The following is a 72,089-nucleotide window of genomic DNA, read 5'->3' as shown; positions in this document are numbered from 1 at the left end:
TCGGTTGTCCGATTTTCCTCGGAATTTTTCCCAGGTCGGGACGGGGGGTTCATGCAGTGTCGGACTGTGTCTCTTCGTGCTTGGGGGGTCTAAAAGCGGGGGCTCATTCTGCTTTTCAGACCGTTTGGCAAGAGCTCACACGGAAGAGGTCTGCATCTGCGCACCACCTGGTGGCCAACCAACTTACAATTTTGACACATGCAGCTAGAACGCTGATTCTAAGTTCAAAACTATGACATTTAAACAGTTGCAACCTATGCGACACTCAAAAGTAGGTCACTCATTTATTTTAAACATTTCGATTTTAGTGGCTTTAAATCCCATTTCACTTAAGCTGCTGACATCCACAGCTCAGCCAGTTTTGTTATGAACATTATTTTAGGCTCTTCATCTTTCCAAATTTTGTATGCACACAAGACTTCATTCTACCAGACGTCTGCTGGTGTTCAGTAAGATTTTTGAATATCTTGCAATGTTTGAAATAGGCATTTTGAGCTTGCATTCAGGGAAACAAAGGTGATTTCAAAGCGCTTTTTGAGCTAACAGGCACTGCTGTTTTTGCTTTGGCACCACGTTTCTCTCATGGCGCTTCTGGCCCATCACGCTCGCACTGGTGGGTGGCGGGTCAGGCGACCATTTTGGTGTGCGCAAAAACTGGGCGGTTTTCCTGGATTCTGGCGCAAATGTGGGCTTTTCGGCCATCTTGGATTTTCTAAGCCCACAGCACCAAATGTTGCAGTATAATAACTTGAACGTGGGTCGATACACCTGACAAGGTAACCTGCATTACTATTGGGGTGATCTTCTTCTTCCCACTACTGGACTTCACTTCAGGGGAAACAATAGGATAAGAATGACAATATCCTACAAAAGCTGGGGAAGGGGAAATTACGTCACTTTCAGAAAAGGTGGATACTATGTCTCGCCCTCTGGCACTCTATCCCCAATCCCCAAGGATCCTCCACTCAGGTGATCCTCCCTTGCTAGCCCACCCCCAGGGTTGGGATCCAAAAGCAATGGCCCTTCCTTAGCCACCTGAACAGAAGATCTTTGGAGCGTTGATATGAGAGTACCTTCAGGTTTCTCAAAGTGCAGAACTCAGATTAGCAGCCTCTTAGAATATACAACTGCTGTAGTATGGGCGAAGGAGACCAATTGAAATCCACAAGTAATGTACACATATCACAGCATAGGTAAAGGATATATATCCATGGACTTGTAAATAGTGTTGCCATGAGTGATCCAAGAAATAGATTGCAGTGGGAAATAAACAAATGGCCACTATTATTATATATAAAGCAACACTATAGCTACTTAATCTATGAGTGTGGGTTTTTTGAAGGGCGCACCCCGAGAACTAAATTACTTTTAGGGGCTAACAATTTTAAAATATTAGGGACTGGAAACTTTGGCAGCTTATGCACTAAGAGAAGAAATGAGTTTCCCTGGATCACAAACTCTGGGTCAACAATGCCATTTTGGTTAGTTGTGCATTCTTCTCATACAGCAAGGTGCATGTCTTGTGAATCTTTGACATTCATGGACTTGCAATAATAGTTTGTTTTGTAGCTCTGACTTGGAAAGTACACAAATCACATCATAAACCAACATGACAATATTTGTAAAAGTACCTGTGCAGAAACATGCTTTGTGGTGCATGATTGTAGTTTCAATTTCTCTATCACAAACAGAATCTACAAGTAACAGAATTGATGTGAACCTAAAAGATCTCACCTGGTTGTCTACTGTATTTTAATGATTTAAATACACCCAGCAAAGGAAACTTTGTTATAGGTTTACCTACACATAGTTATTGTTTGCTACTGACTTGCATATGTTTGTTAATAATGTGAAGATTGATTGCAGAAAAAAGCAAACTTTTGTGTGTCAAATAAGCAGACGTGAAAATGAGCTTTCTAGAATCCTGTGACATTTTATCAGCGTCCTACTATCTATCCACTGAAATGGCTTACATGAAACGAAATAGCAGGCTATGGACTAAACAAAGCCACTGGAATGTGTGATGGCAAAAGCTTTCAGCAAAGGCAGCACAGTACTACACAATGAGCTGAAATGATCTGTCCAGGATCACAGTATCGTCCAGAGGTGACGTTGTGCTATGAACCTTAACTCTTTTGCTTCACTGTTTCTAATTTGGCTACCTAATCACCCCCCTGACTAACACATTATGCTCCTCATGGGAGGCATGAGGGAGGCTGGTAACAGTTTTTACAAACCTTGTTTGGAAGGACCTAGCTCTAGTGATGCACTTTACTGATGCTTTGCTCGTTTTTATAACTTTGCTTTCTGGTGCAAGTAGGTTTTTTTGTAGCACAGTAGTTGTTAATATCACCAAATATTACATGCCAGTGCTCTCATCCTCATAGAGAGGAAATGCTATGTATGTCTGCCTTGCCGGATTTGGAACAGTTATATGGCATATGAACGCAGACTCTGCAACAAGTGCTTGACACACTGACCTCTTTTCTGAACTATCATCGTGCTCAAATCAGCAACATGCATTTCGAATATGGTTAGTTTATGTGATCTATATAATCTCAAAATAAAGGAGAAAACAGGACACAAGTTCTGTTATGGTGAGCACACTTTATGTGCTACAGTGAACATAGAATGAATTACAGGATTAATGAATCAATTCAAACCTTAGTGATCAATAGTAAGACAGCATGCTCAGAGCCTCAGCAGCACAGTATACCATATTAACATGTGCTCTGTTTTCTTTTTCAAAATGTGCACTGATTTCTTTGTTTCAGCAAGCATTTGTGCTCATTTATCAGTGCATTGTAATCAGTATTCCAGTCAACTCATGAACAGAGCAAGCTTTCCACTCCACCGTCATCCCCTCGCCTGTATTTAATGTCACGGGCTAGGCCCTGGGGTAGAGAGGGCCGGCCTTGCCCCTGAGGTCACATACTGTCCACGCCACTGAGTCTACACTTTCTTTTCTTTAATCTTTAACAGCTAGTGGTTGTCAGTTTAAAGTCTGTACCGCAGAGCAAAAGCAGAAGACACGTGCTGTTCTCTGAGCACGGGAACACAAGGGCCCCAGTATGGCGGCGCATGTCAAAAGTGGCAGGTAAAGATTTCCCACCACTGTTACCAGACCGCCATGTCTGAGTATAGAGGTAATGTGGAGAGAACACTTCTAGCACTGACATGGAGGTTTTCCCTCCAAACCACATTGGAGTCTTTTTGGGCTCCAGCATGGAGACTAACACCTCTACCCCACCCAGGGGCCCTGGGGTGTTGCTAGGTCTGGAAAAGATCCGGGGCTACACTAATCTGGGGTCTAGCTAACCTTTTTAGTTGCAGTCCCTGAGCTTCTATCCGGGGCTACAACCAAAAGACCAGGGGCTATAGCCCGCTAAGCACCCGCTACCGACGCCTCTGACCCCACCACTCGCAAATTGGGCGGATTTACTGTCAAAACAAGTGGCTGTAACAGTAAATGCAGGAAATACCGCCGTACTCGTAATGAGGCCCCAGGTATGGTGGTACGTGACTAATACACATGTCATTTTCAGTAATATTTTCTTTGAGCATGGACCAACCATAGCAAAGTAGCACATAGTGGTGGACTCTCTAAATACTATGCCACCTCGTAATTGAACGTAACAACAGAAAGAATGTGTAAGAGAATAAACTACACACCAGTGGGAAACCCCACGCTGAATCCAGCAGATATATATTAAGGATTTCCCTCAATGGTAGTCAGTGCCTTGGAAAATGAAAATCCTTCTCCACATCTTTCACTGTTTCCATCCTGGCAGCTTATTGTACTAAAGGTGCTAATTCAGCACCAGATAGAGGCGGGCACCTACCACCTTCAAGAGTAAGGAAGAGGGGACGGGGCACCTCATGGGAGTAAATGCCACTCGTACACAAAGTAACCATCCTCTCATAAATAAAACACATCACTGGGAAAGGCGAGGGTAGATATACAGTGCGGGCACCAATAACCCAAGGGAGTTCATATAAATAGCAACAGAATGAGGAAAACACCACATAGTCAATACACACATTTGATGGGGAAAACCTAGGAGCGGGCCCAAACTCGATCTCAGACACATGACCCACTCACCAGGAGCCAGGGAGGAGGGAGACGGAGCACAAGTTTCTCATCACGGGTGAATCGAAGCAGCTGGAACAAGCACAAAGGGACATAATTACAGGGTGCTCTGCCAATCCAGCAGTCACGCGGGTTGCAGGGGAAATGAATCTGAGCCAGTGTTCTAGTCACATGGCCAACCATGCCCATTGGCTGGTGGCTGTGGGAAAAGGACACTGGAGATAGTGGCGTTCTGTGGAGAACCAATCAGATGGTAAGTTACTGTGTTCCAAGGAGGTGGCCAGCCTTCATAGTATCCACCACTGGACTTGTGAAGGTTGCCATCTAGCCTGTGTCGTGTGAATTTCTTCTTTCCCACTAGAAGCAGGGTGTCTTGTGTCCCGTCCTTAATGGTGCCAACTAATGGCAGTGTATTAAAGTTCCGGCGGTCAGCACAAATGTTATTTTACCCGTTACTAATTGTTCTCGGGTGTCTGAGAAACGATGTGGCGCCACATGGGGAGGTGACGTGTTGGGAAAGTATTAAACTGTTTGGTCCAACTGTATTACACTAACGCATGTTTAAGCACCAAGGATATGATGCACACTAGCCAACGAAATGCCTGGGTAGCCAACGAAATGCCTGGGAAAACGTAGAGAATGAGAATATGTGAAATTGCAAATGTGTCAATGGGCCTCATTACGAGTCCGGCGGTAACCGTGGCGGTAAAACTGCCTGGTTACCGCCAGACTCGTATTACCATTCCGCCTCTGTGATTCCCGGAATTACCGGGGCATTACAACCCCGGTTTTTCGGGAATCACGGAGGCGGAATGGTGTTAATCCCCATTCCCATCGAGTCCTATGGGACTCGATGGGAATGGGGATCATGGAAACACCGGCAGCATCTTGTAATGCTGCCGGTGTTTCCTCGTCCGCCTGCAGGCGTGCGGTGTTAAACCCGCCAGGTCAGACCTGGCGGGAACATCACCTCCCGCCTGCAGGAGTCGGGATCAGGCGGTCCGGAATCAACGGTGGCGGCGGATTTACCGCCACCGTTATTTCCGGACCGCCTGAGTTATAATGAGGCCCAATGACTTTCGAATATTGTGCTCTATGGTATAAAACTACTGACCGTGGTGCATTCAGATGTCACTTCATTTCAACTTGTTCCATTGTTGTTCTGTTTGATTGGTGCTTGCCCAGCTGTAATAAACAGCGTTGCTTCTTGCCCGGTGTGTGCTCCTCTTTGAGTATGTGTTTTTCATGGTGTGTTAACGGAGGGCCCCTGACTACACATTCTTCCAAATTGAAGCCTGGTTCCTCTTTCGACCCCTGCCCCATGGGAATACTACAGCCATGCTCTTACATTGTGGATAAAAGCTTCCAATAGGGAAAAGGACAACAAGTCCACCCATTATACTAATAGGTTATGGGGTCAGAAAGCATCAAGAACCACGTTCAAGTGGAATAAATACATATTTCCTTCATTATTTGGGGCCAGCAAAATGTGTAGCTTCAGCAACTTGGGACATATTTACCTTTTCCTACTAAGCCAGCTAAATGTGGCCGATCGCCATATATAAAAAACTACATTATCCAGCTTCCTGCCGGGATTTCTTTTCATGCGCAGGCGCGTGAGTGCCGCCCGTGCGGTTGGTCTGCGTCCTTAAGAGCATCATGTTGGGTGACCTCCTGACTGTTTGGATACATTTTAGATATTTGAAATGTTGATTCTATAATTTAGAGATTCTAGTGCATGGGGACTGTTTTGGGGCTGATTTGAAAGGCTATTTTGTACTTTCTTCCGTGTTGTGGCCGATCGTAATAAATAAAACATGTCTCCCCGTGCGCAGGCGTGTGAGCGCTGGCGCAGGTGGGTGGTCTGCGCCGGTCCACGTCAGGTACGTGTTGGGTGTGGTATTCTCTCGTCCGGGTATTATTGATTACTGTGGTTGTAATAAGGTGAGTTGGATATAACTTTTGCCTTTTGGTGCATGGTCTGGAAATGGCTCAGCTAAATAATATTGTTACTGTGGATTTGCATAAATATCGCTGCAGGAGTGCAGATATTGTTGCCCGTTATATGCCCATGGATTGTAAGGAGGGGCCTATGCCTCTGCCTAACTTTACAGAGTACAAAGGATGTATTATATCAGGCTGAAACACTGCCTTTTAAAGGGTCTGGTCATTTTGCTATTAATTCAGATATTGATGAATTACGAATATATGCACCTAAAGTTGCTGATTTATCTTTTGAGGCCCCACTAAAAAAGGGTTGTGAATTAGTGGGTATGCCTCAGACTTTCCCAGTCCACCTTGCAGTTCATTATTTAACTCTAGAAAATGGGCTTCTTTTATTTATTTATTTATTTGTAATCAGTTCATAATTGAACTTTTACAAAATCAATTAAATATATATTTACATCATTAAAAAATCCAATGTAATGTAATATACAGTACATAATATGCAATGCATATTACAGTACATACAAATACAACAAATACAAGTACAACAATCTTCACATACAGTTCTTGAGTCAATATAATCCTAAAACTATAATTGGATTCGGATTTCATTTTTAAACTATCTCAAATTAATACAACTTTTACTTGTTTAAAATGGATTTAAAACATAGTTAAGGAATACTCTTATTACACCCTTACTGCCACAGTGTCTATAATACTCCCTCAATTTAATCAGCGTTTATTCAAATTGTATTTTATCGTAACACCATGCTCTGTATAATGCAATATGAGTAGCCCCACATTTTGTATTCAAACAGTAGGTCCAGAAGTCTAACGATTTGATGGATTCATAATCATGTCTTATGTGGCCTAACATTGTCATATATATGTGTCCTAGTTTTGAGCACTCCGTCAGCACATGTCTTACAGTCTCAAAACATTCTAGGATGTTACATATCCTACATGATCTGCCCTCTTTAGGGATGTTCCATTGCCCACCCCCAATGGATCTCACAGGTAGCTGATTAGTACGCATTAGTGCCTGAAGCGTCGTACCCCTGGATCCGGACAGAGCAGCAGACATTTTTGAGGCTTCATAAACTTGTGATCAATTTGATTCACTTGATAATAGTTATGAAGAGTTTGTAAATGCTCATAGTTATTTACTCAGTCCATTTTTGTAAGCGTCGTGAAAAGGCATCTTTCAACTTCAAATAATTTGTGCAACGAGTGAAATCAGGTTTCAAATCTAGTTTGGCGAACAGTTCTTTTACCAACTTTATGTACCGGTTGTTTTTTTCAGGGGTATGCACACGGCAATAATTTGCTCCTAGTTTTTTAAATAGAGGACATACTGCAATGGTTTTGCTTTCATGGAGTGTTCTCCTCTGCGTTTACTTGCCATTGATTTAAAGACAGTAGTCCCAATTCTAACCGAATGTACTCTATATGGGCACCAGGTGGTAATCTAAGGACACTGCGCAAAGCCACTCTAAATCCTTCATTCATTTCTAGAGCATCAAGTCCATACAATATGACAGGGCAAAACCACTGCTTGTAAAGCACTAAAATGCCTCCTAATGCAAACCCAGCATGATGGTAACAAAACGACGGACCATATGTGTGATGTGTTTTGCTTCATATATTATACATGCTATAACTTCATGATATCCCTTGTTGTTGGACATTTCAACTCATAAGTATTTATAGGTTTCGACATACTCTATATGCTCAAGGTCCGTAATAAGAGCAATTATTTTTACATGGGGAGTCGCAACTAAAAGTTTTAGTCTTTGATTGATCAATCGACAGCCTATGACCTTTGGCATAGCTCAATAGGGCGTTTATCATAGATTTCATACCAGTAAATAGATGATCGCAGATGACTAAGTCATCAGTGTAAAGCATAGCAAATACGACACATTTGGGCTGCCAATATGCTTTTTCTCCTGACAGAAGGCTAGAGTAATTTAGTGTAATCTGTGCAGTAGTGTCTAGGTGTAATGCTACTAGATTATGTAATAGCTATTCATCACAACACAGTGCGTGCAGTTTCTTCCAAAAAAATGCACGATTGACCTGGTCAAAAGCTGCCTGCAAATCAGTGTAGGCGATGTAGACTGAGGGGTTATTTTTAGATTTAGCTTGTTCTATTATAGTGTCTAGCAGTCTAATATTATAAATTGTAGATGAACCTTGCCGAAAACCAGTCTGAAAAGAATGTAAAATGTGATTCTCAGTTACCCATTTTTGCAAATGATTTAATATAAAACCGGCAAAGACTTTGCCGGTGGAGTCAAGCATTCAGAGTAATCGCTAGTTTTCAGGGGCAAGACGATTTCCATATCTAAACACTGGGATATAGACGGCTTTCTTCCATGACACAGGAATGATTCTATCATTGTGCACTTTCATAAATATGTTGCACAGTATGGTGGCCCATAGTTCATAGTCACCTTTGAGTACTGCAGATGAGAGTCCATTAGGGCCTGGTGCCCTGGAATTTTTTATCTTTTTCAAATGGATCAACATCTCCGACAAATCAAAGGTCATCGGCCAATTCACACATTTTGGACCTCATTACAAGTCAGGCGGTGGACCATGGTGCTATTAGCACCATGGTCCATGCCAGATTCCGCCATTGGTGGATGGCGGAATTACCGCCCCATTCCAAGGTGAGTGGGGCGGTAATTCCCCATTCACCATTTGCCCTTCCCCATTCCCATTTTTGCCCCATAGGGCATAATGGGGATGGGGAAGGTGCTAATTACGGCACTGTAAATGACGGTGCCGTAATTAGCACCAAGGTCGCTTAGCGCCTTGGACTTTAACGCCTGCAAAAAGCAGGCGTTAAAGTGTGAATCAGGTGTTAAGGGTTAACGGCACCGACGGCGCCGTTAAACCCTTAACGCCTGACTTGTAATGAGGGCCTTAGTGTTGGGTAAAGCCTCTATAATCTCATGTTTTTAATGTTATCTTCAATAAAGGCAGTCCATATCCTCTCTGACTCTGGAATGGGATTGATGATTAATCGTTTAGTAGAAGATCTAGAGAGGTTTAAGGTATGCCATACCTGTTTAGATTTATTTTCACTCAGTGGCTTCTGAATACCAGGTCTCTGGTGCGGCATGCAGCAGAACTTGCTGATTATACAGAAGAATCGCAAGTGGATTGGCTCGCTCTCACAGAGACTTGGCTTCAAGATTCCTCTAGCCACGTTCCACTTATTGCTACGCCAGTTGGATATAGCATACCAAGAGCTGATAGATCCGGTTCTAGGGAAGGGTGGTTGCTATTATTTTTTGGGAAACGCTGGGAATACGTAGCACACCTTCTATTGATCTGGATGGCTGTGAGGCACCGAGGGTGAAAATAAACTTCCCTGAGTACACTCTTATTATACAGAGGAAGAATTACTTTCAACCTTGGGTGCCTCACTCCTGCGATCCTATACTGGGGGATTTTGATATGTGGGCAGCCCAACCCATTGGACAATAATGCATCCTCTCTGCTTGCTTCCTTCAAAGCTAGCCACCCATAGTGGGGGCAACAGTCTTGAATGGATTTTGAGTCACATGAGCATTACACTACCTAGCGTTGATGCTTACCCCTGGTCTGATCTTTTTTTTAAAAATGTTAAGCTTTTCTTACCAGTCGTTTTATCTTCTTTGTGTCAGGAGGCTAGGTATTATAAAATGCCTAGAAACACTAGGAAAGTTACACAAGATTCCTTTGCCTCAATTGTACTGCCCCAGCAGCTGACCTGGCACCTGCCTATTCTCTTGATGCCCTTACACAACAGTTTTGATGCATCACTAACACCGCATTTGACACCTTGGCACCTTTATGTCCGATTTCAGTAAGGAAAGCATCTAAATTAAATTGTTGGTTTAATACTGAAGTGCCACTGTCTAGGAAAAATATACGCTTTTATGAGCACAACCTGCGAATTCCCTGCATGGGCACCCTGATGGCATACAAAAAGGCGGTAAAAGATTATAAATTGACCATTTATCAAGCCAAACAGGCGCATTTTAATGATAGAATCCTTGCATCTAAATCCAGCTCACAGCAGTTCTTCTTAATCCTTCATGAACTGGATGCTAAGTCTGCCAAAGCAACTATTGTGGTTCACACAAATTGGTTTCAAAATATTCAGGAGGAGTTTTCGCAGAAAGTTGAACTTCATCAAAAAGCTGTTGCTGAACAAGTTGTACTGCTTGACAAATAAGCTGTTTTTTTGTGATGTTCTAGAAGATCCATTGTCTCAGTCATACTGTTTTGCTTTTAAAGAGATGTCTGAGAAGGTAATTCCAAGTATTATTCAAACTATGAGACCTACTCCATGTCAAGGAGATGTCTTTCCTGCTTCCCTTTTCATGGACTTTCTTGCGCCACTGGTACCGTGGGTCACAAAAATAGTTAACACATTATTTGCGGAAGCGCAAATGCGGATCGTTTTAAGGAGGCATGCATCTCACCACTGCTAAAGAAGGAGGGTTTAGATCCCATGATTCCTGAAAATTTTAGAACGATAACAAATGCCCCATGTCTCTTAAAGATGTTAGATACAATTGCCTAAGGTGAACACAAAGATTTCACCAAACAGCATCAGATTATGAACGTTGGCCACTTAGGCTTTCGTAAAATGTTCTAATGAGGCCGCACAGTGGTTTAAGTCTTTTCTGGGTCCAAGGAAAGCTACTGTAGATAGAAACGTGCTACGCTCTTCTCCTGTGTTGCTTACTTGTGGTGTGCCACAGAGATCTTATATTTCCCCCTTCTATTTAATGATTACATTAGGGCCCTGCCTTGAGCCTTTTTCAAAACCAGACTGGTCCTTAGTCACAATAGCTAAATCATTCCACTATAGTTGGATTTTTTCCGACAGTTAAGAAACAGGGAACTAATCCAGAAACGTTCAAAAAATCCATGACATTCGTCTAATACCCAAATATAGTGGAATGATTTAGTTATTGGATTAAGGACCAGTCCGGTTTTGAAAAAGGCTCAAGGCCGAAGCATGTGTTAACCTAAAGACAGTGTATTTATCATACTCATATATATGCCGGGCAGTGCATTCATATATCCATAAATATGCAAGGAAACTTGTGAAGCGACTCTTTGCTAATTTCAATTTGGTGTCTTTTGTCCTGGTGCAATTTGAAGAATACTAAGCCTTTCTACTTTTCATGAAGGAGGGTGTAATACTTCCTTGTATTCACAAGTGCGACAAACACAAACAATAAATTTAAAGTGTCCAAGTCGCTGAGTGACATTAGGTTCCTGGCAACCTTTTGGATGGCCTGGGTTTGCAATTTGCTGATTACACGGAGGATAAACAGGTCCTGCTTGAGCTTTCTGGGGATTATTCCCAAAATTCAGGTAGAGTGAACCAAGTGTATCTAGCTATCCAGTCCTGGATGGCTGTTAATTATCTGGCTTTAAACGATAGAAATATTGAATTGATCATTATTGGAACTGGGAAGAGGTAGAGGAACCTGGACCTGCAATATGATCAATTCATGATTGCAGGTGAAACCATTCCAGTAGTTCAACATGTCAAGATACTGGCTGTCTACTGGGACTCACAATGAACATCTAAAAAACATGTGGCACCCTGTAGGTTCGTCTTGTTCATACTTAATTAGACTTCTGTGGCAATTTCGTCTCTAACTCTCAGAGAAGAATAGGGCATTGGTGACTTCTGCCACCATCAATACTAAACTTGATTATTGCAGTAGCCTCCTAGTGAACATATCTAAGGCGTATATAAAAACATTGCAAGTCATTCTGAACGGGGCAGTACAAGCGGTCTGTGGACTAGGGAAGCCAGCTGATGTTTCTGAAGCACGCCGCAAGTTGCACTGGAAAGCCCTCACTCTTACTCACAAGTGCCTATGTGTATTTGGTAATGCCCTTCGTTATATTAGTGCACAAATCAAGAAGAAACCCATTAAGCAAACTCTCCATTCTAATAAAGATGTCCTTCTGAATTGCCCTCGGTTTTCCTTGAAACGTGGCTGTTCCAGCTTTGAGGTCTGCGTCCCCTCGCTTTGGAATGCCTTGCCAGCCGCTCTGAAAGAGATCTCTGCTCTTGGGCAGTTTAAAAAATGCAAAAAACCTATCTCTTTGACAAGGGTAAAGACTAATTCTCCTGCTGACATTTTCTCTTCTTCTTTCGCTCTTTCTTGTTTGTGAGATTTGTGAGCACTTTGAGGCCTCTGGGTGTGTGGCAGTGTTAAAGAGAATTCTCAGAAATGTGCTAATTCCCTCTACCTCAGGGACCCCCAGCAACTTGGCTGGATTTTGAGGACTTGATTGTTTTAACCTGGAGAGAGTGAGACCCTTTTCCCCACTCTGTCATGTATTTGAATGCGATTTTGAACACTGTATTTCTTTTGGTTATGGAGTCTGACATACTCCACAGGCATCATCTTTTACAATGTGTCACTGCACCTTCAGTGCAGTGTCACAGGGGAGTCTTCCAGATTTCCCCAAGGTTTAAATACCTTCTCTGGGATAAACTACTGTTTCCCAGAGCAGTAAAGTAAAATTGACTTTACTTACCTTTATAACTTTCTAGACCCAGCACACATCTTACAATAGGCTGCTGGAGGGGTTACTTAGTATCCCCTTTGTCTAGCTCCTCGTGTAACATTTTGATGTTACCCTTTCCTAGATGAATGGCTGGTGGCAGTGGTTTACCTTTAACTACTGTGGTGTGCATTTACAACAGGCTGCATTCACAGCTGCAGTAAAGCACCCAAGGGTGCCATTTTTGTCAAAATGGCCCCGGTCTTCTTTTTTCACCATTTCTTCTTGGAAAGGTCCTTCTTGATATTTACCATGTTTGGTCCCTTTGTTCGCTTTGCCTTTGGCGGGATTCACGAGTGAAGCCCGCCTCTGGCTCGTGTCTGGTGGGGGCAGGAAGTGATAGAGGTGCCCAAAACTCCCTTTGCTTAGTCTTCTAGGAGACCCAAATACACTCTGTGGTGATTGGCCGGCTGACTGTCCGCCAATGACAGCCACCCTGGTGGGTGACTGACAGCTAGGCTGGAATGAATGGGAGAAACCTGAAGATCACATCCGACCCAATGGCATTGCAATCAGAACAGGAAATCATGAAAGAGAGATTTAAGAAAAGAGGTTTCCCAGAAGATACGATCAATAAAGGTTTGGCACGAACAAACATTACAACAAGAGAAGATCTACTACAGGAAAAACCGAAGAAAGAACAGACCAGATTAATTCACACCTTAAAATACTCTAGCCAAAGCTACCAGGTGAAAAGAATAATCAATAAGAACTGGGACCTTATAAAATCAGACCCCAACCTGAACAAACTATTCCCTGACCCACCAATGCTGGCCTACAAACGGGGTAGGAATCTGAAAGATAGCCTCATTAGGGCAGAAAGACTGAAAAAAGCCACACAAACCACATTGAAAAAACAAAAGACAGGAACCCATGCATGTCTAAATTGCCAACATTGCTCCAATTTAATCAAGGGTGACCACATAAGACACCCCAACAGTGGCAAGAAAATTATGTTGAAAGACTTCACGACTTGCGAAAGCAAGAACGCCATCTACGGACTGAAATGCCCTTGTGGCAAGTACTACGTGGGGAAGACCATACGAAAAGTACGGGATAGATGGACAGAACACAAATCCAACATACGGACGGGCAACATCAAATCCCCAGTAGCAAGACATTTTAAGGAAAATGGACACAATATCTCCCAACTCAGAGTAGTTGTACTAGAAGTGATTCGACCAGCACCCAGAGGAGGAGATATGGCCAAAAGATTGGCACAAAGAGAATTATATTGGATCCATACTCTGGACGCAATGACCCCATTAGGTCTCAACGAAGATTTCTACTTGGGTGCATACTTATAGAACAACCAAAAAGCCAATAGATAACTATTTCTGGAATAGTCACGAATAGTTTGCTCATCAGATATAGAGTGCTCATTGTTTTAGGCACCACAGAGTATTTAATACACTTAGGGCCTCATTACGACCCAGGCGGTAAGTTACCGCCTGGGCCGTGACTTTACCACCATGGCGTAAACTACGTTTACGCCATGGTGGTTGGCGGACTTACTGCCCCATTCCGACGTTGGCGGGGCGGTAAGTCCCCAATCCCCATTTACCCTTCCCCATTCCCATTTTTGCCCCATAGGGCATAATGGGAGTGGGGAAGGCGTTAATTACGCCACCGTAAATTACGGTGGCGTAATTAACTCCATGGTCCCTTAGCGCCATGGATTTTAACACCCGCTAAAAGCAGGTGTTAAAAGCACCATGGCGCTAGGGGAACTCGTAATTGGCGGTAAGGGGTCGGCGCAGCTAACGCTGGCGTTAACCCCTTACCGCCAGGGTCGTAATGAGGCCCTTAGAGAGTTCATCATATGGGGGAGAAAATGGACAAGGTCCCTCAAACCACAATATAGATGTCATAACAGGACCAAGTTGTGTTCCCCATTAGAATGTAAGTCACAATGACAAGGTCATTTTTGTTGAATAGTACATCATATTGTACATAAAATGTGTATAACCTGACAGAATGTAAGTCTCCTACAGGAAATCATTGTACAAGTTTGAAACGATTTATCATTTGTGAGACCATGCTTTACCTAGACATCTCACAATGTAAAGTATCCTACAGGTTATCAATTTGTTATATTTGATTTTTCACCATCAGAAATCTAAACCAGGAAATTCTTCCATTACCATCCCAGCTCCCTAACCCAAAAAAACCCATTTAGCCTTCTGTCTCTGTCTAGTAACCGCGTTACTTTCACTTCTACGGCATGGTAATTTACTCCGTGATCACGGATAACAAACTCCTTGTGTCCAAGCGGACCACTAACAAAATCTTTTTGTTTATTACACATGAACATCTTCTGTCGTATTTACAACAAAAATTATTTTGTTTATATCCGTGACGTCACGTCACGCCACAACGTAATGACGTAATATATACGGCCATTTTGATCTTTACTAGCATCATGCTACGGACGCGAAAAGAACCTCCACACTCTTGGGATCATAGCCATAGGCAAGCAGCATTCAACTTTTGCTGACAACACCCTACCCTACCCTTTACCCTCACTTACCTGTTCTTCGATCACTTAAGCTAACGGTACAAAAACATACCTTTTCTCTAGCAAACGGAACGCCTAAGAACGCATTGACTTACCTGGTATCTCTCACCTTAAGTTGTACACCGCACACAAAGGCGATTTCTGGAACCTTAACTAGGGTAAGAACTTACTTACTCTCACTACCATCAGGCACTTAATCAGTGTTTACCAACATCCAATCTGACCTATGTATAAGCTATTTTGTCTTATAATTGGTAAACTCTCTCGGGCACAAATGCCATTAAGAACACACACTTCTATACTCCATAGCAAACTTTTGAAAGACTATTAGGTACCGTGCCCTCACACGAGACTATCCCCTTGACCAACTATGATACAGTACCTACAGATAATCCATAGCCTTTTGTTTGATGATACCATTTTGGTTTTTAGACTAACGGTCAGCTTTGGATCGTATTTAGCTTAGACAAGTATGTTGACAGGCATTTTATTTAAGATTAGCAGATTCAATGTTGAATATAAGTTGAAAAAATAAGTTACAATTATTAGAATGACTAGACAGCTGTATATAGTATCACAAGAACCACTCTTTTCTATTTTTTCCCTTTGAACATAAAAATGTTACCATTATATATGCAAAACAGTAACAAAAACTACTCTACTATAAATGTAAATATGTCTTTTTTGAAATGTTTCTATAGATGTGTTACATAATGTTGAATATACCCCTGAAGAAGAGATGTTTATCTCGAAACGCGTTGGGCCTTCTATGAACTTTTGAACAATAAAAATACCTTTGAAGAAATATCCTCATCTTTGAGATCTATCATTGGAAATTACAATATGCTTGTATGCCAGCAATCATAATTGAGTGTATGAATTGAAATTTACTTCTAAAATTTTCCTAAAGGTTTAGCTCATTTATAAGCTTGTGAAAGTGTGCAGGGGACGGGAGGTCCTTAATCAGGAACTTATCTTGTTCATGAATAAGCTACTGATGACGTAGAGCTGGAAGAAGACCTCCCCCCTGTTGGAGATCTGGATCCTAAAGACCATCCTGACCTGCAGACTTTACTTGCAGAAGGTGGCCCCTGTAGGGTAGACTTCAGCCGAGGTCAAAGAGAGTGTCCTACTCTTGAAGGACTTTGCCAACAGGCATCTTCCCGCTGGACGGGTAAGAGCCAGGGAAGCACAGGTTATACTGGGGGGGTGCCCTCCTCTACAGTGAACCGATTGAGTGTACTCCAGGAGACTACAGAAGACTTGTAGTGCGCCAGGAGGTGTGACCTCAGTTTCCATAGTTAGCCCATGAAATTCCTTTAGCTGGTCACTTAAGTTTTAAGAAGACCAAGGAAAGGATTTTCTTTATTTCTACAGGCCTAAAATGGGGTCTGATGTCGATAAATTCTGTAGAAGCTGTCACACTTATCAGACTTCTGGCAAGAGTGGAGCCAAGAATGTGGCACCCTTGGTGCTTCTCCTAGTGGTGGGAGTCCCTTTAGAGAGGGTAGGAATCGACATTGCTGGTCCCTTAGACCCTCCAACATCTTCAGGCAATTGATTCATATTGGTTGTGGTAGACCATGCTACCAGGTATCCTGAAGCCGTACCTATGAGGACTGTTACTGCTCAGGCAGTGGCTGAGGCCCTACGTGGTATTTTTACCAGAGGAGGTTTTAGGTTATCTCAGACAGGGGATCCAACTGTATGTCCCACTACATGCACGCCATGTGGAAAAACTGTGGAGTGACCTACAAGTTCTCAACAGCCTACCATCCCCAAACCAATGGATTGGTGGAGAGGTTTAATAGACCTATGAAGAGCATGATAAGTGCTTTAGAAGAACCCCTTAGAAGAAAGTGGGACCCTCTACTGCCATGCCTTCTCTTTGCTTAAGAAGAAGTCCCCCAAGAAGGGGTTGACTTCAGCCCCTATGAGCTTCTCTATGGTCATCCAGTTAGAGGTCTATTGGCCCTAATCAAGGAGGGGTTGGAGAGAGCTCCTTCCCACAAGCCAGTGAGAGTCACTGACTATGTGTTAGGTCTCTGAAGGGGAATGACACAGATGATGACAGAAACTTCTAATAACTTGAAAGCAGGTCAGTCTCTGGTGAAGCATTGGCATTACACAAAAGGCCAACATGGTTGAGTTTACTCAAGACCAGCCAGTTCTAGTTATGGTACCTACAAGTCAGGGGGCCTTACAGGAAAAATGTATTTGTGGGAAAGTTGTGGGAAAACTTGGAGAGGTCAATTATTTGGTGGACTTAGGCAATCCTAAGGAGGCCCCCAGAGTCTTTAACGCCAACCGCCTAAAGGCCTATGTCTCTAGACCAGAACTGGGAGCTTTGCTTCTAGCCTCTGCTCAAGAGGAGGAGGAGAGTGAACCTCTACCTGACCTCCTCAGGGGACATCCTTTAGATGGAAAGATAGAAGGAGTTAATCTCTCTTCTGATATGACACTGGAACAACAGGAGGAGTGCAAAATGTACCCCTTGTGGCCAGCATGAGATTCTCACTGGTGACCATTTACCTGCCAAAAGCAGAGGTTACAGAATGTCAGACCATGTAAGAACCCACATAAAGGAAGAGGTCAACAGGATGCTTGATCTCAGGGTAATAGAGCCATCTACAAGTCCATGGTCTAGTCCAGTTGTGCTAGTACCAAAGGCAGGATCCTAGGAGTTGGGATTCTGTGTGGACTTTAGAGCCCTTAATGCAGTCACCACGATTGATGCCCATCCTTTAGCTAGGGCAGACAAACTTGGTTCAGCCACGTTCCTCAGTACATTTGACCTAACACCAGGCTATTGGCAAATAGCTCTGACAGACCATGCCAAGGAGAAAACTAAACTGCATTTTCAACCCCAGGAGGCCTCTATCAGTTTAAGGTAATGCCTTTAGGACTTACATGCACCTGCTACTTTCCAAAGGATGGTAAATCATGTTCTGAATGGGATGGAGGAATTCTGCACGGCACACTTGGATGACATTGCAGTGTTCCGCCCTGCTTGGAAGGAACATATTGACCACTTAGTATATGTATTGCAGGCTCTTCAGCAGGCCAATCTGACCATAAAGGCAAGTAAATGTCAAATTGGTCATAGTAAAGTGGTTGACCTTGGACATGAGGTAGGAGGAGGTGAAATAAGGCCATTGCCTAGCAAAGTACAAGCTGTACAAGACTGGGCCATCCCTACTACTCAAACCCAAGTGAGAGCCTTCCTAGGTCTCACAGGGGTACTATAGGAACTTCATTGAGAACTATGGGAACATAGCTTCTCCCTTGAATGTGATCTTCTCACACAAATTCCCCAAGAGGGTCAGGTGGAATGAGGAGTGCACTAAGGCATTCGAAGGACTTAAGAAAGCTGTTGTCAAGCTCCAGTCATAAGAGCTCCTGACTACAACCAATCCTTCATTGTACAGACAGATGCTTCTAATACAGATATAGGTGCAGTTCTGAGTCAGCTGGATGAGAAAGGCAGGGAACACCCAATCTGCTTCATTAGAAGAAAACTGAAGGTGGGCAACCATAGAACGTGCATGTTTTGCCATTGTGTGGTGTTTGAAGAAGCTTAGACCATACTTGTATGGATCCATTTTTGTGATTCAAACAGACCACCAACCCTTGGGGTTTGATTTTACCAATGAACACAGGTCAGGGTGTAATCACCAAAATGCTGATGGTCTCTCCAGAAAGTATGACCGACTGGAGTAAGGAGATTCATCCAGGGGTGGATTAAATCCTCCTGTCCCTTAGTCCGGGGGGACAAGTGTTAGGGAGAATTCTCAGAAATGTGCTAATTCCCTCTACCTCAGGGACACACAGCAACTTTGCTGGATTTTGAGGACTTGATTGTTTAACCTGGAGAGAGTGAGACCCTTTTTACCCACTCTCTCGTGTATTTTAATGTGATTTTGAACACTGTGTTTCTTTTGGTTATGGAGTCTGACAAACTCCATAGGCATTATATTTTACATTGTGTCACACAACACCTTCAGTGCAGTGGCACAGGGAAGTCTTTCCGATTTCCCAAAGGTTAAAATACCTTCTCTTAGATAAACTACTGTTTTCAAGAGCAGTAAAGTGAAATTGACTTTACTTACCTTTATAACTTTCTAGAACCAGCACACACTATCTTACAATAGGGTGCTGAAGGGCTTACTTAGTATCCCCTTTGTCTAGCTTCTCAAGTAACATTTTTATGTTACCCTTTCCTAGATGAATGGGTGGTGGCAGTGGTTTACTTTTAACTACTGTGTTGTGCATTTACTGCGGGCTGCGTTCGCAGCTGCAGTAAAGCATGCATTGGGTGGCATTTTTGTCAAAATGGCCCCAGTCTTCTTTTTTCACCATTTCTTTTTGCACAGGTCCTTCTTAAGATTTACTCTGTGTGCCAAACCAGGTTTGGTCCCTTTGTTTGCTTTGCCTTTGGTGGGATTCACGAGTGAAGCCCGCCTCTGGCTCCAGGGTATCTGGTGGGGGCAGGAAGTGAGGGAGGTGCACGAAACTCCCTGTGCTTAGTCTCCTAAGAGACCCAAATGCACTCTATGGTTATTGGTCGGCTCACTGTCCAGCAAGGACAGCCACCCTGCTAGGTGACTAACAGCTAGGCTGGAATGAATGGGAGAAACCTGCATAAAAGGTGAGGCTTTTTGGCTTGGAAGGCAGAGTCGACCGCTGGACGAAGGAACCGAAGAGGAACTTGAAGAGGAAGCCTGCTGCAACTCCCGGACCGTTGGTTTGTCCGGTGAAGCCCTGCTGCTGTGCTGAAACTCCAAATTCACATCGACAGAGAAGCTGCTGCAAGGACGACTTCTCCCTTTGAGTTGGTGGGACCAATCAACTCCAAAGTAAGCCACCTGGACATATTCTCAGAGCTGGCTGAATTTCCACAGAGTTGCTGCTGGAAACCGAAACGCCAGGTAGAGAAACACCAGATTATGGGTGTTGCTTTTAAGTTGGCCGAGAGCTCGAGGAAGATCCTCTGGACTCCCAGGAAGCAGGACTGACCGAGCCTGAGCCACCTCAACAGAGTGTTGGACCCCAGAGGCAAGGAAAGTCCATCCCGACAGCCAGAAACTGATGTGTTGCTATTTGCGGTAGACGCGATGAGCTGAAACACCGAAGTGCCACTTGTTTGAAGATTGCCGGTTATGGTCGGTGACCGTCCCATTGCAGTGCAGGAGTCCCCAGAAGTCTTTCCTCTTGTCCCCATGACTGAGGCCCAGGAACACCAGGATCTGCAGAGCTGCACAGGAGTTGAAGTCATCTATTGCACTTTTCTTCAACCTAAAGGTACTGTACAGTCTAAGAGAACTTACCTCTTGTTGTGTAACTGCACTTGTTCTCTGTTGGTGAGACTTGTTGTGGTTGCTCTGTAGAGTTGCTGATAGCTTCTTTGCCTCACAAGCCTAAACAGCTTGTGACCCTACTTTGAATTCTTCTATTCTACAAAGACTTTTAAAACATTGTGCAAGACTTTTACCTACCTCTGAGAAGTGCTCCAGTTTCACCTAGACTTTTGCTGAAATTGACTTTGGCTTAGTCTGGTTCCCTGAATGACTCTTCTTCCCTCTGTGAAGGTGTTTGATCTTCCTTCCAGGAAAGGGTTAACTAACTTAGCATTGGGGGGTTTACAAAAGTACTTACCTGCTTTGAGAAATATTTGTGAGATCTCTTGTTGTGTCATAATAACCTTTCTCTTTGACACACTCTTGAATCTGATTCTAAATACAACAGTGATATATTAATGTCCCCAGCACCCTGACATTTGAAGTCACCTGAGGTTGTAGGTAGTGTCTGTGGGCCATCCCAAAAGCATACTTACTGATTTAGAAATATTAAGAGTGTGTATTATTGAAGTGTATTTGAGTGTTACTGTTATATTGCCCCCTTCTGAAGGCCTACTCTAACTGACTGATAGATAAATGAATAATTGTGTATTCAAGAAACCTTGCGTGTAAGTGTTTATTTGAATACTTGTCATTGTGAATCTCTGTGTAACTGTCCTACAGCTCACATGGACTCCTTTTGAGATAAGCCTGGCTGCTCAACACGCTACTAACCTGTGTAGTACAAGCCTATACCAAAGGTTGGGTTCCTATTGCCAGGAGGTCAGGGTTGTTGTAGTGCACCCAAATTGTACTGCATACCATCTTGCTTAACAGGATTATAGAAATAACAAATAGAAATAGAAATGTGATCCACACTTTTTTAATAATGATAGTCAAGTGATATGAATAATGGATTTCATGTTAGTTTAATTGCTTGTGAATGTGGAGTGGACAGGGCTGGAAATATTGCAGCAGCAAACATTTTATTTTATTACGCAACAAATTTGTAAATAACTTCCAGACATAATTTGATATTTATCTCATGAAACATCCAGGAAACAATGGAAAAATCGGGATAATTAAACACGCCTCCTCCAGGTTTGCATTTGTGAGTCAATACAATTTATTTTCGGAAGAAGGCGAGGGGACATGACATCACCCTTTCCCCAGGGCAATAAATATTAGACAAACTACAGGTAAATACTTCTGAGAAGTGACAGCTCTAGAAATATATAATAAAAGACTTCTGGCAAAAACACAAATAATTTAAATATTTTAGTTGCTATCAAACATGTAATTTCTTGAACATAAGTAAAAAAAGCAGCTTAAATTCCAGATGCAGACTGGAAAAAAATAAATAAATACAAATAAAAAATGTATTTCACCTTGTTACATACATCTGTATTTACTTGGTTGTACAAAAATGTGTAATACTGGAAATCAAGACTGGTATATAATATTAAGAATGGTTAAATTAGCACAAACAGGTGGCTTGAGGGTTGAAGCCCGACGGCAAAGCCTTAACCATTACAACATGGCTACAGGTTTGCCATAGTGTTGTAGCTCATAAGCCACCTGTTTGTGTTAATTTAACAACTCTTAACTGTCTGTTGGGTGCAGTATATGCATTGCACATGTTATATGTAAATAATATTAAATAACCTGCAAACCATTATGCAGTATAGTGTCTAGCTTAAAAGACTGGGGCATAATGAGGCAGAGTGTGATATTGCACTTCAAAACAACTCCTTCAAGACAGTAATACATTAAAAAGTCACATTCTAAGCTCGGGATATTAGGGCCTGGTGTTCTTCAAGGCAGCGTGTTCTCGCCACACCGTCGAAAGAGCTCATTTCTTCAATCAGCAGTCTATGTTGATGGGATTCCTCGCACTTTAGATATTAACTATAACATACAAATGAAAAATAATATCATCAAACATATAAGTATTGCATCATGGAGACCTCAGCCACATAGCATCATAAGACAACATGACAGGCTTTACCTGCTGTACCAGCGACACCATGCTTTCTAGAAATTTCCTTGGGCTGTCCTTGCGGTAGGCTTGACAGGCTTTACATGACTGAAAGAAATGCAGTGAACATTAGTTTGCTCAATAGAATGTATGTTGCACAGTGCATAGCTGAACGCTTTTTAAAAACAAACATAAACTAAGGTGTGTACTCTACTGGGAGCGATGGGAGCATTGTGCTCCCCAGAGATTCTCCACATTCTGCTATGCCAAACATACACCTCTTAAAAAGCTGACTCTTGAACATGACTGGGCTTAGTGCTGATAAGCAGGGTGGTGATTGGTCACTCTCTGGGGGAACACAAGTCACAAATCACTGGCGCCCTAAAAAAGAAAGCAGGGTACAAACAACAGGTGTTCTCGATAAGTGCAGTGAGGTGTGTGGTGTAGTTAGAAGTTGCTATTTCTGAAAGTCCAGATGACATTCAACGGGAAAACCGCTGGGGTGCACTCGATTTCCCAATTGGAACCCTAGCCCCTGCATCGGTGCGCATAGCCCTGACCTACCACCACTCACTTGTGACAGGCAGACGCATGAATGCCCCACTGATGCATAAGGAGCCAGCTCCCTCCTTCTACCCATGCAGCTTTATGGGTTGGTTCAGAGCCCTGGTACCAGCAGGGCAGTGCCACAGGGAGGCGCTCTAACGCTATTTCCGCCTGATCTGAAGAAGCACTTTAAGGTCAAATGCATTCATTTGCAGGAATTATGAGGTGAAAAGAAATATGGGTTAGAACAGATATCTGTTTTAGAGTTCAAATACATTTTACCGGTCAAAACAGTACTCCCGTTGGGAGTGGGAAATCCTATTTTATTTCTCACCCAACAATTATTAGCCCCCAGCATTAAAAAGGCAGTAAAATACTCCGACTTCAAAATGTTAGCTGGAGTACTGGATTCACTTGTTCAGGGAATGCAAACAGAGTGACAGTTCCCCAGTAAATCTAAAGAATTGCTGTATTTCTATCTGGGGGTGGGGGATGGGTTGGCGAGGTGGGGGATGGGTTGGCGACGCTGGCACCCGGGGACAACTGGTGAGGGGTTTAAGAACTGGAAAGGAATTTAACGCAGAGCATTTAGAGACGCTTAGAGGGCAGAACCTGGACCTGCCATGTGGAGCTTAAAGCACCCCTTCTGGCTCCCATTTACATCAAATTACAAAAGAAGGATTGCATTCAATGGAAAGTAAAAGACAAGGGGTCAACAGGGAATCATCACTAGTTGGAAAGTCCATGCTTGTCTCCTATCCGCAAAGTTTGCATTGTGCCTCAATCTGTCAATGTTTTTGCACACAGGTAGCCACTAGCCCATTTCAAATTTAGAGCACATGGATGGCGTGGTTCATTTACTAATTTCCGTTTTTGCAACAAGCGTTCGAAAATGTAAGACTATACTTATGAAATGTATTTTTGAAACTCTGTTCAAACAATTTTCCCAAAAATGAGAACACAAAAAATGAAACCATGCTGGGTCTACCAAGTGATGTGTATGTCTAGATCGCGCTTTCTTTAGCCACCATGGCCACTGGGTTCTATGCAGGGGTGGACTGGCCAATGGGGAACTCTGCAAATGTCCTGGTAGGCTTCTAAACCCAGGGCCTCTTTTGAGTGGTAACCGATTTTATTTCTGAATGTTTTCATAGAAAAAGTGTTAGGCTTGCTGAAAATGTGCGATATGGGGCCACTTTGAAAATTATTTCTAGGGCTTCTTTTGGTTGCCATTCCACCCCTGGTTCTATATAGTCGAGGACATAACGATCTGTACAATAGTCGCTGAAGTTCGACACAGAGACTGGAGCAATGAGCTGAACTTTAGGGGACAGAAGAGCAACTAGGAAGCAGGCCTGTCCAAACAGTTAGGTGATAGAACAAAACTCATTCACAGAAAAAGGAATGAAGTAGAGTACTTGCAAATCGGGTCTACGGGTGGGCAGAGCAGAAGCAGGCCCAAAACCGGAAGCAGGCATGGAAACTGTGAAGGACTAAATACACAAGGATAAAAGTGGGTAGTCCCAGGCCGGGGAGCTTTTCACGTATGGGTAAGAGCGGATGGAAAGGGGGGTGATTGGTGTGGCGCTGCCCGATGACGGGCACGCACGCGGCGGCGTGACATTGCACGCCGCCGCGTGCAGCATAAATAAACGGGGCGTTTCCCAGCCGCGCAGAGCGACCGGGAAGCCCGAACAGCAAGGACCTGTGTGAGGTGTCGTCCTTGTTAGTTGGGGGCTATGGGACCGCATGGGGGCATGGACGAACCCTCAACAGTGGCGACGAGTGGGGGAAACGATGCCCGGACCCGGCAGTGAATATTAATACAATTTTCTTTCACCGAAATGAGGTGGATGCAACACTTTGTTTCTTTGCCGCTGGTAGTGCGTTACCCGCGCGGCTGGCGGTCATTTTGAAACACAAGCTGTGGGACTTCACGAGGCTCCGGTTTCGGCTCGGAAGCGGCCCCAAGCTTAATTTTTGGAACCCCTGACAGCAGGAAGGCATACCTGCAGGAATATGTGCCTATCTTCAATTTTGGCTTTTTCTTTGGGTTTACTACGTCGAGTGGAAGCAAGGAAGAAGGCTTTGGGCCTAGGATTTACATGACCCACACACCTTTTCCTCTTCTAATTTTTGGTTTTGGAACATTTGAAGGCTGAACAGTTCATCCTCATCTCTTTCATTATCAGGCTGATGGACACACTCTGTTTCATCCCCTTCATCATCAAGGTGGTGCATCTTCATCAGCAGGTGGGTGGCCACGCTGATTTCACCCTCTTCATCATCACAAGGTGCTGCAGTGACTGTGGAGTTTGAGTTGCAGCCCCGGTGTTCCATGCTGGCGTGTCTGTGCGCTCAGACTCATGAGTGACACTGAGGACCGAGGTGGCGCAGCGGCAGTTCAGCGGCCTCCTACACCCCCACCACGTGCGCCACCTCAGGGGCAGCTTGTGCAGCAACCTCCACTTGTTGAGGCGGCTCCTCAAGGTCTTCCACCTTTGATACAGCCAGCGGCGGGGCCCGTTGCTCCACAAAACCTTCCGTCATGGCCCAGGTGCGCACCCAGGCGGCTCTGCAGCCCATCCCCGATTTTGATGTGTCGGGCCCACCATCTAGCCTAGGGCCTAGATGGAGAAGGTGGGTGGACCGTCTGGACATGTACTTTCGAGCGGCCCAGGTGGTGGATGATGACACCAGGCTGGCAACCATGCTGTATTTGGCAGGACCGTCCGTGCAAGAGATTTTTGAATCGCTGCCGCCTGGGTATGGATCATATGGTCAGGCGAAGACTGCCCTGCAGGCTTACTTCTTGCCTCTTGCCAACGCGGACTATGAGCGTTTTGTGATGCTATCGGCCAAGCAGAAGGACGATGAATCTCTGGACTCATTCTATGGCCGCCTGAGGTGTCTCTCCTTAGCCTGCACCTGGGGGGATGCAGAGGACATGATTAGGACAATGCTCATCCAGGCGTTCTCATCAGGCAAACTCAGGCGCCAGGTGCTATGTGGTGTCAGAGGCGAGAGCAACCAAGATGGAGGCAGGGTCGCGCCCCATCAAGACTGAGGAGGTATGTGCGATGTGGCGCGGGGGCAGGGGTGTCAGAAGGCCTGGAGGTGTTCCCCGAGAGAGGGCCGGAAGGGCAGGGGAAATTTGCATAAAGTGTGGATACGACCTGCCCCACCCAGCAGAATGCCCGGCGGCAGGAAAGACATGTGGGCGGTGTGGCTTGCCAGACCATTTTTCCAGGGTATGCAAGGCAGCAACGCCGGTGCTGGTACCGAGAGGCCCAGGGCGGGCAAGTTTCACCCACCAGGGTCGGCCGCCCAACGTCGCTCAGGTGGATCAGAGCGAAGAGGATGCCCAGGTGGAGGAAGTGGAGGAGGACGAGGAAGAAAATGTGTTTTTTGTCTCGAGTCTCTGAAGTCGGTGCTGGAGGCCCTGGCAGGGCGCACTCAGGAGACAGCCCAGGTGTGTAATCGAGGTGAATCAATCTCCCATTCCGGTCCTTGTGGACACTGGGGCATCCCTCAATGTAATGGCACGGGAACATTATGATGTTATGGACCAACCCCCCAAGTTGGCTGCACCAAGAACCGCATCTTTGCTTTTGGTGGTTGTCACCCCATTCCCCTGGACGGTGCGTTTGTGGCCAAGGTGGAGCATGATGGCTCGCAAATTAAAGCACGGTTCTATGTGACATCTGTGAGCACCAACACGTTGCTGAGCTGTGCTGCAGCGGAGGCCCTTGGTATTGTCACCTTTGCGTATTCTGTCTACTTGGAGGACATAAATGACCTGTTAGAGAAATATGCAGCACTGTTCAAGGGAATCGGACAGATGGTGGGGGAACCTGTGAGACTACACATTGATGATTCGGTGCAGCCCATTGCCCTGAAGCATCGGTGGGTGCCGTTTCACCTTCGAGAACAGGTGGATAAAGAGCTGGATAGCCTGGTGGATCTGGACATAATAGAGAAGGTGGAGGGCCCCACCCCCTGGGTGTCCCCCATAGTAGTGGCATGAAAACCCAAGCAGCCCGACGCTGTCAGGATCTGCGTTGACATGAGGCTCCCAAACAAGGCCATCAGGAGAGAAAGACACCTTACCCCGACGATTGACGACATCATTGCAGAGGTACAGGGTGCTCGTTTTTTCTCGAAACTGGACCTCGGGGCGGGGTATCATCAGGTTGTCCTCCACCCCAAGTCGAGATATATCACCACCTTCACCACACATCGGGGGCTCTACCGTTACAAGAGGCTTAGTTTTGGTGTCTCCTCGGCGGCCGAGGTATTCCAGAACATAATCCGGGGTGCCCTAGCGGACTTGGAGGGTGTTCTGAACATTAGCAACGACATCTTGGTGTTCGCGAGAACGGAGGTCGATCATCTACGGCGTCTTGCAAAGACATTTGAGAGACTGCAGTCCTTGGGCCTCACCCTGCACAAGGAGAAGTGTGAATTTCTCCGACCATCCATAGAGTTCTTTGGTTTTGTGTTCAAGGAGGGGGGGAGTGTCTCCTGATCCCAAGAAGGTGCAGGACATAAAGAAGGCGCAGCCTCCGGAGTCTGTGTCTGAGGTACGGAGCTTTCTGGGCATGGTTACGTACAGTGGACGGTTTATCAAGAATCTTGCCTCCAGGTGGGAACCGCTCAGGGCACTAACAAGAAAGGACACAATCTGGAACTGGGGCCCACTGGAACAGGCAGCGTTTGACGATATCAAAGGCATCCTGGCAGCCGAGGACACCATGTCCTTCTTCGATCCCATGTTACCATCGGAGATCATTGTTGACACCAGCCCGTTCGGACTGGGCGCCGTCCTGACCCAGGTAGACCCGGATGGGGGTGTCCGCCCGGTGGCCTACGCCAGCAAGGCCCTGTCAGAGGCAGAACAACAATACTCGCAAATTGAGTGGGAGGCACTGGTGGTGCTTTGGGGATGCCGGCACTTCCGACTCTATGTCCTTGGACGCCCGGTGACGGTCGTGACGGACCACAAACCGTTGCTGCCTATCCTGGCGGGGTCATCATCCAAGCCACCCGCGCGGATTGAAAGATGGATGCTCGCCCTGCTGGAGTATGGGGTCACTCTGGTCTATCAGCCTGGGGGCGAATAACGCGGCCGATTACCTCTCCAGACACCCGGGGGCACCCGGCGGAGGAGACCCGGACACGTGCACAGAGGAGGCCGAAGAACATGTCCGGGTGGTAGTTGGGGCGGCGACACCGAATGCCATGCCTCTCCAAGAGCTTGAGGTGGCGGCAGCTGAGGATGAGTGTTTTAACATTCTGAAGCAGTCCATGCAGCAGGGCTCTTGGAAGTCGGTGCTGGAGGCCCTGGCAGGGCGCACTCAGGAGGCCAGGACTGTGCTGGAGCAGCTATGGAAAGTCCGGGAAGAACTATCATTTTCAACGTCCGGGCTCCTGCTCAGGGGTGACTGGATTGTGGTGCCCCAGTCGAAGGTGGGCGACGTGATCGCGCTGGCCCATCGTGGTCACCAGGGTGCCGCCAAGACCAAGGCCCACCTAAGGCAGAAGGTGTGGTTTCCGGAACTCGAACGCAAGGTGGATGATTTCGTGGCGGCCTGTGTGTGGTGCCAGGCGGCTTCTCCACTACAGCGAGAGCCGGAGATAGAGGCGATGCCTCGCGGGACACGACCATGGGAGGTCGTCCATGCGGACTTCTGCTCCACCACGATGGGCACCCACTTCTTGGTCATAGTTGATGAGTATTCCAGATATCCAGAGATGGAGTTTGTGGATTCAGTAGCGTTCGAGCACGTTGTGGTGGCCGTGGAGTAAATATTTGCAGCCCATGGATTCCCTCAGACGCTGTGCTCGGACAATGGCTCACCATTCCAGAGCGAACGCTTTTCGGAGCTGTTGGAGAGCTATGGGGTGGTGCACAGGAAAATCACTCCCCTGTGGCCAAGGGCCAATGGTGAAGCTGAACGGCTCATGAGGACCCTCAATAAGACCTTTAGAATTGCCCAGGGGCAGGGACAGCCATCCCAGAGAGCGTTGTACCAATTTCTGAGGGTCTATCGCACCACGCCCCACGCATCCACTGGAGTGGCCCCGGCGGAGGCCCTGTTTAGGCGTTGCCCGCGTGGGCTGCTACCCGAAGTGGGGGAGAAGGAACCGGGCGTGATCGAAGATCGGCAGGTCGAGGCTGACCGCAAAGCATGGATCGAGCAGGAGAATGCCCGGAGAGGGCTTCGCCCACAACGACTGGAACCAGGGGATGAGGTCCTCATTCGCAACAGACATCCACATGGAAAGCTCTCTCTGCCCTATGAGCCAGAACCGCTGTACGTTGTCGCGGTAAAAGGGTCCATGATAACTGCATCGGACGGCCGGTCTGCGATCACTCGAAATGTCAGCTTCTTCAAGAAGCTACGGGATCCAAGAACTGACCCGCCTCCTGAGCCCGACCCCGGTGAGCTCCCAGAGGACACTGATGAAACACCGGGCCTGTCTGAGTCTCCAGCCAGACCAACACCTGTGGACAGATCACCCGTGCCGGAGGTGAGCAGGAGGTACCCCCAGAGGGCTGGGCGAGGGAAACCTGCTCGCCTCACCGATTACGTGCTTGGACATTTGGCCGACTACTGGAGTGGTAATCACTGTTGAAGTAAGGGGACCCGGGTGGCTGGGAATAAAGGGGTGTTTCCAACAACGGGGAATGTTAGAATATTACTGTTATGGTGTATCGTGTGCAGTGCATAGTTGTAGTGTATGTTTGTTTGTTCTCCTGGAAAAAGGAGGAGTGTGGCGCTGCCCGATGACGGGCACGCACGCGGCGGCATGACGTTGCACGCCGCCGCGTGCAGCATAAATAAACGGGGCGTTTCCCGGCCGGGCAGAGCGACCGGGAAGCCCGAACAGCAAGGACCTGTGTGAGGTGTCGTCCTTGTTAGTTGGGGGCTACGGGACCACATGGGGGCATGGACGAACCCTCAACAATTGGGATGGCTTTTTCATGCAAAAGAGGATCATTGGCAAAGGAGGTGGGAGCAAACTGAAAAAGATGGATAAGCGGGGATGGGAGGTCAGAAAGTTAGAGGAGGTTGAACGATGTTCACGGTGTGCTTAGTGACATGAGCTACCATCACAAATATTGGTTTAGAAACAGAAGGAGGAGCGGCAAGTGAGCCCTTGAGGGGGAGTGCATGGAGCGAGTGTGTTTACGTGGTCACATCATGCTAATGGGAAAAGGTGCCGGCAGCAGCAGCAGAGCTTCTGGTGCCCTGTGCCTTCCAGAAATTCCCTTTGAAAAGCTTTATAGGTTTGTCAGATATTTAAAAGTCAGTGTTTGTCACACAGCAAATGGGTCACAAGAAGTATTTACGGTTTTTCACAGCTTCACAGAATGTGTCCTAGTCCCTTGGGGTGGCAGAGTGCTGCACACGAGACACTACTACGAAATGCACCAATTTAGAAGTGAAACCAATGTAGCCTGCCATCTCTTACTATTACAAAAACGAGCATATATGTTTACTTAAGGTTTAGTAAGAGAATTATAAAGAATGCAGTGGCATCGTGGCTTGGATCGCCGTAGGGCAGGCAGAACTCACTAAAATGTTCTTATGGAAGTTCAGTAAAAAGCCAAGCATTCAAGTGGGTATCAGACTAATATTTACCTGTGAAAGTCTCGGGAGGATAGCTCAGGGGCAACGTACTCGCCTTGGAAGCAAGACGACAGAGAGCACCACAGGTTCGATCCTAAGCGCGTTCTAAATAACCTATCATATCAAAAACCATAATACTCAATAACAAGCATCCCAAGTGAGGGACCCCCACCCCAGTGACCCACATAGTACATGTATCTCTGTGAGATATAGGTAACAATTCCCTGTACCCGGCATATTCGATGGTGACCTTAAAGGCCATCTGCCACTGGCCAGAATCTGTCCCCTGGCCTCTTGTGTCTGCTTCCCACCTGAACCCCCAGGCACTTGAAGGTACATGCCGCAATGCAACATGTGACAAAACACCAACAGGATAAAAATGAAATGTAGATGTGATAGGCATGCTGAAGGTAGGTGAAGATGTGGGAAAGAAGCTGATGACACTGGGATGGGGGAGGAAGCAGATCTGACACTGGGATGGGAGGAAAAGACAGATCTGACACTGGGATGGGAGCAAGAAGCAGATCTGACACTGAGATGGGAGGAAGAAGGGAATCAGGCACTGGGATGTGTAATGAATCCTATGGAGTCATCACTGATTCCCGTACAAAGTTCTCCTCCCATGTGGCCAGGGGACAGCAGCCGCTACCTGATCCTGACCCTGGGGGTGGTATTATGAGTCAGGATCACGTGGAAGGAGACGGCTGTCGGGGAAAGGTGGTGACCGCATCAGGAGGGACGCGGTATTCTTCCATTCTAAGAGAAGAAGACTTCATCATTCCTAAATGCTTGATGGCTTGTCACTATACAAGTCCTTCCCATAGTAAACCCCCAAAACCCCTTCTCGGAAATCACTCTAGGCAAAACATCTTTTGTACCTCATACACTCATAACACACATTTAGCATCTCCTATCTCCAATGGTATTCTGAATAGAAATTCTGTACAATATGATATTGGAAATCATAGAGATGCTATGGACTCTAATTCCCAGAAAACCTTAGGCACTGAGACAAGGAAGAGGAGAAAGGAGTTAATGAGGTTCAGAAGAAACACAAAGTCAAGCGTGCAGACAAGTTGTTTTAGGAAGGCCCGAGTGAGCTTGACATTTAAAGATGGTATATGCATTCAGATTAGGAGATCCGGAGAAGAAGGAAGTGGTGCTGGAGACGAGAGAAGCAGAGCCGAGGCAGATAGCAGTACAGGGAAGGACTGTGTTCGGGAAAGCAGGCACTTCTACTCTGCTGCTCGCATGAGGGATATACCAGTGTGACGCAAGGCCAGAAGGGACACCGCAGGCACAGAGAGAGAACCGTTGAGGAGCTGGCAGCAATGGAAGAGCTGTCGGGAACACAGTTGTGCAGAGAAGTGGTGGTCATGCTGGCAGGTGAACGAGAAGCTGTCCGGAGAGCTAGAAAGAGGTCTGTCGTGTGAGAAAGACTGTTCCAAAGAGGGAGCTTCGCCTCAGCAACGTGCAACGGGTCGGGGACGCTTCAGTACACTGGTGAGTCTACCCAGCGCCATTTGTGACCCACGGATGTACCGACAGCCATGTGAGCAGTTCAGGATATTTGAATACCAACCAAGTGAAATACAAAGACAGAACTTAAACAAATCTCTGCATATGAGATGTCAGAATGGGGAAAGTTGGAGCAGGCATTACCCTAAGTGAATAAATACTAATAAGAATATAAAAAGGCAAAACTTGAACAAGTTTCCATACATGAGATGGCAGTGTCGGGAAAGTTGGAACAAGTAGTACCTTAAGCCAACAAAGTGGGGCACGGTGAAGTAATGCAACTGTGTTGAAGTAAAGGATAGTGAACTCAAGAAGAAGTCCTGGTGAAAAGGAACACATCAGGCAGTGACTATTGAGAGGCCCGATACCTGGCAGGAGAGTATACCAGGAGATCTGTAAGACCCAGAAAGGGGTTCCTGGCAGGAGAGTAGACCAGGAGGTCCAGTAAAGGTGTATCAGGAGTGGACAGTATACCAGCAGGTCCATTAGAGTTGTATAAGGTAACTTAATTATGTTTTACAAAGTATATGGTAAAGAAGTATATCAGAAAATTTCTATTATCCTAAAAATAACTGTTATTTGAAAGAGTCAATTCTGACAATTTTGCCATCTTCAAAGAACTGTTGGTTAGGAGAGACACTTTTGCCGTCCTTAAGAAGATATTGTTTGAAAGAGATACTTGTGTCATTCTTAAGAAGCTGCTGTTTGGGAGAGAAACTTTTGCCATCTTACTTAAAATATCCAGGGTAAGGAAAAATCACCCCTTGGATCCAAGATCTGAGCCCTCGAAAAGACTGTTTCTGTTGGATCTATCTATTTTTTTATGAACACTTTTTGCCAAAATAAAAGTCAGATACATTTCCTTGCACCCGTAGTTGTTTATTTCTTAGTGTGAGGATCAGAGTAATATGTTTTGGACACAAGACACAAGGACAGTTTATATGTTTGACGACGAGACACAGACTGATCTTTACTTTTAGTTTCATATGAGGGAAACTCTCTTTAGGAAGGGGACAGAAAGGCCTTTATCTAACCCTTTTTATTTTAATAAAAATGTTGGATGTTGAAAACATTACAATTTTGTGTCCGTCTCTCATTTCTGACCCCTTACGGATGGGAGGAAGAAGCGGACCTAACACTGGCTATTGGGATGCTGGCAAGCATGCTGGGAAGATGAGAAACAAGGGGGGGAACTATTGAGTCACCAGTTCAAATGAGTGGGCTTCCTGCGGTAAGGGAAGGGCCATGGAAGTATGACCATGGGATAGCATTCAGGACTGGAAAAGCGGTACCACAGGAGCATCAGTTCTTGAGGTTGTCCTAGATGGTAGCTCAGAAAGGGATAAAGACACCATTTCCAGGTGTGAGCGGGAGAAGCAAAGTCATTGAATGATCATTAAATATTTAACATGCACTTGGATGCAACAGCTTTATTCGGTTTGGATGCCATAGCAAATCATAATTAATACCTTTGGTGTCACTGGAGCTTTATCGTTCTTTCTCACTTTTAGCAGATTGATTGTCCTTTCAAAAAATGGAAAACTTGATCCCTTTGCTTGCTTTAGCTTTGAACTTTGGTTCTGGAAGCATTCCAGCGCAGAGTGCAGGCAATCATCCTGGAGACATAAAAACAAACATAAAATTGTAACTTTGACAGTCATGCAATTCAATCTAAAGGCAGTAATTTTTTCCAATTTCGCATTTCTCATTGCTTCCCTCTAAAGAAGAAAAATATGCAACTCGCCTGACCCCCTCTGAGGTCACTACTTTAAAAATATTATTTAAAACAATACGGAAAGGAGTCTTCATAACGGGCCTCTGTACAGCGCAATGCATTCAATACATGATGCAAACGTTATGTTATTTGGCATTTATGTAGCGCTCTATATATCATTGGTATGACCTCAAAGCGCTGGTAGTTGAACACAGATTTTGCTAAATTCTAACACTGATTCCTAATCTCACGATTCAATGTAAAATCCCTATTTTTCCTCTACAAATCAATGATTCCCTTTTAGACGCCCCCTGTCCGTGAGACAATGGAATAAAAAATCTTCTAAGATTGACTGATCATAGGATGTTCTTAATTTAAATTGATAGACACAACACTCTTAAAACATCCTCTTCTCGCGAACCTGTCCCAATCCCGAATTCCACATGAATGCTCTTAAACTTGGAGTCTGAAATAATTCAGGGTTGTTAGGCAACCAAGACAAAAACTCTAACTATTCTCCCATAACATATGATCTAGAAATGACCACCATGTCTCTCTACATCTGGTTCCTATGATCTATGATGTTCTTCGTCAGCTGATCCAGCACCGAGTTAATCCACTCCCTAATTAGCTGGAGGTTTCAACTGAAACGTCTCTTTCTTACCCCAGACGCGGCTAGCAGACAATTTGACAGATCACTAAAGGATAGTCATCAATTTGCATCTAGTCAACCAGAGCGAGAAAAATGGACTCACCATAGTCCCAATAGTGACTGCGGGGCCGCAGGGAAATGGGACTTCTAAGATTTCTGAAAGGAAACCACCTACACATACGAGTCGCCGGTCATTCTTCATGTGGGAATTGATAAACTGATGCAGTTTTTAGAGAATATATGTTTGTAAATGGTCCCTTGAAGTAAAAGTAGAAACCTCCATAATCTTGCTGCCGATTATGGTATGGATTGTGGTTTCATAGTCGAAAAGTAGTGGAACCATTTTGCACCAGCAAGACTGCTGTTATGACACTTGGTGGCAGATTTAAAACAGTCTACCCTGTAGTGAAGAAGGGCGTAAATGCCACTGTGTTAAGGCAGTTTAGAGGTGGGGAAGGTGCTGGGGGTGGCGCTTCAGGTCAGCTCACATTGGGATTCTTGGGTGCTCCAATAGTGCCTTTAGAAGTAAATATTTAAATTTTCGAGTTTCTCTTTTTAATCAATGTTAGAACTGGGTGTTTTTGGTGGCCTGATACTGCGGCCGTAAAGTATTCTGGCTCCTCTCCAGAAATAATTACTGATAATAGAATCATATATGGTTGGCGCAGTGCAAATGATGGTGGCAAGATATGCCATGTGCTGGGGAAAAATATTCTTATACACGCAAAGATGGGATTTTGCAGTTGCAGTTCAAAACGGAAACAGAAATGTAGAAACTGTATGAAATAGAGCTGTCAGTGAACTTTCTGAGAAGAGCAGAGAAAAATTAAAGCTGTCTTGGTGGGACTTCAGAGATGGATCCAGGACCTATTGTTACACTGATAAACCTGGAGGGCACAAGCTAGGAACTGTAGAGTGCATACCTTCACAGAACGTTTTCCTATGGAACTGCGCCATTATAAAACGCTTCTGTGAATCAGGCCCTTGAAGGACATGTGCCATTAACAATGATGCATCATGTATTTCACTTGAAAGTTAAGAGAGAACCATGCCCCACTGGTCTCATTGCAATGAGTCTGTTAAAAGGCAGTTCAGCTTGCATTGTGCACTATAAAAATGTTTTCCGTATGACATGTTCATGGATCTCATTATATGACAAAAGCAGCCTGTTGGTGCCCTATATTGGGCAACAACACTACAGTCTTTTAAACGGTTATAGGTCAAAGAATCGAATCAAAAGGATCGAAATACAATAGGGTCGAATCAAAATGACTGAAAACAAAAGGGTCGATTTTTTATTTATTTTTTGGGGGGTCCCCCCCAAACCGCCTTTTTTGTGGTAAAAACCACTTTTTTTTCCTATACGGAAACCCAAATATATATATATATATTTTTTTTTAAAATTCGAACCTTTTGTTTTAGGTCCTATTAACTCGACCCTATGGCATTCGATCCTTTTGGATTCGAACCTTTGACCAGACACCTTTTAAACCACGTATGAGGGTGACCTTTTTGATATCACATAGAAAACTGAATCACTGCTGTGTAATAATGTTTGCCATTAAAGGAAAATAATCACAGTATAATAAAGTGACTTGCCGAGGATCACAAGATCTGTTCATGTGAGCAAGCTGAGATTTGAGCAATGGTTCCTGGTCCACAGGTTCGAATTCACTTTCAAGGGTTTTAGAGCACTACATACAATAGATGTTTGTTACATTATTAAAAGGAATTGGGCCTTATTGTGTCTTTGCAGTAAATTTGCGAGGGTCCCGGAAAATGGTAATACCGTTTAAAGGCACTAGGTCCAGCGGCATTACAACGGGATTATGAGTGCCGGCAACGGTTGCAAATCCCCATTCTATGGAGTCCCATTCTTCGGGGCTGTCTGTAGGACCTGGACAGGAGCAGGTTGGCTGCAGAAGGACGGCACGCTTTACCTACACGTCTGTTGTTTGGTAGTGGAACACGGGTTGTGTTGTGACTAAGCTATTAGTGTGTAATTGTGTAATAGGCAAGTGGACCGGAGTGCACACACACTCTCGGAATCGTGGTGTAACACTGCGTGATGCATAGAGCACCGTTAGCCTCCATAACATCCGGTCCGCTCTATTTAATCCCTCATGCCTAACTACCCCCACAATCCACGCTGGTTTATCATACTGTCAGTGAAGCTTTTTAAATGTTGTATTTTTTCCTTTAGGGGAATCACGTGGGCGAAGCCACCCATCCGAAGACGGTGCCGTTGGCTGCTCTTCTTGGACGATAACCAGGTAACAATAACAACACACGTTTTTAGAAACGAGGGACTGCAAATGATTGTGCGTATTGTAGACGCAGTTGACGTCCCCTGCTCCCTAATTTGAATCCGTCAAGAGCAGAAGTGGGCCACCCTCGGGTGCTGATGTGCACGCGGGGGAACCTGCCTGATGCACGTTCGGATGCTCAAGAAAAACCATCTCATCCAATGCTGGAGCCATCTCCAAGCTCTCGAAACCCTTCACATGAACCCTTGAGTTGTCTCATGCGACTGCAGCTTTTTGCGGTTGCGGACAATTCATGACCCGCTGTATGTTTTCACACACAGGATTAGAAGTGGGCAGGAGACTGTTTTTGTTCTAGAGGGGAAATGCTCCCCTGTCGTATCAGGATTTTTTCTCGTGTGACCTTTATGGCAGGTTCTGTTCCACATGCTTCATTTTTCAAAGTCTCATGTTAAATGTTGCTCACGCCGTTACTTGGTCTACTAGTAAACCGTGCCATTGATTTACTTTCATTTTGCTTAACAATAGGAACTGGTCCACTATAAATAAATGACAGGCAATTCTATAACAATGGTAGTGATACTGTAAAAGTGCGCAACATAAACTAATTAGTTGCAACAGTGGCTGCTGCTGAGCTTTCCCGAGTGGCCGGGAGCAAAAATCCACCACGATTTTCAGGGAGCGGATCTAATCCCTGCCCAACCCGATTTATTAGTCTGGGCTATTCGGTGGCGCTGGCGACACCTATCAGCCATAACTATTGCATTGGAGTACAGATAGGGAGGAATGGCACATGAGGAGGGACAAGTCTCTAGGCGTTGTTTAGGTATGTGCCCACCTATTGACTGGCCATGCCAATCCCTCTGGCCATTTCTGCCTCTGCCCAGCCAAAACTCCTCCTCATGGGAACGCTTTGAACTCGCTTTAATCAAGCCTTACCATCAGGCTTTGCATTCAAAGTGCCTGCCAGTGTTTGCTCAAAGCAGCCTTCTGAGAGTTACCACCTTTTGACTGACAGACACCCCTCCGTCATAGTTACTTTTGTGCCCCAAGTGCGGGGTGCTAGGTTCTTATTCCTAGGTAGGCTGGGGTAGCCTCTATTGATCATTGATTATTTACCAACAGCTATGCCTTCGTGGTCAAGCTGGGTACATGCCGCCCACAGCTGCATGGTCCGGAACCCCTTTGGCCTGTAGGCCGACTTCCGTGCCCTTACTGTTCCTTCTTTTCAGGGGTGAAGTAATTCGGTCATTATTTAGTTAGCTAGTTTCTGTGACTCGTCTGTTGCTGTGTTTCAAGTTAATGCTGTTTTTATCAGAACCTCGGCCACTAGGGGATGGTTTTATGGCGGTCCTTTCATGGATTTGAGAAAAGCAATGTTGTAATATAACGTGCCCTTGTTTTAGATGCATAACTTTGTTTAAATTGGCCCCTACAACACATGCACTTCTCACAGTGCTACATAAACTTAGCTGAAAAAATATCCAGGCATTAATAGTTACGGTAATACCAAGTAACATATTATTCGCTAAAGTCACCAAATGTTGACAATCGATTGAGTAAGTTTCCTGTGCTTTTTGTCGCCAAACTAACAGAAACATGGCTGGAGAAAGACATTTTGCTGTCCTAGGTTAAGTGACCTAGCTACCGCTGCTGGTGGCCTGCTAGATGGCTGCCCAGTATTGTCTTGGCCAGTAACTCGTCTGTATAGAATTTAAGCTACCCGACACTTGTTAATTTTTGACAGAGGTGCGGTACTCATGCTGTCTATGAGGTTTATACATTTCGTGTAACGATTCAATGCTTTAGCCTTCCTAGTTGTTTCCTTATTTGTTGATAATTCACCCAATCATATATTGCCTGGCCTTGAAATGGCTGTGTTCGGTAAACCCTAAATGGCTGAATATTCAACCCATCCCATCCCCAAAAAACAACGAAGCTTGTGCCTCTGTCAATACCATTCCTGTTCCCTTGCAGCTTGCAGCATTTCTGATCCCATGCATGCCCCTGTCTGACAGCGCTAACTTGGAACCAAAACCAGCCCTGAAATATTTTGCTGAACCTGTCCTATATTACACAGAGCAAGTAATCACAGTGAGTGAGAGCATCACCTAAACAGGTATCCAGTCAATATATCTAAAACTTTACAGAGTGGTACATTTCAGAGTGGACCACAATATCGAAAAACACAGCAAACACTAATTAAATAAATAAAGGGTAGTGGGGTAAAGGGGTTAAAATGGGTGGGGATGGGGTTGGGGTAGCGTTCTAAGGGTAAAAAAGCAGGGGGTTGAGGAGGGACCCCACCCCCTTAAATTAAAAAACAAAATCAGTGTTATTCAGTATTTTGTCCGCGATTAAATTTACCACTTTGTTATTATGGTCAGTAAAATCACATAATAACCCCTAAATGGTGGTAACAGTGGTGTCAGATAGGGGTTGTCCCCCCAAGACCATGTTTGGAAACAAGGGGCAAAACACTGCTTTTTATAACACATTCGTATATGTTTACTGAATACATAGCCATAAGTTTTAAAGCACAGTACAGGATCTCAGAGTGCAGAATGATTTCCCCCTAGTAGTGGGAACGATAGTGCACTGAGTAAATCGTAATTATGCAATTTCTTGTAACCTTACACAGCTTGTCAGAATGGGCAGCAGCTGTTCCCAGCTGTGCCCAGTAACCTGCAGACCTTCATCCTGTACACTGTCATCTTCATTCAATACATGGAACCTCTGGGGGAGCTCCTCGCCAACACCGACATCACGATACACCAATACACAAAAGACCTGCAGCTTTATCTAAAGTTGAATTGCATCCACAACCTTTGCCTCAAGCACTCTCTGTCCCTTATCCAAGCCTGGAGGTCAAGCACCCTCCGGAAGCTTAATCCAGCAAAGACAGAATTAATTTTCCTAAGAAACTCCACCCACGTTCAGAATGGGTTGACTGACATGTGGATTCATACCTCAGCTCTCCCCTAGTACAAAATAACTCAGCGTGCCATCGACTGTGACCTCTCATTCATAACATGCATCACTTAAATGACCCAAACATCATGGTACCAGCTTGTGCATCTATGTTACATCACGCCTTGCACCCCTGTACTGAGTTTCAGAACAGTTGTCCAAGCTCTGCCCATCTCCCACTTGGACAGAGGCAACACCCTACCCACAGGAGTCCCAGATGCAACCTTGGCCTCTATGAAATCTGAACAGCACACTAAGGCACTCCTGATCACAGGATAAGAACATTCAATCACATCTCCCCTTAAGGGTTATGATATCTTCAACTTCAACTCACTAAATACTCTCCCTCTAGACCACTTCGCTCCTCTGGCACCAACTCCTTGTGTCTACAGCGCTTTGCTAAACAGAGGGCAGGGGGTTGCTCACTTTCCTCTGCAGGCTCCCTCCTCTGGAACAGCCTCCCCCTGCCCCTGTGCCTTGAGCAGGATCTTCTCAAATTCCAGAAGCTCCTTAAGACTTTCCTCTTTTCCTCCTCCTTCCCGCCTTCTCTCCTCTGATCAATCTCAAAGTTGCTGTATTGGTGTCCTTGGCCCTTATGCTTCTTCGGGGCCTTGACCTCCCAGACCAATTCCTTCCAGCTCCTGTCTTTCCACAGCACTGTGCATCTGCACACCCTCCGCTCTGGAGACTCTCACTTACACCTCCCGCGGCTCAGGCCATGTAGCACTCTACATTCCTAGCACTTCGTCCATGCCTCACCCACAGGCTTGGACTCCCCAGCAATGACCCGCTCTTGCTTTCTGCACTTGCACATTCTGAATACTCAGAAGGCATAGTAGGTTTGTCCCCCCACCACTTCCCCCACTGCCTTAAATATTGTGTTGTAATGCATTTCACACTCTCCCTCCTTCCCTGCCCCGTGGGGGCTTTGAAACAGTGTTTTATTATTATATAAGGGCATAACAAGCAAGCAAGCAAGCAAGCAAGCAAGCAATCAATCAATCAATCAATCAATAAATAAATAAATAAATAAGGAGCTACACTGGACAGCCCTTAAAGCTTACTTTGCATTCAAGACAACCTCAATCACCTACAAAGCAGCCAAACCAAAACACCAGTCTACATGGCCCAGGAATATTGCCAGACTGGAAACAAAGAACTGCAAGAGGGAAAAACTAGGAACCAGGTTTTTCCTTGCTATGCATCATGTCTCTGAAACGAGTTGCCAATTTAGATCAAACTAGACACCTCTATCCTACACTTCAGGAAGAACCTGAAGTCCCTATGCTTCAGAGAAAATCTCACCAATCCCTGATCGCTGCAGTCAATCCTGCCTCGCCTCTTCACGAGCTCCCACCTCCCCAGCTCCTCCTACCAATTCCAGATACCTCTGCTATCCCCACACCCTTCTTGTAACCCAGTGCAAAACTCTGTTGATTACCAGCTGGATTTGCACGTTATACATCTCATATGTTTAGAGGCAGCCCTTTTTGTCATGTCCTGAGATGATGTATAAAGATAGCTTCTAGAGTTTAGCATTTATAGCAGCCAATGGTACCCTCCAATCTGAATTCAGCAATTATCATTGAGGTCACATTTGCATAAAATATAGCAAGTATCTTTTGCACTGCACTGGCACTACCTACGGGCCTCCCACACCTTCCTTCCAAGGACTTGCATCTTTTTAGAGGGATTAAATGCGTCAGGGAGAGAGCACAAAGACAAGGAAGCAGTGAGCTTTGTAACTGACAGGGAGAAAAGGAGAGGATACAATGAATGGCGAGAGGGGCAGAAACACATGGAAGAGGCAAAGGCATGTAGAACCTGGCCACCATTGTTGTGCAAAATAATCAACAAAAAGACCACAACAATCCACTTAACCCACAAACAGGTCCTGTCACAGCCAACCTTCACTGAGAGACCACCTCACCTCCCAAGTCTGCATTGGGTTTGATAGGACTAATAATAATAATAATAATACCTTGCTATTTATATAGCTCTTTTATCCAAAGTGCTTTACATAGAACATGTACACATACATTATTTTTACCCAATCGAAATTGGTACTCGCTTTATCGACCTCCGAAGGATGAAAGGCTGAGTCGACCATGCCGAGATTTGAACCTGCGACTAGCAGATCAAACACAGATGACTGCAATAAGCGCTCAAGCTGTTGAGTTATTTTACCGACTAATGTTGCGGGTGGTCAACCCCATCAAAAAAGGCCTACCCACCTGGTGTGGATTTCATAGAGAGATAGGGGCCAGGGCAGAGACTAAATTTGATAAGAAAGACAAAAAGAGCTAGGAGGGCCAATCCTGTCCATCATGCCATCTACATACTGGTTTTGACATTAGGGGCAGGGCTAAGGACATGAGGCCAGGCAGCCCCAGACAGGGAGCTGGATCTGTGCAAGAACGCTCCTCCTCCATGGCCGGCTTCTCTGGCCTCATCATTTCAATCGGCAAGAAAAATATTGACCTAACTGTGTTATGTAGATCTGTGGAGTCCGCCTTTATTGTGCTAACCCAGCAATCCAGAATCTGGCTTTAATATACTAACTGGCCGTACAGAAATCAGACAGGTCTGTGCCAATTGGGCATACTGGAATCTGCTCCTAGTGTGATAATGACCTATGGTATCTGCTCCTTATTACGCTAGCTGGGCATGCTGAAATCTGTGCTTACTACGTGAACTTGACATAGTTCATAAATCTGCTTCTTCTTATGCTAAGTGGCCCTAGAGAATCTAGAATTCTGTTATGTCCTGTCTTGCCCTGCCCCTTACCCTGTATGTGTGGAACGTTTTGAGTGACTGACGTGGAATGCTGTGTGTGTGAGAATTTTTTGTTCTGAATGGTTCTGTGAATGTCAGCTGAGAAGATGGGTTGACTGCGAGAGGATGCCGGTGGATGTCTGTCCGAGTAATTTACCTGCTGTGGCCTAAATGTATTCCTGTACCTAGAGCTGGAACTTAGTAAAGATGTTTCCTGTTCCTACACTGCTGTCAGTGTCATCTTTGGCCAGGAACCCAGCCTAACAAATTCCCCTGTTGACTGGGCATACTGGAATCAGGCACTGCTGTACTGAGCATAATGGTATCTGGCATTTCTGTGCAATGTTTGGCGCTGAACTGCCCACATCCTTGTCAATGCCGTGAATGACTGGGCATGCATGGCAATGGTGTCAGTATCTCGGGTTTTCATCGCCGGTCCGTTTGATAACAAAACATGTTAATGGTGTGAGTACCTGGCCTTTTGATGGAAATACCATTATGATAGGAGCACCAATGATATGATGTAACCACACGAGCATAATATGCCAATACCAGACAAATTATCTTACTCCCAGGGTATTTGATGGCAATGACTAGTGACTAAAATATTAGCTTTACATGGATTGAAATTGCATATAACTGGCTTAAGGATGGTGCAGAACGAGGCATATTATTCCATTCCATATCATTTAGTTGCTGCTGCCCTAGACAAAGAGACTGCTTACTTATTTTTTTATTTTTATTTATTTGCATTTATAAAGCGCACAGAGAAGCCCTGAGGCATCGTGGCGCTGTTACAGAAGGCTTGAGCTTAACATAGATAGGATGAAACAATCGGTACCAATAGTACAGTGATAGGTGGTACTGAGGGCTAGAACTTTAGCAGTAGTACAATGACAGGTAGTGAGCGACCGGGGGGGTCTAAAAGGTTATGCTTTGCTATGGTTACAGTGCAAGCATAACTGTGCATGTTGATTAAAAACATTAGTGGAATAGAAAGATTTTTAGGTTTTTGCGAAATGTGGTGTATGATTTTTCATTCCTGAGTGAGGTTGGCAGGGCATTCCAGTTTTTAGGTGCAAGGTGGTGGAAGCTAGACCCTCCAGCTCTGGTTCTTTTGAACGTGGGGACATAGATCTGGTTGGCGCAGTGTGCTCTGGTGGGTCTATTAGAGGTGTTGAGGGTGATTATTTCCGAGAGATAAGGGGGGGCATCTGATGTAAGGCATCTATTGTGATGGCCATGGCTTTAAAGAGTATGCGTTCCTTTACCGGTAGCCAATGGGCATCTTTCCTAGCTTGAGAGATGTGTTCCCTTTGGGGAATGGTCAGCGCTGCCCGGAGCGCGTTGTTTTGCATGATTTTGAGTTTTTTTAAGTTTTTGACAGAGGTGCGTAGAAAAAGGGCATTACAGTAGTCCAGTTTAGTACCTATTGTGGCTCTGGCGATGGATAGGCAGTTTTTGGTGGAGAGAAAAGGCTTCACTGCGTTGATCACCTTGGTGGTGAGCGCTGAGGAGGAGGCTATGGCACTTACCTGGCGGGACATGGATAGTGAGGCATCTAGGTGAACACCTAGGGTTTTGACAGTCTTGGAGACTGTGATGGAATTATCGATGTTAAAGGATTTGTATTGTCGGGGGAGTTTGTTGAGGGTTTCGCTGGTCCCTACTATAAGGATCTCAGTTTTATCCCCGTTTAAGCAGAGGCCGTTGGCAGCCATCCAGATTTTGGTTAGGGCTGCTGCCGCATCTTCTTCATAGGTCCCAGTTAGTGGGAGTACTACCTGCGTGTCGTCCGCGTAGTTAGTGTACGCTATGTTGCGACTGTCGAGGCCATTGAAGAGTGGAAGGGTAAATATGTTGTAGAGTGTAGGGGCGGTGCAGGAGCCCTGAGGGACGCCGCAGTGGATGATAGTAGGGGTTGCCGAGGCAATGTCTGAAAAGACCTTCATGAGTCTACCGTTTAGAAACGAGGCCACCCAAGCGCTGGCTTCTGGGGAGAAGTGCGCCTCATAGCAGTTATCAAGTGGTTATCATGTTTAATTAACATCTCCCTAGCATTGATAAGCATTAGCTTTCTACAAGCACTTCATTTACTCACTAAGAGTAAACTGCTTAGAAAATGTTCACTTACTGTCTATTGTGCTAATTTACATTTACTCTGGCATTTTGGAAGCAGTTTGCTTGCTTAAGAAATGCATTTAATTTTGACCAGGGTTTTATTCAACGAAATTCGTAACGACTGTACAACGGGATTTAACTTTTACTCAAAAGTGAGTTTTCATTTCGATCGCACTGATGTACACCCTGGAAAGAGGTGTGGTTTCATAGATGCCGTAACGGCACTTTCTTTCAATTAGACAAACATGCGACAGTAGGAACATTTTGTTACAACAACCGAAAACTCCCTGCCTTCAGACCACGCGTTGCCGTGTACCAAGGGCTTTACACGAACGAATCCAGCTTACTGGAAATGTTTCTTTTGAACCAAGTTTACTTTCCAGCTAAAACTGAAAACAACTGCCTATTTTCTCTCATATCTTGCGTTTTCAGAAGCCTACACTCAGCATTCTGCTTAGAGAACAACTTAACGTGGGAACGGAAAAGAAAACCAGAGGCTTGGTACTTAAAAGATGCCGAAACCAAAGGCCGCACTTTTCAGAACTCTCTCTCATGTATCATTGTCTCGGGTCAAGCGGAAATAAAGGAAGTGCAGTGAGCAGGTGGGTGCTAGCGGTTGTTCATCCCTCAGTGAAAGTGGGCATCGGAGATTAGCCAGGGCGCATGTCCGGAAAAAAAGTCAAGCGGGAGGTACGTAGAATGCGTAAAATCAGCACGGAAGTGACGTCATAGCACGCTACGTCACGGCAAGGCAACGCACGTTTGACAGACTCTCTCTGTAAGCTGGACCCAAGGACTGAATCAACTTAATGATCATTGGTAAATGCTTTCTGTTCTGCCTCACAATTAGGACTCCTCAAGAGGACCTAACAATTGTCAGAGAAGAGGCCTCCCTCCTGCAATTCACATGTATGGCTGTGTCTGCTGCAGATCAGAACTTCAGTAATCAATGTGCTTAATGAAAAAATGACACATTGTCAAAGCCAATAACTTTGGCTTTGGTGTATGCATTGAAAGAGGATCTGCAATGCGGGTGATATATGGAAAGGGGGGTGGTGAGGGAACGATGGTGTGATGAGTGAGAGAAGAGGGCTTGTGTGCAAGAGGGTCAATGAACAGCAAGGAAAAGAGGGTCAGCCAGCAGGGAGGGAAAGCAGAGAGGGATGGGGGAGGGGGAGAAAGAGTGGAGCTTGCATGGCTCTGTGGGTATACGTCAGCTGGGGGGCGGAGTGGTGCAGCACATGGGCAAGCACAAAGCTCACTACTGAAATTTTCTTTAAAGAACTTCAGGAGATGTACACAAACCATGGTTTAGCAACTGTACCCATAGAAACCACCTGGAAAAGGTCAAGTAGAATTTCCTCCAGGAAACCCTGATTTCAAGTAAAACACCTGAAACAGCAGAAGGTGGTTACAGCAGGGGTCGGGGGATGCCTCAAGTGTTAGCATGTCACTTGTGAGCAGCTCATGCTAGTGGAACTTCCTGTTGACATCTGAGAAATGGGTCCTACAGGATCCAGTTGTGGCATGTGGAGTTTGAGCCATTGGGAAGAAACAGTGCCAATTCCCTTGATACATCACCCCTGGTACTTTTATGATAGCATTTCAGGAGATCTAAACGAGCCCAAATCTGGGCAACTGGAGCCAGTAGAAACCATTTGGCAATAGTCCCCTGAAAGGGGTTCCAGAGCACCGTGCCTTCAGTTGGAAAACATGGGAGAGCAGAGGCTGCTTGCGGAAAGAGCGATAGCTCAAGTGGCTCCCTTTCAGCTTCTGCTAGCTAGTTGTGACATTTTATATTTCCAGCTAATAAATAATGAAAATGAAATTGATAAAATGAAATCACCTCCGGCCTTCCTGCATATCAAATTAAGACACGTACACAAATCGAGCTGTCAGCCGCTGGCTCCAGTGCAAACCATGAAAACCAACCAGTTGCTGGCACAGAATGCTTTTGTTTGACAATCAGGTGACCGATTAAAATGGCAGAAAATATATAATACATTTTGTGCAAAATTGCAACATTTATGGCTTTATTTGATTAAACATGAAGCCCAAATATGGCCATCTCCGTAAACTTTCTTCCACACTGAAAGACTTTGTTCTTCATAAGCATACTAAAAATAATAATTCTCACTGTGCACCGTCAAATTGGATTCTACGTTAGATATAATCATTTGCCTATCTGTGCATGGTTTTTTATTATATATGGGCAACGACATAACACTGAATGGTCATCTCCTGAAATATCATTGTGTTAACAAAAGCCTTTAGCGATGTTTGATCGTTCTTGTAATCCTTTTTTGACGCATGCATAGCTCATGTTTTTATGTATAACATGCATTACATTTGCAGTGCTGCAAAATGTTTAACATGTTCTTATGTATCAAATAAGCAAATATGCCCCCCCCCAACAACTGTAATAAAGACCTTTGAACAGAGCTGAGCAGTGGGCAGAAGGGGAGGTTGGGCCCTGGGGCAATGAGGGTCGGCATTGCTCATCCTGCCACATCCTGTCTACTCCATTGCATTGTAGGTTGAATAACCAGGCTTTTCACACAAATGCAACCGCACTATGCAGGCTTAAAAATCAGCACTTAAAAGAAAGGTGTTTTTTTCTGAAAACTGGCCACCACTTTTCCATAGCACCCCACTAAACGACTGCTTGCATGATATGGTTTCACTGGCTATTTGCTTGTTCAATTTGGGCAGGGACAGTCGTTTTCATGAATTGTACTAAAGGATTAGGCTTGGCATGCAATAGGAATGAAACTATGTACCGCCAGCTATTCTCATTTCCATGTACAGCACCACCTAATCGCCATTTTTTTACTCATGGCGGCAAATCACATAAACCGTTTTAAGAAACTCTGCAGACATTATTAAATTAAAAAGAACCCAATCTACTGACATTATATTACAGTGGATATAATGGGCCGTGCTACTAAAGTCAAGGAATTTCAGACAGTATAAATAGGCTTTTCTGTATTTACAGCTATTAAAAGATCCCCTGGTCCTGTATTAATGCCTGGCTGATCATTAAGAAGGCTTGGCACCCCACAAGGTAACATAAAGCACTTGTACACGTTGGGCACTAGTAACCACAGGCCTTACACATTCTTGAAAATCCCACTAGACCTATAGGGTGAGCTGCGAAGTTTACATATTCAAAATGAGAGAAATGCACTCGCCCCATGGTGACGGGTCACAAATTGTTTACCAGTACTTTCTGTAAAATGGTGCATTTTTACTATAAACACACTTCATATTAAGGCCAGCCATGTACAGTGAAACTCTTGTTCGCAGGGAAACCAGTTGCCATTTACTGCAAGCAAAGTTTGTTTGCACTGAATGTCTAATAAAAGTTTCAACCACCCCCATACTCGCCAGCAAGTTAGGTACCATGCAAATGGTACTTGCCCTTCATAAAATCTCCTCGCCATGGCTAGTAGATTTTGTGATCCCTGATCTATCAATCATTTCATGAGGTCATGGCTGTTGTTTTTATTAACTCTGGAAGTCTATTATTTTACGAGCCCATATAATTATTTAGATTAACTGCACATCACCAAAATAAAATTATTGTTTGATAAAATATGACTTTCCTATGAAATGTAATGCACTTTAGGGTGCATTACACACTGAAAGTGTGTTTCCTTTTTTGTTTTGTACTTCTCAACCTTACACTGGTTACCTGGGGGGTATCTCTCAGCTATGTACTCAGAGTGTATTCTCAAACCGATAAAAGGAGTCCATCGTAGTGAGTGTATTGTGTGCAAAAAAAGTGTTATGCACACTTATGGTGCCTGTGTACGGTACAACGTCCTTTCATCGAGTCTTTATTTCAATGGTTTTTTTTTACAAACATTTTGTAACGAAAAAAACGAATCGAAATATATACGGGGGGATCGGAAAGTTTATATAAGGGGCGTGGGGGGGGGGGGGGTTCAGGAATAGTAAAAAAAACAGTAGGGGAAGGAGGCTCGAGGGAACCCCCAAAAATAAAAATAAACTTTCGAGGAGTTTTATCGGTAAACATGTTTTGTTAAAAAAAAACATCGAAATAACCGACTGTCGATGAAATGACATAGAACCCTGTGTACATGGTGCACTACATTTAAGCGAAGGAGTGGGTGGGGCTTACAGTGACCCCTATGTAATTCAGGATAAAAATATACACCCTTATCAATGAAGGGGTTAAAGCACAGACAGTGCCTGTGCACGCTGCATGCCCTGTGCGATGGGATCAGTAAAAGTGAAGTGCTAGAGTGAAAGTAACATTGTACCTGTGCATTGTCATTTCTTGATATTTTTATGCTATCATTAATGTCAATTAAACTATGTGGTAGCAATGCACACTAGAGGAGTGCACCATTTTGCAAGGGGAGGTTCTAGAAGAACGTGCAAAAACAGTAAATGAATTGTATTTAAGAGTAGACTGCTACTTGGGGTTAACACTTACTCAAGCCAGAGGAAACTCCTAAAAAAGCAAAAAAGCACAAAGTGACAAACCACTGAATTCAGTGTTGCAAACAGTCTTCCCTTCATCGAATCCCCGAGCCTTGTTTTTCTCATCACAAAAGGTAAATTGGCTTTTCTGGCTGTGTTTTGGCAAGTTGCATGATCATCGGGTATTATTTGGAAATTAAAACAACTGCATCCCAGCCAGGATAAAATGTGGTAGGGCTACGGTTTCAAGTTGTATCTTTGTTAGTCCGGCGTAGAGGCCCCCAGGATACAATCAGCCTAACCACAACCTTCCTGCCGTAGCGGGCGTGACACAGCCAGCCACGCGGCCAACAGACTGACTCACAAATCGAGAAAGTTTCTCGCCCTGCCCTGAGAGAACACCCGCAAAGGCACAGCATGCAGTCAGCAGGATTTTTGTCTTTACTTTGCTGAGAATGCGTACGGATTTCAACAATTACAATACAATAAGGACATTCTAAACAGCTGGCAAAGGCGATATTAAACTCTGCTTATCAGCAGACGCTACTTCAGGCCTTAAAGATACAATCTGGTCCCATTGTAAATGAGAGGGGTACAACAGTTACACTTTGCTTGGGGTGGCATGGATTGTCTTTAAGCTCACGCATGACCATGTTACTTGTCAGCTCTTTGCACATTTTTTCTACATTTTCCCCCTTTTTATGTTGCACCCCCCCTTTCCCCCACTTCAATGTGTTTAAAGTGAACCGACATCACTACATGCATATGAAAAGATATGGCAGTTTATATTTGCAAAGAGGGATCATACCCCGTAGCAGTGACCCCTTGCGATCTGCATCCCTGGCTATGTACTTCCCCCATGCCTTGTACAATAATGATTATTACATGATGTTATCATCAGCGAGGCTGGGGGAGGAGCCAGAATGCTTGGAGGACAAAGAGGAGGCCACTTCACACGCAATCCAAGCCGTAATTAAAAAGAGAAACATACACATTAAAATATGTTACTCCTGAAAAGCATTACTGGCGCTCTGCGGACCACCCCAAGGTCCGCCATCCCAAAACCCCACCTCAACAGCCCCCCAACCACCAACCCACATGGTGAGCTTTTTTTTTAATCAATCCAGTCTGCAACTGAAATCCATACACAGTCTATGCAATTCAGTCATACTCAGTGTGTGATAGCTAAGAGCACAGGTGATGAAAACAATGTCTGCAAACGCCTACCCATTAACCCACTCACTTGCTGCTGATTTCCCCAAATGCCGGAGAGTTACTAGAAACGACGACAGCAGAGGAGAAACCTTCGGAGTGGTTTTCTCTCAGGCTGGGTTTGTAGAGCGATACAAATTAGCATCCAGGAGCCTGCAGACCCCTAGCGGGGTGCCGTCACCACCACCCTGAGAAAATGAGGGCTGGAAAAGCAGATAATCTCTCATAGCTCCTAGACCGGACTTTTCATGCACTGACACCCCAAGGACCACGCGATCCCTGGCTCGGAACAGAAAGCCAAGCGCTGGAAGTGTGTGCCCTTTCTGTCTTGAAGTGTTGTAGTAATCGTATTCAGCAACAGAAAGGGGGGACAGAGTCGCATAATCACAGCCTTAGGAGCAGCTTTTCGGTTATGAATGTTGCTCAACATGCACCCATCATAGGCACAGAGACGCTTTCTCCTGGCCCCTTAAGGAGCCACTGTCCTTCTCACTGATGCTCAGAATTTACTCCAGTGAACAACACAAGCAGCATCCCACCGGGTGCGCCAGTGGTCCAGGGATATCGTAGCCAACACGAAAGGGGCTCCTTCCCCAACGAAACATGTATTTGGGGGTGTCTTTTCATTGCATTTATAGCAATTGCAAACCATCTTTTCCGCTTGGGGTGCTTTGTCCAGGATTTAGGACATCTTACTTTGAAACATTTTCAATGACAATATTTCGGTATTGGCACGAAAGTCCATCGCTGGTCTACTGGCCCCAGCTAGTGATCTTTGCCTTTTCAAACACGCAGGGTAGGGACAGGAAAGGTTTCAATGTTCTCAGTCAGTGTCCGACTGGGGCATAAAAATGTCTCGTGCACCAATGAGAAAGTGGCCCACGGTTGCAAGTGCCCTTCATTTCTTTTGTGAAAGACTGTTTAAATAGTACCCAAGCTGGAGTTTTTTGATAAAATGTGATGCAAATTGTCTAATTTAAAGAATATTTTTTCAGCAACACTGGCCAAAATTACTAGCCACAGAGTGAAGTAACTCATCAAACTGGCCCAGACTGGCCAAAAAAGGGGCCCACTTTGACCCAAAAAACTGGCCCACACCAGCTTTTTTGCGTTTTTGGTTCGGGCATTGCCCTATAGGCCAGTCAGTGCCTGTTCTCAGTCCCAAATATTTAGCCCCGCCTCCTCACTGTTGACCGTTATGGCCGAGCTGTTTTTGTTGGTGAAAAGCAGGCAAAAGCCACTGAAGTAGCCCTCTACCTTCACATGTTCAACCTTATCTTAACATTATCCTGTGGCGCCAAAACCCCACTGCAGTGGCTTCAAAGGAATCAGACGTGCTGCCCCGCCTGGGGTGCCCAGACTATAGTCTGCAGCGGGAAGGAAAGGGGAAGGGGTGAAGTGCTGGGGGAAAAAGGGTACAGATAAAACAATCAGGAAGAGCTCAAACTCAACTTCTGACATGAGTGGCTGATCACAGGGGGGCAAACGATGAAGGGCATGCCAGCCTCACTAAGTGCTTCACTTCTTACCATGGTTAGTGGTAAAAACTAGACTGCAGTGAACTCCCCCTCATAGAGCTGCTACCTGGGTAGCTTGTGAAACTGACACCCCAGCTACCCTTTCTATTTCTACCACTACAGGTCCAAAGAGACCTTACTAACCTAACCTGTAGCATAGCAATCCCACCGTAGGTTGCATCCTTACACTGCATAACGATAACACATATGAAGCCACAACATGACGCTTGTCCTTACCTCCACAGCGTCTGGAGTGTACAACCATTCCGGGTTCTGTAACAAAGCACAATCCGATCAGAAGCTGTGCCAATGTGTGGGAAATATTCATTCATAATGTTTTAAATAATAGTAAATCAATACGGCATTGCAGGCAATAGGCACACTCTTCGAGAACTTTGTGGAAGGTACTTACCGTATCGTTGATCTCTGATTTCAGCTGCTTGGCACATTGGCCCAGCTCCTTGTACCGCAGCAGTGTCATGGTGTCAACGAGCAATACCCAACAAAAGAGGAGACACACACTGCCCACTAGCACCTGCTTCATGTTTGGAGAGTTTAAGTTCCCACTTGCCACCCAAGACAATGGCTAAGAACAATGAAGATGCCAGGTCAGCTCAACATACCTTTTTATGCATCCATGCCGGGGGCGGAGAGCCCACCCATCCAGGTCTGGAAATCTTTGTAAAATGGAGAGGTGAGTAATGCACGTTTTTTCTTTTTCCACTGGCAAGGTGTACGTCTATGTGGATTTGCGTAGTTGACGACGATAGATGAAGCCTTCAGAAATCGACCCATCTGCATATGCAGGCAGGAAACTGACAAAAAGAGAGCAGTGGTGACTTCCCACTTTCGTTATGACTCGAGAAACTACAGCAGGTACTCCAGAATTCATGGTTAGGTAAACAAATATGTGTCGTGTATTTGTGTTTCCGCCTGCATCATCTGACCTCTGGCCATGACTAATGCCGCAATGAGTAAACCTCTTTTGGACCCTCATCTGAGGTTGCGGTGTACTCCACCAGCCTGCCATGTGGGCACGGGTATCTTCCTATTAAAAAATCTCTCGATAACTGAATCTACTTAAAGTTTATGAAATGCAAACCTAGCTGGCAAGCAACAGAGCACTGTACCTAGGGGACACGCTCTGGGGGTTACAAGTAAGGATGCGGGGGTAGCGAAGGGCTGGGGCGGATAGAGTAAGCACGAAGTAGGGAGCTTAAGGGGGGACTAGGGTTTAGTGGCATGATCAGTATCTGCAATCAGAAGAATCAGCAATACTGCCCTGTCCCTCGATGTAATAATTCAAAGAGACTGTAAAATCATATAAGGGACTTGGATATCTGTATGATCAACTGATGGTTCAAGATGGTTCATGCGTTTTTTAAATTATATTTTTTAAGTGATTGTTGTATGTTGAGCTTGGCACATACTGCCCCTATGATGAGCTTGATGTAATCATATTATATATCAAATGAAGAAAGTTTAATAAAATTGTATTTTTTGATAAGAAGGTGTCGCCATGCATAAGAGTCTATCCTGAGTGTCCAATATCCTTCTTTTCCTAACATCATTTTGTGTATGTTGCATAGTGTCTCGGGTGTTTTTGGACTGGTATCCCATTTGTTTTGATTTCCAGTCGGTCACCCCCTTTATTTTATAAGGACTTAGGCCCTGCTGATCCTGGCACAGACATGGGGGATTGATTGGTGGGTGTGATGTAACACACCTCATAGCCCAGTGCAGAGCTCAGATGCCTTATGTTGATTATTTCTGGATTACCCTCAAATGCCCTCAATAAAGCCTGCTTTTGCAGGTTCACACAGAAGTGGTTGTGACCCATCTACTCACACATAACACAAATCTACAATTATCTTGCGCCCAACTAGGGGACCCTGTTATTACCAGGTCCAGCAAAAGGTGAGGAATACTGCGTGGCTGGGCAAGCTGAAGCAATTAGGTGACGATCGGCAGCTCCAAGAAGCAAATGCCCGCCCTTCCACAGGTTTCTCACAAAACAAAGGTAACAAACTTGTAACAGTTGTTGAGAATCAGCAGCTGGTGAAAGAAGTGTCGATCAAAAGACATAAGTAGGATCTAGATGTCTTGAGCACCTGAAGACTCGCTAGGCACGGGGGGAGGAGGCGGTTCATGGCATGCAGCATAGATAATTCATCAGGGCTGATAAATATTCAAGCTGGGCACTCAAGTATAGGATAACCCCAACAGCCAGAAAAGAAGTCAAAAGCACCTCAGGGAGGCATAGCTGAGGAGGAACCATGTCTGCTGGACGTCATTGGCAGACAAAGCTGGCCTTTGGAATATAAGAGGAAATACGTCAATGCTGTCCTTCGTTCGCCTGGGAGAAATTGGCTCTGGTCTCACGAGCGGCCGTGCCAGCACCAGTGCTAAATCTGCTATAAACACCATCACGAGTAAACAAGCAAATACACCACACCCAGGGGTGCGTTGTTCTGGACAGACAGAGTCACCAGAGCAGCTTTCAAGAAATCAAAAGGCTTGGAAGTAGGTGAGGGTAGAAGCCAAACCACAGAGACGTGAAAAGGTAGTTGAAGGAGAAGCTGAGGTTCGTCCTGGAGTTTTGAGTAATTTGGCCGTGATGATGAAGGGCACGGTGTATGACTAGACTTACTGGACAAGGGTGATGCCGATGGCTTTGAGTCCTTCAAGGATACCAAATTAGTTGAGCCAGCTGCCAGTTTTTGGGAAGCTTAGATGTTTTTCCACACTACATTAATATTTAAAAGACCACCACAGCTATAATGCTGACAAACCACTGACAAGGTTGCTCCCTTAACTTCGCTAGAGCGCAAATGGTGATCAAACAGCGCACAGTAAACATTACAAGTAATCCCAGCTCTTTTTACTAGCTGTCATTTACATTTGTGTACAGTATTCAAAGTCTTTATCATTTAAAATGTAGGACTACGAGTACCAGAATGCAATGTGAAATGAGCCTAAACGCAAGGATTGGTTGATTATTTCTCACCCGAAAAGGGACAACTTAAATTTGCTATAAATTGCCATATTTGTTTTGGCAAGTTGCATGATCACCAGCTTTTATTTGAAAATTAAAACGAATGCATCCCAGCCAGGATAGAATGTGGTAGGTTGTATCTTTGTTAGTCCGGCGTAGAGGCCCCCAGGATACCATCAGTCTAACCACAACCTTCCTGCCGTAGCGGGCGCGACACAGCCAGCCACGCGGCCAACAGACTGACTCACAAATCAAGAACATTTCTCGCCCTGCCCCGAGAGAACACCCCCAGATACACTGCATGCAGTCAGCAGGATTTTAGTCTTTACTTTGATGAGCATCAGTATGGATTTCAACAATTACAATACAATAAGGCAATTCCAAACAGCTGGCAAAGGCGACATTAAACTCTGCGTATCAGCAGACGCTACTTCAGGCCTTAAAGATTCAATCTGGTCCCATTGTAAACGAGAGGGATATAACAGTTACACTTTGCTTGGGGTGGCATAACAATTACTGTGCCCTCATGTTGGGTTGTCCTGCCAGACTTCTCCGATTTCTTTCTTATCTGCCTCTGACCAAATAATGAAATATGCAATAGTGCAAGTCCACATCACCAAGGTGAAAATGCACAAATAGCGACTCAGCCCAGTAAACGCCACAGCTCTTTAACACGTAGCTCAAGGGAAGACTGTGGGCCTCATTACGACCCTGGCGGTAAGTGAAAAATGATGGCGGTAAATGATTACCGGCATCGTTTTCCGCTAGGTGCGATCATGACCCGTGACCGTTAACTACGATGCCATTAGCGGCATCGTAGTTAACGCTGCCGCTAACTGCACCAAGGACGCGCGCACGCGACCCGCCACACCGTAAATACCGGCATGGCGCAAAGCTACGTGAATGACGACCCAAGCGGACATGCACCTAACGCCATCACCCAGCCCGTTAAGTACCTTACCGCCATGGTGCTAATTACGCCATCGCGAACCAACCGTAAAGGGCCTTGTGCAGTGAATCCAGCTGCCACAGGTGCACAGAATCAGCACAGGTGGAGGCAATACAGACTCAGGAAGTACAAAAAGAGCACACCCAACTCCTTCCCACACCCAGTCACACTCCACAATGATTCCAATAGGACTAGCAATGTTGGGGCTGGAGGACCTGATAGCAATGCAAGTGCTACAACTTCAACTACAACAACAACAACAACAGCAACAACAACAGGCTGCACAGAGGAGACGCAGGAGGAGAAGGAGGGCAAGGTAGGGCCAGCAAGCCCCATCAGCACAGCCAGTGGCACCACGCAGGCAGCCCACAATCCCACGCATCAGAGCCAGCCCATTCAACCTCACCGCTGAGCAGATCCACACCCTGTACCGTTTGGACCGGGACACCATCACCGCCATCGTAGACATGATACACAACGACATTGTCAGCATGATAGAAACACCAACCGCCATCCCACCCCTACTGAAGGTAGTGTCTGTACTCCACTTCCTGGCCACAGGCACCTACCAGCACACAGTGGGACACTTGCATGTCCTTTCACAACCATTATTCTCACGTACACTGATCCAAGTGCTTGATGGCCTCCTCAAGCACACAGACGACTACATCTCATTACCACGGTCTGCCCAGGAGATTGCAAACACCAAGGTGGGTTTCCATGCACTAGCCGGCATACCTGGTTGCATTGGTGCCATTGACTGCACCCAGGGAGAATTGGTGGTGCCACATGCCATGGAGGTACAGTACCGCAACCGTAAACTATTTCACTCAATCAACGTGCAAATGGTCTGTGACTCCAACAGGATCATCATACATTGCTGTGCCAAATTCCCAGGAGCAACCCATGATTCAATGGTCCTTCGGAACTCTACAATACCACGCTACATGGAGCGACATGCAGGGCCAAGATCCTGGCTACTCGGTGAGTCACATGTCATGACCATGGAAAAGTGAAGTGGATAGGTGAACGACGTACCAATGCCTACTCCAGGGGGGGGAATGATGCATACTCCACCTGGCTGAAAGGGGGGGGGGAATGATGCATACTCCACCTGGCTGAAAGGGGGGGGGATGATGCATACTCCACCTGGCTGAAAGGGGGGGGAATGATGCATACTCCACCTGGCTGAAAGGGGGGGGGGGAATGATGCATACTCCACCTGGCTGAAAGGGGGGGGAGAATGATGCATACTCCACCTGGCTGTGAGTAGTAGAGACAACGGAGCCAGATCATACCCTAAAGCAGCACAAACTTCAGCTGACACCTCTAAACCTAATGGCCGATGTATGCTGCCCCACCACGTGAATGAAGGTGTGCCCCAACCATGACACAACCATCTGCAAGTGCATTGTACCAATTCACACCACATTGACCTCAACGAAATGCACCTACATGTACGTCACCAGACACCATCCACTGAAAGGCCTGTCCCCCATAACTGCGCACGAATGAGGCACATGACGGACAGAAACATCAACACACCATCACACAGACAGCAAGGCCCACAAAATGTCCCTATCAACATCAGCATTGCTCACTGGGGTCATGATGAGGCTGACAGCAATGTTGCAATGATGTGAGCGTTGACATCACAGGACACGTGCCAGGCCACCAAAACAAACGGCATGAACGAACACAGTGGATGGGCACTCACAAGGCACTTGACCCCCCTGCATACATTGGTTGATGGCATGCACAACATTCCATAAGAGCCATGAGCATATACTGGCCGCATAGTGTGAATCAATTAGTGCATTTACAAGAGGTCCGAAGTAACAGTTGGATGCAAGCCATGGTGGTACGTCATGTTCTGAAATAGACGTCATGACTGACACATACATTCTCGCCCACATACAGGTGATGCAGGCTATCCCCTGAAGAGGTGGCTCCTTACACCAGTCTGGAACCCACAGAACCAGCACGAGGAGGACTACAACCGTGCACATACACGTACCCGTGTGGTGATTGAGCAGGCATTTGGCCTATTGAAGGCACGGTTTCGCTGCCTCAGCAGGTCTGGTGGGGCCTCCTGTACCGCCATGAGAAGGTGGCAAAGATCGTCATGGCATGTGTCATGCTACACAATATGTGCGTCAGACGCAATGTGGCCCTGCCCCCTGACGCTGAACTGCAACCACCTGACGATGAGGATGAGAAGGGTGTGGATGGGGCAGCACCTCATGGAGGCCGCGATGCACAGGAGGGGCGTGAAATGCGTCAAAATATCATTGACCAATGCTTCTAGCACACATGGCTGGTGTGTGTAACATGGAGACGGCACTTGGGGCACTGTGTGTGTCTGGGACATGCACACTGTGGACTGTACACCAATAAAGCACACATACGAAATGAGCAATGTCCACACATTTGATTTGTGCAAAAGAAAAAAGTGTATTATGAATGTGAATAGGTTTGACACACCTAATCCCCCCTCCCCCCTCCCCCTGAACTCCCCAACACACCCAATACCCCAATCCCCCCTCCCCCCTCCCCCCTGAACTCCCCAACACACCCAATCCCCCCTCCCCCCCCTGAACTCCCCAACACACCCAATCCCCGCTCCCCCATCCCCCTGAACTCCCCAACACACCCAATCTCCCCTCCCCTCTCCCCCTGAACTCCCCAACACACCCAATCCCCCCTCCCCCCTCCCCCCTGAACTCCCCAACACACCCAATCTACCCTCCCCTCTCCCCCTGAACTCCCCAACACACCCAATCCCCCAATCCCCCCTCCCCCCTCCCCCCTGAACTCCCCAACACACCCAATCCCCCCTCCCCCCTCCCCCCTGAACTCCCCAACACACCCAATCCCCTCTCCCCCCTCCCCCCTGAACTCCCCAACACACCCAATCCCCCCTCCCCTCTCCCCCTGAACTCCCCAACACACCCAATACCCCCTCCCCCCTCCCCCCTGAACTCCCCAACACACCCAATCCCCCAATCCCCCCTCCCCCCTCCCCCCTGAACTCCCCAACACACCCAATCCCCCCTCCCCCCCCCCTGAACTCCCCAACACACCCAATCCCCTCTCCCCCCTCCCCCCTGAACTCCCCAACACACCCAATCTCCCCTCCCCCCTCCCCCCTGAACTCCCCAACACACCCAATCCCCCCTCCCCCCTGAACTCCCTGCAAAGGTGTGACGGTGCCCGTGATGAAGTGAGTAATGTTCCATTTGTCCACTGGGCGGCCACTATTTGCAGCTCCCTCTCCCGGCCCCTGGGTCCCCCCTGCCTGTATTCCGCAGGTTCCTGGCTGACCTGCGGACGGGGCTGGTTGCGGCAGAACTTGCAGCGGAGGAGGTACTGGGCTCATCGGTATGCCGCGTGTCCCTTATTGTCTGTACAAGCTCAACGAGCCATCCAATCCGCACATATGTCTTTGCTTGCGGATTGGATGGCTGCCTTGACAGTCTCAGCACATCTTTCCATGTGTGCACTGGCACCTCCACAATCAGCCACATGCTGCGTGAGTAGTGAGGACAGTTGTTGTTGCCTCGTAATTATTTGGTCTAGCGACTGTTGGAAATCTGGGGCATTGGATGTTCCAATTGCCGGGGTAATTGGGCTACTCCCCTCCTCCCACTGGGCTGGGAGTGGCTGGCCATGACTCTTCAGGGGATAGCCCCTGTGTGCCGTCTCCGTGCGGGCTACTTAGGGACAGGTGGGGGGAATGAAGGTGGGCAGTGGGGGAACCTTCTGTGTCATCCTCCTCATTCCCCACATCGCTGTCAGAGCAGGCTGCGATGGCAGCAGTCTCCCCAATTGTACTGCTCCCCGCAGACACATTCCCCTCAGTGGGCAGCAGTTGTTGTGTGTCTCCTGTGGGTGGTGCCATGCTGCTTGCCTCGGGGATCATTGCTGCCCTGGGCTGTTTTGCGACAGGCAATTTTGGCTGCTGTGGTTGGTCTTTGGGTCCAGCAGAGGTGGAGGGTTGGTGGGCTCTTGCCTCTGGCCTGGCCTTCTTGGCAGGTGTGGTGCCACTCTCGTCCCTGCCGGTGTCCGATTGGGAGCCTGTGGTGGAGCAGAGGAGGGAAAGTGTTATTGATAGGTCAGCGGACATTGAGCAGGCATTGTGATGACTGCCATGAATTTGATGGATAGATGGTGCACTTTGTAGGCTGTGACATACAGGTTGTCTCCCTTTTGGGTGGGTTGAACATGCAGGAATGTGGGTGCCTGCTGTGGAGTGTGCATGCTGCATGTGTACAGGGTGTAGGTCTTCTGCTGATGTGTTGCGTTAACCCTATAGGGCAACATTGTGATGCACATGTAAGTGGAATTCAGGGGGTTTTGCATGGCTAAATTAGAGGCACCTACCTGTGTCTCCTGATGTGGGGGCTCCTCTCTCCATTCCACCGACCCCCTCGATGCTCTCCATGCCGATCGTCGAGGCACATATCTCCTCCCATGGCTGCATCTTAATTGGGGAGTCTGCTCCTCCGCCAGTTTCCATGGCCATGTTGCGGTTGGCCGACAGAATGCTCCTTACTCGGAGCCGGAGGTCATCCCACCTTTTGCAGCATTGTTTTGAGGTGCGTGCGGTGGTTCCTACAGCGCTGATCCGTTGTGCTACGAGTTCCCATGTGGCCTTTTTTCGGGCTATGGCTGGTCTTGTCATTTCTGCGGAGAAGACGATGTCCGCCTTTTCCTGTAGCGTTTCAGCCAACATTGTTAGTTCCTTCCTGCTGAAGCGGTCCTGCAGCTGCCGATCGCAGGCTTTCTTGACAACTTTTGACATTGTGGGGATGCGTGGATGTGGCTGTAGCTTTCTGCAAGGTATCGGGGTCAGATGTGCAGTGGTAGTGGAGGATTGCAATGGATTGTGTTTTTAAAGATGGCCGCCGTGCTCTTTCCCGTTCCGCCACGATGACGCTACTTCCGGTTCCGCTTACTGGCGGTGACCGCTAATTACGGTCAGTGCTAAGATCGGTGGCCGGGATGGCGGTAGTGCACCTTACGCGGCATGCGATGCCGGTAGGTGCCGTTTTGGGGGCATTTACGCCATGGCGCTGTTTACATTACCGCCATGGCGCAATGCTCGTGCCCGATGGTTCGTAATGTGCCGCTTTTTACGGCTTCGATTCAGCACGGAAACGTTAATTACGCCATGGCGGTAATGTACGTTACTTACCGCCAGGGTCATAATGAGGCCCTGTGTGTCTAACCGTGTTGTCAATTTACCAGTACATTGCTTCTATCAATATAAGAAGCTATGGTTTTCTCAGACACCTTTGGCAACTTTATAGTTATTCATAGAAGGTCCATAGACGACCTCACTGGTGTTAAAATAAATAGATGAGTTTCCTTGTAGTTGACATTGTGCTATGCAAGACAGCATGGATGCACTTACAATACACACAATGCCTTGTGATCATGTTGCAGATATGCATCGTGAGTACTGCTGCCCCACCCCGTTTTCTCCCCTAGTTACTTGTTAATCCCATGCTGCCAGACTGCCTGCCCTCATCCCCTGTTGTCAGCAACCGCTCTGTTGTATCGAAACTTCCCTCAAAGTGTACTTATCCCTATGACTTGTAATGCACGCCGTTGCTTCCCAATGCTACGTGCACACTCAATAAATACCATAATACCCTTTGAGGTAAACAGGTAAACAGTGGAACCAGAAAACCACTACTTAAATTCCAGTTCCTCCATATGAGCATACCATGTGATCCTGGGCAAATCACTTGGTCTCACTGTGCCCTACTTTCCACAAATGGTAAAATGTGGATCAGTTGCTGTAGCAGGGATTTAATTTAGGGTGTACTATTGAAAAACTCCCCCTCATATGTTGTTTAATATATTACAATGTTGCCCCATATATAGTGCCATCGGACCACTTGTGTGATATGTTGCACAGCACGAATGAGTAATTCAGGTGATAATATCACAATTGTTCTTTTATTTAGTGCACAGTGTTCGATGAATTGTCTTTTTGCTCACTTGTGGGACATTGTTATGATATGATATGATAAGTCATTTATAACATGCCTGTACACAAGTGATTCTAGGCGTGACAAGACAAGGAGGGGGCAACAAAAGGAGGATAAACAACGATCTTACTAGGCCTTGTGTCATTCAGATCACGCAGGTGCAGGGAAGGGGGAGGGGAGAAGTGCCAAGATGGGGCTAGGGGGAGAAGTGCTGGTGACTCAATAAGTGCTTCCAGAGAGTGGCTCTAAGTGCAAAGAGAAAGGGACTGTAGGGTTACAGATACAGACCCTTAAGTGCTGAGGGAGCCTGGAGGCAATGCAAGGGCAACTGGACATGCAGGAGCCTGGGCCTGAGTTCAGGGCTGGCCAAGTGACCAGTGTGCGGAGCTATAAGGGACATTAGCAGGGGAGAGAAAGAGAGAACGCGGAAGCGAAAAGGAAGGTCTTGAGTTGCTTCCGGAACCGGAGGTAGTTCTGCTCAAGTTTGAGAGAGGCAGGGAGACTGTTCCAGAGGGACTCCCCAGCTGAGGAAAGAAATCTGCCCTCCATTCTTTGCTTGGAAAAGCATCTGAACCTCAGAGAATTGGAGGTGGATGAGTGGAGAGCTTGAGAAGGAAGATGGTTAGGAAGAGAAAGTTGGAGGTAGTGTAGCCCCAGGCCCCAGAAAGCCCTGTGGACGATGAAAAGGGTCTTGAGCTTGATCCTTGCAGCCACAGGGAATCCGTGCAGAGATTTCAGAGCTGGATAGATACGACCCCGGGGCTTGAGGCCAAGCACAAGTCTCGCAGTCCTGTTCTGAATGAATTGTAAAGGCCAAGGAGTAGAGACAGGCAGATTTAGAAATAGCCTGTTGCAATACTCCAGCCTGGAGAGGACAAGGGATCTAGAGACAGTGAGTTTCTGAGGTAAAAGTGAGAAAAGGCAGAATACCTCTGAGGAGGTGCAGCTGAAAGTGTAACTTATTGGAGATGTGAGGAGAGAAGGAGAGGGTGGTGTCAAAGATGACACCAAGGTTCTTAGCCTCACAGGAAGGAGCAGGAAGAGAGCCCAGGGTGTGCTGCCTGAGAGAGTGAGAGGAAAGGAGGGAGCAGGTGTCCTGATGAGGAGGATCTCGGTCTTACTGGCATTAAGGCAGAGATCATTGGCAGCACACAATTCCTGAATTGCAGCCAGTCTGGTATGAGAGAAGGAGCAGAGGTGGCTGAGAGGAGCCCGAAGGAGAGCTGGGTGTCATCCGCATAACACTGAAAGTTTGAACAGAATGTAGCAATGCGGTGGGCCAGAGGTGCCAGGTAGTGCTTGAATAGCCAGGGAGAAAGGTTAGACCCCTGGGGAACACCACAAGTAGAGCGAGAGATAGAAGAGAGGAAAGACCCCAGTTGGACCTGGGAGGGTCGGTGAATGGAAAAGGAGGTCATCCAGGACAGGACCTGACCAGTGATACCCAGGGTGTCACGGAAGTGATTGAGCAGGATGGCATTGATGACTGGATGACTATGTCAAAAGCAGAGGATATATCAAGGAGAATGAGGACAGAAGGAAGATTAGAGTCAAGATTAGAGAGCAAGTCTTCACGGGTGTTCAGGAGAGCAGTTTCTGTGCTTTTGGCATCTCTGAAGCCAGACTGGTGGTCGTGGAGACAATCAACAGATTCAGTATGCAGATTAAGTTGTGAGATGCCCAGCCTTTCCATCAGTTTGCCCAGGAAAGGAGTGATGGAGATCGGGGGATAGTTAGCCAGAGTTGAAGGATCAGCAGAGGGCTTCTTAAGAAGGGGGTGCACAAGGGAGTGCTTAAAGGGGGAGGGGAAGGTTCCAGTGGCAAAGGAGTGACTATAGAAATCAGCGAAGGCTGGAGCCAGGGTGTCGATGTGGTCCTTGATGGTTTTGGATGAGCAGGCAAAAATCTGCTTTGATGAGACTTTCATAGATCGGACATGTCTAGAAACATATTCAGGGGTGAACAGGGGAAAGGTAGAGAAAGGAGAAGGGAAAGTGGCCGAAGACGTGCCAGGATTGGCAGAGGAGGAGGAAGAGGATGTAGAGGAAGAGAGAGCGGACAGTATGTCCTGAGTTTTAGTGGTGAAATGAGATCCCAGAGCCATGCAGAGGGTTCTGGGAGGGAACAGGAGAGGTAGAAACTGCAGCAGGATTGATCAGCTGCTTGCAGATTTTGAAAAGATCGGCCGAGTTGTTAGATGCCCCAAAGACGTGGGCTTGGATGTAGGCTCTCTTAGTGAGGGCAAAGAGTTTTTACTGCCTTTGGAGCAGTCAGCTGGCCAGTTTGTCAGAGGGTGCACCTGATGCACTCCACTTCCTCTCAACCACCCTACACTTGCGTTTAAGGGGGGGTGAGGTCAAAATCGTACCAAGAGTTGCACTTGGAAGTGGGCTTCAAGCGGATCCTCATGACAGGGGCAAGGACGTCAAGAGTCTCAGAGATGGAGAGGTGAAGGTTAGAGGGGGCTCTGTCAGAGTGTGAGTCAGCCAAAGGTGTAGGAGGAGGAGAGAAAAAGCAGCGAAAGCCTCCACTGACACACGCTTCATGGGTCGGATGACTAAGAAAGTAGGTGGCAGTGTTGGGGATGGCTTGACCTGAGTGGTAGAGAGAGAGATGTGGGGAAGAGGAGGCATTGGTAACTCAAGAAAGAGGAGTGGTGAGAGGGTTAGGGAGGTGGAAGTCTGAGGAGATCAGAACATCCGGGGTGTGCCCTACAGAGGGAGTCGGGCCAGAGGGAAAAATAGAGAGAGAGAGAGAGAGAGAGAAGAGAGAGAGAGAGAGAGAGTTGCAGAGGATGCGAAAGAGTCCTGAGGAGGGGTAGGTGGCATCCAGGTAGATGTTCAGGTCTCCGAGGAGAAGTTGAGAGGTAGAGGCAAGGAGAGAGGAGGAAAGGTCAGCCCACTCAGAGAGGAAGAGGGCAACCTGGCCAGGCAGCCTGTAGATAGTGGCCACAGTGAGAGAGAGGCCAGGAGAGATAGAGAGCCTACAGACTAGGCATTCAAAGGAGGAACAGTTTTGGGTTGGAATGACAGAAGCAGGGATACACTCTGCAAAAATTAAGGCTACACCCCCGCCGGGACGGTTAGTTCTGGGCTCGGAGAGGATCTTGTAGCCATCAGGAAGGAGAGTGTCAAAACTTGTGACCGAGCTGGCCGTGAACCAAGTCTCGGTGAGACCAAGTACATACAAATCAAGCTCTTCCAGGAGACAGCAGATGTCAGGAGAGTGTTTGACAGTGGAGTGAGAGTAATGAGTAGCGATGTGGAACAGATTGCCACCTTCGAAGGACTTCCGTGGGGGGGTGCAGGCCAGAGGTGTGCCCTGTGCAAGTGTTGCAGGTGCCTGAAGATGGCAGAGAAAGAAGGAAGAGAAGGCAGGGTAGTCGGAGAGGAAGAAGAGAGTGTCAGAGAGGTAGCTGAGGAAGGAGGCAACAGGGTGGCCAGAGAGGGATAAGTAGGGATAGTAGGAGAAGAAAGGAAGTTTATAAGGTGCTGGAAGCATCTATCAAAAAGGAGGAGATTGGCCTGTGGGTCCTTGACCAAGACAGTGCCATTTAAATAAACATTAATGATGGTCTTAGAAGAGTGGAAGGGGGCAAGGAGGGCCTCCCACCGGGTGCCACCATTAATGGGAGATGAGGAGAGAGACGAGAGACCATATGGGGGGTCCATAGGCTTGGAGAGGGAACGACAGAGGATGTCTGTATGGGTCTGTCTGGGGGAAGCACTGGTGTAGGTATCAGCAATAGGGAGGCCTGGGTTGGGGACCAGGATGTGTCTTTTGAGCTTCTTCCTACCAGACTTAGTGAGAGGGATAGGATAGTCGATAGAACAGCAGTTAGAGAAAATAGGTGAGACATAGAGCACCATAGAGGGAAGAAAGTGACAAGGGAGCGGGGGTGGCCAAGCAGGTGGGGGGGGGTAGCCCAGGGGAAGACAGTAGGGAGGCACAAGGGGATGAACAACAGGGAGGAGAAATGGCACAGAACAAGAAACAACAGACCTATGAAATTAGATGAACGCAAGGACCATCAACAAAGCACAAAATACAGCAAGAAAGAGTGCAGGCAATGCAAAGTAATGCCAAAACCAGGAGCACACCAGGGTCAAAAACAATCGCCAGATAACAAACCCACACCAAGGAACCTAGAAGTAAGGAATGCAGGCAATGCAAGTAATTACAAAAACCATAGAGAACACCACAATGTCAATACAATAGGGAAGAAAATAACAACAGTGTCAAAGTACAAAGCAGAATCCCAACCCACCAGGCACAGTATACAAGTGAAGAACCTGGAAGTAAGGCGGGCAAGCAAAGGCAAAGGTATAGTAATGAAACAAACAGTGGCGTAGGTAAGGAACAGTAAGCAAGGGGGGTGACAACAATATGTCAGAGAGCACAACTTAGTGTGCCACGGAGTACCTGTCCTCACCCCAGCAGCGGACAAGTTGACGTTGGCGTTGCCTGATTATGGTGGGGGTGGCCTGTGGGGACAGAGGGAAAAAACACATGTCAGCCCATGCTTACCTGTTGTCTGAGCAGGGATTCGGGCCCTGGTTCCTCCTGGTCCAAACAGGAATTGCTCTTTTCTTTGTCTGCCCTTCGCTTCGGGCGCCCTTGATCTAGGAGTTAATAGCAGAATGGAAGAGGCACGGCTAAAAAGGTGGGTGGGGCTTAGGCCAGGTGATCTAGACCCACCTGCACCTGTTCTCTCCCCAACAAAAAAACAAAATACATTATATATTGGCATGTGCATTTTAAATGTATCTATACTTATAAACAGAGGCATTACCAAGATTATATAACAAGTAGATGTTGAACCTAATGTATTTGGGCCCACCGCAGTGACCTTAGCATCTGCAAATGCCCATACAGAGCTGCCGAGTGGGCATTTACAGATTTTGGGTGGGCCTTGCCCGCTCAGGTCCTACCCTGTCTACGCCACTGCTTATAAATACTGTACGAGTTGGTAGTGGTGCTCTCTAGTTTTGTGACTGACAGTATAACAATACCTTCTGGAGACATCGCTGATGGTAAACTGCATCAGGGCTGCTTTACCATTTTTTCATTTTCACAGCCAGCCCTTTTTGTATATTTTCTACTTTTTTGTTTACCTTCTAAACTGCACCCCCACTTGCTTTTAAGATGTAACGACACAGCCCAGACGAGCCTATGGGATACAATCACATGCTATCAGTTATTGGTTGACCCTGGATGGCAACCTATTAACATGCATGATGTGAAAGAAATGTAAAGTGCCACAAAAAAGTGGAGCCAATTGGAACCAAAATTGGTCCTTTAAAATTCATATGCCCGCAATCACACTACTGCTTGCCAATCGTTAACACTTACTAGAAGATACAACTGGTCAGATAATAGGGTCCCTCCCACAGTTCATGCAACACTGAATGAGGGATCAGCCACAAACCTGTGTTACAAAAGTACTGCTTAAAATGGTTTGTGTGAAAGACACAATCATAGTTCCCAATGTGAGGGAAGCTGCAGTAGTGGCCTTGGGATTTCTTATGATGACTCTGCATGTTCCTAGGACTAGTTTACTATACTTTGGTGAACATTTTGAGGGCTTTCAGCCTTTCCCAAACACATGGCTGGTTCAGGTCCTGTGAGCAGGCTGAAGACGCTGAGACAATTAGAGAGCTCAGGGCTCTCCAAGATATTCAGCAAATAATGGCTAGAATAATGTCCGCCTATTAGTCACATACCTATCAGTGCACATCAGCATCAAGCCCAAATTTGGAGGTAGTCATTTCTAATTGTTTTTCCACCCTCACCCCCACCTCGTTGGGTGGAGTGGGAGTTACACTTTTATTTGCTGTACTTGCTGAAAGAGATTCACTTCTAACTAACCAAACAAATTCTTACTATTCAACACATTGTCGAAAAGGCTTAGGCCATTTTCTAGGTGTTCTATGTCGAGCGCATAGAGGAATTTGTGTCTGAAGGGGAGCCCTGTGTGCCCGTGGTGCTAGGATACACTGGCCTGAGGTGTGATACGTTCTTTTTTTTGTGTGTTATTTTTATTTATTATGAATTGGCTAAAACCAAGTTAGCCTTACATAAATAGGCATATGAGACGATGGTATTAATCAGCCTTTGCAGTTAAATCTATGTTTGGTCAGCAAGAATGACGTTGTCTGCATAAGACATCCAGCAGACCTTCAAACCACCAATATTTTTTGAGAGGAAAAGCAACTGCCTCCAAACGTGAATCCAAGTCTGCAAGGTAGAGGTTGAACAATCAGGGAGCTAACGCACATCCTTAGCGAAAGCCAGATGGCCCTGCCCACTGAACCTCACCGGGACAGATGACACCTCATGGATTACCATCAAAATAGCTAGCAAACTCTCCGAGATATGCGAGCCTTTTAGTTTTTCCCATAGGCCTGCGTGAAATCAATGGGAGCAATATAAATTGGAGGTGCCTCCCAATCCTGGTAGCATTCTCTTGGAGGCAGTTAAGTATGAATCCATTGACAGACGTATCCACCCCCCCCCTGGAATCCTGTTTGCATTTTGCTTAGCTTCCCAACTGAAGACGCCCAATCTTCTAATTCGGCTAGCACTAGTGAAGCAATGGTTTTGCTATCTGGATCTAGCAGGGTGATGGGACAGTAATTTGCGGGATCGGCTCTATCGCCCCGTTTGTAGATTGTATAACTACAGCCGTTCTCCGCGACTGAGGCAAGGTTTTAGTGCACAATATATTATTATATTGCGTTGGTTGTGGAGGTGTGGTGTTCTAATGTTTGATGTTCTTTGGGAGGGGTGTCACTTGTTATGTTTCGGTGGCTTAGTACGTGCATTGTGTTTTGTAACATAGAAGGTGACTGTGTTAGTGCAGGAGCGGTCAGAGACTTTGATCGGCAGGCAAAACTGAAACCACATATAGCAGATAATAACATGCCATAGCAGGACATTAAAAAAAAGGCATGAACGTCATTACAAAGAAATAGAAGTGGTCCTACCACTGACCCCTTGCAGACAGGTCTGATTTCACTTTCTCACTGTCAGACTCAGTCTCTCTCTCTCACTTTCTTCATCTTTTTTTCTCCCTCTTTCAAATAGATATACTGTACCCTATGTGCCACAAAGATCTGGGAATTGTTAGAGGAGGGTAGCAGGCAGTCTGGAGACTCCACTCATTGCCACAGACCGTGAGCTTAGGGTTAGGGGGGGTGCAATTATGTTTGGTTCAGGGAAACCGCTGCTTGATATATGAAGACACCAGTCACCCATTTCAACCCACTGGGGCATCAGACAGTGTTTGTCAGGCATTCACCAGTAGATCTGGGCAGGCACAAGAATCCCTGGTCAGTTCAGGAGGAACCACAGGAGTGAGAGATAAGGGGGAGGAAGACTGGTGGGAAATGCAAGAAGAACTAGATGGATGGGAATGCAGGAAAAGCTAGAAGGATAGGAAAATGCAGCTCCAGTTTGAAATAATAATTGGAGGTGGTAAGTAGGTGCCCCCAGGGGAAGAAGGAGGGTACACTGGTGAGGCCGTTTCATAGAGAGGTTTGGTGAGGTGGAACCTTGGAGCCCTGAGTGAGTGGGAGTCAAAAAGGGTAAGAAGGGTACGAGGGCAAAGGTGGCACAAAGGAGACTGATAATGGGGATACGCAGAGCTCTGCATGTGACATTGGAAGGCCATTGGGAAATGACTGCAGAAGCCAAATCGCTATGTCAATTGGAATCTAAAGCTGGAATATGTATGGCTTAGAAGATAAAGTAAACAAGATTCCAGCATGTGCATCTTCTCTAATCCAGACCTGAGATGGTCCTACGAGGAGCACATGGTGCCTACAAAAATTGGTGTAGGTTAAAGATTCTTGATGCATATAAATATTGGGCAGAGAATAGACCTTCACTATAAGAGGATAAACTTTATAAAGCAATAACCCTTTAATGCAGGAGATCCCCTTTAAAGAGACCCACAAGGCAGGTGGTTATTGGCCAGGTTCAAGGTCTGTAATTGACAGTTGACTTTGTCCTTTAACTTTGGCCCCACCATGGACTAAGTCCAGGACTGGACTGAGCTGGAGTTAGAACTTCCTACTTAAATAAAGGCAAGCATCGTATTTTGGTATTTTAATTTTCTAATGTGTCTGATATTAAATTGGACAACTGGTAATTCAAGTACTCGCATGGAAAGAACATCGCAGGTTTTGCAGGGCATAAGGCAAACATATGATCTTGAGGACGGTTGGAAAACTATGCACCACTTTGTATTGTCTTGCCCATTCCACAATAACTGCAACCTTACTTGGCTGTCTCCCACCCTTGTCACAGGACTCACTATGGAGTTATTTTGACTTAGCGATAGCATTTTTCCAAGCTCTTTATTTGCCTCTGTTCCTGGCTCCAGGCTCTGCCCCTTTACACATAAAAGTCCAAGGCTGTTGGCGGTGCTTTCTCTTTTTTTCATCTGAACCTACACTTAGGAGCTCTGTCAAGGCTAGGCAACTGAAGAGTCTTGAAAACATGATGGCAGCGGAGGTTCGCCCTCGGTCCAGCGCAACGCTTTAGGGCCTGCTATATGGCGATCAGAGAATACATGGCTCACATCCAAGATGGCAGTGCCAGGAAAGCTATCCTAGCATAGTGTCTATGAAATCACACTGCTTGAAGAGGCTTCAGGTAAGTGCACAGTGTGTCACCAGTGCTGAATACATATTCCTGAGTGATCCCATATTAATGACTAGGCAAATGGAACAAAGAGAAGATTGCCAAAACGCAAGTGATGAAATCCACACAGGGAGGAGACACTGATAGTCTTCCTCTTCTTCATCTCTACCCCAAAACAGAGGAGGAGATTTCAAGTGATTGACGGGTGGTAACTCCACGTGGACCGGGCTCTTTGATTGTATTGACTGCTTCTTAGTTTGATTTCTTCCCAGCACCTATTGATTTAGTGTTTTCATTCTGCGCATAGATATGATTGAGTTTGTTCAGTGCGCTATACAAATGTCTCAAATCAAATCAAATCGGTATCCATTATAAAATCTATTGGGAAGGTCCCAGCCAGGAAATGGAAGGACCCCAAAATGGTAATTTTGCCGGAATTCCTTGAGTAAAGGAAAAAAGCACCTACTGAGCCCTCAAACTGCTACAAAACAAGAGAGATCCCAATCATAGGTAAAACAGGCACAGTTAAGAGAAATACCTCCATCAACTTTTGTGGTAGCCTGGGCTGAGGGAAGGCTATACTTTCAAGATGGGTGTGAATGTGATTCAGTAGCAAACTAAAGAGCAAAGCATAACAGTCACAAGGGTCTGTTCAATCAAGGTTCTATAAAAAAAATATACTCTAATTAAACACACCATCTTAAAAAACACAAAATAAATAAACACTACACAAAAGCCACCCAGGGTGAAAGAACACAGAATATGCATAGCTAGAAAGATAGCACACTCTGGGTAATGAATCAGAGGTGAAAGGCAAATAAAAACCACTATGACTATAAAAAGGTTATGCTCTTGTGTGCAAAAGAGGATTAAGGTGACCTAAGCAGTCTCTGTGGGCCAACACCGGACTAAGGAGGCAGTTATCAGTCAATAATAACTTTCTGCAGTTCTTGGCATTTCAATAGCATCGAAGCAGGCTTCTCAGTGCAGTTTGACAGTTCGATGCAGTCGTTGCTGTGGTCAAGTGGCAAGCAGATGTCAAATTGAGGCCAAACCGATGTGATGAATTCCTCAGAAGCTTTTCTTTCCCAAAGCTAATTGTCTTGATGGTGGTGAAAACTGTTACAACCATTGTCAATGATGGGAGTAAAAATCCCCCTCCCAAAATCATGCCTATGCATAAAGGCGAAAGCTCCTATGACCAACAGGAGAAGATTAAGAGTGAATCTCTAAATATTGACATCTTAGATTCTGAAAACTCTAAAATTCCTTTAAAGCAAAACCCTTTATTAAATCCTTATAACAATCCTTTAGAAAAGGTAATTAACGAAAGAAAGGAATTTTGGAACTATTTTCCAATTTAGAAAAGTAAGTTGAACAATGGGGAGTTCAAGGCCCACAATGCCCAAAGTACTCGGACGAAGAAGAGGGATGCAGAGGCAGTAATCTGCAAGTTGCAGGTTAACAGACTAATGACTGGGAGGTATAAACGGCCCCCTCAGGTGCAGGCCATAGAGAGTAGCAGAGAAAGCAGTAGGGGGAGGTGGAGTGGTTGCTGTAACTCCACATTGTTGTTGAAGCTGAAGGAGAAGAGAGCCACCGGAGCCGCCACAGTTTGCCGAACGGATGCCGGCTCTGAGAGGGTCTCTTCCTTCAGAG

The 72,089-nt window shown here is 46.0% G+C and overlaps 1 protein-coding gene across 1 annotated transcript; it reads right to left on the bottom strand.

Annotated features, from left to right (window-relative positions):
- Nucleotides 1-21,400: 21,400 nt before the first annotated feature.
- On the bottom strand, nt 21,401-52,322 carry IL21 (interleukin 21). Its single transcript, XM_069630193.1, has 5 exons — nt 52,254-52,322; nt 52,079-52,114; nt 33,637-33,783; nt 22,497-22,574; nt 21,401-22,396 (listed from the first exon to the last, which is right to left on the bottom strand). Exons 1-5 carry the CDS (start codon nt 52,320-52,322, stop codon nt 22,361-22,363), a joined length of 366 nt encoding a protein of 121 aa, XP_069486294.1. The 3' UTR covers nt 21,401-22,360.
- Between the last annotated feature and the right edge of the window lie 19,767 nt (nt 52,323-72,089).

Source organism: Ambystoma mexicanum, chromosome 6q, assembly GCF_040938575.1.
Source record: "Ambystoma mexicanum isolate Mex_15411 chromosome 6q, UKY_AmexF1_1, whole genome shotgun sequence".
NCBI classification, from domain to species: domain Eukaryota; kingdom Metazoa; phylum Chordata; class Amphibia; order Caudata; family Ambystomatidae; genus Ambystoma; species Ambystoma mexicanum.
The sequence above is the reverse complement of the archived record's forward strand: the minus strand, read 5'-3'. Positions and strand labels throughout refer to the sequence as shown.

What these genes read in the sequence shown, in the direction of transcription:
- IL21 (XM_069630193.1), bottom strand. Translation starts at nt 52,322, where the DNA reads ATGACACTGCTGCGGTACAAGGAGCTGGGCCAATGTGCCAAGCAGCTG. An exon ending in ACACTCCAGACGCTGTGGAG is followed by an intron (nt 33,784 to 52,078) that starts GTAAGGACAAGC and finishes TTATGTCTCCAG; the next exon opens with GATGATTGCCTGCACTCTGC. An exon ending in TGGTGTCGCTGGTACAGCAG is followed by an intron (nt 22,397 to 22,496) that starts GTAAAGCCTGTC and finishes TGTATGTTATAG; the next exon opens with TTAATATCTAAAGTGCGAGG.